General features: G+C 39.1%; 1 protein-coding gene across 6 annotated transcripts; it reads left to right on the top strand.

The window, feature by feature from the left end:
* The first annotated feature begins 4,784 nt into the window (after positions 1–4,784).
* LOC129768053 (uncharacterized) lies at positions 4,785–51,054 on the top strand. Of its 6 annotated transcripts, XM_055769428.1 has the most exons (5): positions 4,785–4,982; positions 5,058–5,149; positions 49,029–49,604; positions 49,670–49,793; positions 49,855–51,054. In XM_055769428.1, the coding sequence occupies exons 3-5, from the start codon at positions 49,171–49,173 to the stop codon at positions 50,866–50,868; spliced, it is 1,572 nt and encodes a 523-aa protein (XP_055625403.1). In that variant the 5' UTR covers positions 4,785–4,982; positions 5,058–5,149; positions 49,029–49,170; the 3' UTR covers positions 50,869–51,054. The 6 variants fall into 6 exon arrangements, with proteins under 6 accessions (XP_055625403.1, XP_055625402.1, XP_055625407.1 ...); XM_055769427.1 differs by lacking the exons at positions 4,785–4,982; positions 5,058–5,149 and adding an exon at positions 36,528–36,807; XM_055769432.1 differs by lacking the exons at positions 4,785–4,982; positions 5,058–5,149 and adding an exon at positions 36,528–36,825.
* Positions 51,055–54,777: the final 3,723 nt, after the last annotated feature.

Here is a 54,777-nt window from a genome sequence, read left to right as displayed (position 1 = left end):
AAGCCCACCAGTGGTTAATGCCAACTCGATAACCACCTGTTAATAGCACTTGATTGAAACATATTTGGTCACAGTGTTACATGGATAGAAAACATTCAATTAAACTCTTTCACATGAATATATTTTGAAAATTCCCAAAGGAACTGGCAGATTATTTTCCAGCAATGATTAGATCTTTCCGGAACTTTCTCGATGCTGAATGGCATCCTAACGGAAAGAGTTCTGCGCGTGTATGTGTCGATCCTTCGCCGTCCACCTCCTCCAGCCAGTTAGGCAACGATGTTGTCTTGTCGATGTCCTCACGAAAAATGAATGTGTCTCACCACCAGAATATCGCTTAAGTATGCTTTTTGTGTGTGATTGAATCGATAGAAGGTGTGGTTTACGATGGCAATTTGGAAGGCAAACTAGAGGGGAATGAACTCTCTGAGTATGAAAATTTCGGCGACTGAGCAATAATCGATTGAAAATTATATAATTTTGGCGATACGAAACATTTTCCGTTTTTCATGTTATGCATCCATTATTGGATACGAAAATATCCTACTGATGGGAAAGAATAATCTTCAGAAGCTTTCCAGCTAATTACACTTGATTGAAAAATTACGAAATCAAATGTATTTGGTCGCTGTGTTCGCCATATAATTAGAAAACATTAAAATAAACTCTTTCGCATGGATGTATTCTTCAATTCCCAGGGAACTGGCAGATTATTTTTCAGCATCGATTAGATCTTTCCGGAATTTTCTCGATGCTGTATGGCATCCAAACGAAAATTCTCATTTCAGTTTGGCCTGCAAAAAACTTTTCTGAACTCTAATCCATCAAATTTGGAGCCCTGAAAAGGGCCGTTGATTATATGCACCCTCTCCTTGGATTCGACGGGCCAGCTGAATGTCCTTGGGCATTATGTGACGCGTTTTACGTGGATAGCACACAAATTTGTATCTTCGAATAAGCCTCCTGCAGTGTCATAACCGCGGAACTTTGGAAGCGCAAGTCGGTTTTGAAGTCCTGAGCAATTCCACGAACCAAAAGCTGCAAAGGTAGCTTGCGGATCAGCAATTCGGCCGACTTCCGATAGCGATGAATTTCACGCAAAGTTCCCGGTCGATAGCGATGTGGCTTCTTCACCTATACTGCGGCTGGTGCGCTTATCCGAGCTGCTTTCGTGGTGCCTTACCACCGAAGGAATAACGAGCTGTCTGCTTAGTCCCGATGAAACGAGTCCTCACGGTGCGAGAGTAGAGTAAGAAATGAACGAAAGCAAGGGAAGTGTCAGTTTATAAAACATAAAAGAATCGAATGTAAACCCCACCCTCTTTATTATATAAGCTTACTGTATACTCACGAATATAATAAGGGTGGGATTTAGATTCTATACTTTTATGGTTTATAAAATGACGCTTCCTTTGCTTTCGTTCATTTCTTACTCTACTCTCGCACCGTGAGGACTCGAGCTCGTTAGTCTTTCGCAGACAGCTCGTTAGACATTCGGTGGTAAGGCACACGAAGTCAGCTCGGATAAGCGCACCAGTAGCAGGATAGGTGGAGAAGCCACATCGCTATCGACCGGGAACTTTGCGTGAAATTCATCGCTATCAGAAGTCGACCGAATTGCTGATCCGCAGCTACCTTTGCAGCATTTGGATCGTGGAATTGCTCAGGACTTCAAAACCGACTTGCGCTTCCAAAGTTCCGCGGCTATGACGCTGCAGGAGGCTTATTCGAAGATACCAATTTGTGTGCTATCCATGCAAAACGCGTCACATCATGCCCAAGGACATCCAGCTGGTCCATCGTATCCGAGGAGAGCGTGCTATATTAGCTTAGCATATAATCAACGGCCCTTTTCAGGGCTCCAAATTTGATGGATTAGAGTACAGAAAAGTTTTTTACAGGCCGAACTGAAAGGAGCATTTAGCGAAAATCGTGGTTTCGATAATAATTCGTTACCGATAGGTGCCATGGATATGGATTTCTTAATGAAGAATATGAAATACATGACATGATGTAGTGAATATATCCGAAGAAATCACTGAAACTGCATTATAAAATTATTTGTGTACGAATGCCGCAATCGATAGTCGACTCTAATTTGCGCTGAGTAATTTCCTCGGAGGACTCGATTCCTCCTTTGAACATTAATAATCTCTTTCTGGCAAAACGATGTGGTATGAATCACATTATTTGAATGATAGAATGAAGAAGTTTTCTGCCAATTTCCTTCAACCTCCAAACGTATCTTTCTCCCTTTTTGTCGTTTTCGCGTTCGCTAATCCTTTCTCACAACACCCATTTCTAGTTTGAGAAATTGTTGAGTAAACATTGTTTGCCAGTGCGCGTAGAGCGGGAATTCCTAAATATTCATTGCACCTCTAATAAATTGCCGAAAGACGTGGTCTTACGTTGATCGCACTTGATTGAAAAAATCCAAAACGAAATGTATTTGGTCGCAGCATTATATGATTAGAAAGCAAATAATCGCTCGAAAATGACTTGATTTTCGCGATGTGAAACATTTTCCATTTTTCATGTTATGCATCCAATATTGGATACGAAAATTTCCACTGATAGGGAAAAAAAATATTCAGAAGCTTTCCTGTTAATTGCGATTGATTGAAAAATAACAAAACCAAATGTATTTGGTTGCAGTGTTATATGGATAGAAAACATTAAAATAAACTCTTTCGCATGAATGTATTTTTCAATTCCCAGGGGAACTGGCAGATTATTTTTCAGCAACGTAGATAGCAACGAGAATTCCGCGCGTGTATGTGTGTGTGTGTGTGTGTGTGTGGCGGCTGCTCCGATGTTTCAAGCGGAACCGTGGCATCACTCTTCTCCTGATGCATTCCCTTTTGGCCTTAGGTGCACAAACAGGCTCTTGGTGACACCGTTCATCAGCGTTTTCATGATAAACGAAATTAGCTTCACAACAACAGCGACAACATGCTCCAATCGCTGTTCAATCATAACTGAGTGGGTTTACGAGCGACGCTCGCTTATATACCGATTGGTGATTTCAATAGCCTGTTTTGAAAGCAATTTTAAGACTATTGAAACAAGTTTTTGGATCAAAAAGTAACAAGTATATGACGCGTAGACATTTTATCTTTCAAATGATGTGTTTATCATACCATTTCGTTCAGTTGTTTAAGAGCTATTAACGCTCAAAATCTCGGTCTCCAGCGTAACGCTTTCGTTCTCGAAACTTTGGTTTTACACCCCGGTATAGAAATGAAAGACGTAGTCCTACGTCAAAAAGAATACAAAAATGTCATTTCACAGAATAAGTGTCACACGTGGACTAAACGTTAGTTTGTCAAGGAATTTTGACATATGACCTGGGAGGTTACGGTGCTCTTTTGCATAAACTGAGCCACATGGCTTGTTGGTTTATTATTAGCGGAAACCGGAATACAGGTGTATTTTTAAATATATACTTTCTCGTTTTTCTCATAACCATCATTCTGTTACTGTAGATTCTCGCATGGCGGTATATCGCTGCCTGTTCTAGAGACTTCTCTAGAAGAAAAATCATTACATTAAGTTACAGTATAGTAATAGTAATAGTAATAGTAATAGTAATAGTAATAGTAATATTAATAGTAATAGTAATGAAAAGCTGCGCCAATAACACTTGCTGAGTGTATCCTATGGCTTAACTTCCCTACTAACACAATCCTAAATTCCCGAGACATTTATGAGAGGTCGTAGAGTTCTCTACGTCTCTCTTAAGTCAATGTCTAACTAACATTCCTTCCCTTTCCTTAGCAGTTGCAAGGACGTGGCCAGGACGATTCTTAACTGTTGGAGAAAACATACCTTCATCTAAGAGATATTACTAACCATCAGCAACGGATGGAGGCTGGTTTTTTTAACATAACCGTTCTGAATTCGTACCACCTACGATATTGTGCAACTTGCTCAATGCTACTCTTGAGTTACGCGAGCAGCATGGGACCGCGCTTTATCGTGGATGAGGAACACTCCTTTCGTCAACAAACCTGGCCTTTTGTTCTTAAGCGCGGTTCTTAATCGGTTCAAAACTTCACAATAGTACGGCGATGAAACAGGCGTTCGTCGGTTAACGAATCGACAACACTGAAGAAATTCGTGACGCAGTTACATCGTACTTCAAAAAGTTGGACGCTACGCACTTCGCGCTCGGAATAGAAAAACTCGTGCTACGCTATGAAAAATGCCTCGAACGTTACGACGATTGTGTAGATTATGCGATTAATAGAAAATCAAACGTAGATTACGAAAATCACCTTGTTTTTTGTCCTAACTTTAATTTTCCGCGATTTCTGAGACACTGAAACTTATTTTTTGAACGACCCTCGTAATATCAAATATCTTCCCACGAAAATTTATGACTGCATTCACATACACCATCAACGTCAACGTTGTCTGCTTGGTCAGTTCAAAAGAACAGTTGACGTTACGTTGACGTTGTATGCATATCGCATTTGATGCCATACTGAAATCATATGGGTTTGTCAACAGTGTTGCCATCTGTGTGCCAGAAGGGAAAATCGTTGAATGAAGACAAAGAAGTGTAGTGAGCGTGTCAAGATGAGCGTCTCAAGATGCACGCGTTAGGACTCTTTTTTTCAGGCGCAAAGTTTGTATGTACAATAATAATTGATAAATAAATAAAAATAATTCCTCTGGTAGCCCGGAGTCCGCAGCAGCAACCGTTTAGAAGCATTCGAGGAGGGGAACTCACCATGTTTACCTTTCCACGGTGCGGTGCGTCAACCAACTCGCGATACCAAGTCACTTCGAGGAAACGAACGATCGCGCGAAGCAACAAGTTGATTTTTTTTCTGGTCGCCTCGCGCACATGACAACGAGCGGTTCAACCCCGATATGTATCAACGCGCGATGCAATAATTAACAGTGCTTTTATCAGTCGGGCTCACCTTGGGCAACAAAGTACCGCGTGTGGAAGAATAATAGTGGAAGAATTTTGTGTAAGTGTGCTTATCATAGTGGAGCATTGCAACAGAAATAACCTGATTATTGCATATTTCTATCGTGTGATTCAGAGGGATTCACCCTGAGTGATAACTATATCGAGAAATTTTGTGACCCGCCCTTGATCGTCAACGAATGCGAAGTCGACGAACCCAGTGAACATGTAAGTAACATCGTGGAGTGATCACAATGTTCAAAATATTGTACACAGAAAAGGTGCATCTCGTCATTCGTCAGTCGCTTCGAAATGTTTGCTAACGAAACCATATCTTATCAAATCACTCAATCAGAGAGGAAGCACAACCACACAGTTAACAATCGGTGATAAGTAGAGACCCAATACATTCGAACGAAAGTCGGCAGGCTCACGCTTTATGACGCTATCTTTGCGTACGCTTTTAATTTCGCTTCCTTTTTTATTGCGATTATCCCAAAATTGGGTTCAATTAAGGTTCCAAATTGATTCAATTGATTCAGTTGCGCGGGGCAGTGGATTTTGAGCTCAGGCTAACGCCGATTCGAGACTCTTCGAAATCAAGCGGAGAAAACACGTGCAATCTTTTATTGCTTAACGATAATAAAGGTTCCTCATCATCATGAGCAGTTCGAACACCTCATCGGCGGTGAGTATGACGATGCGCTCAGCCTTTGCGAACACAGGGCAGCTGTGAACAGGTAAGTTGTATGCAGTGCTGGGAGCAAATCGGTACCAACCTCCAACAGGTCGTGATAGAATTCAAGGAGGATGTTTTCACGATTATACTCGACACGATGCAGTTGAAGGTATTGTAATCATTTGCATATTATCGATGACATTCGTGGGACCTTATTATGACTGGGTGATGAATTAGATATTCCGGGGAATTGCTAGTAAATCATTACTTAGAAATCTTATGGAATCACTGTGATTTGAAACGAAGATTGAATATTTATATTTACGCCCATTGCTTTTTTGTGATTGATTATTTCTTCGTCGTTCGGAATATGGCAATTGTAGCGAAAATCAGTGGAAATAGATAAATATTCTTAGCGATTCGAATATCGAATTCAGATGAAAAACACTAGCTGACTCGGCAAATGTTTTTCTGGCAAATAAATTATTTCTAATGAATATTTTGGATTTTATAAAAAATAACTATTGTCACCGTATTGTAAGTGTGTTTGAATTTTTCAATATGGTACCAACTACAATTGAGGATGTCAGCACAGCAGTGGAACTCCATACAATTCACTGACTAAAAAAACAGGAAGTGGGTTATATCTATGGTATAACCGCAAGGGTGACGTAGGACTATCGTTGATTTAGAGATCATTTGTTTGAAGTTGAATCTAAATCCATTCTGAATGAATGAATAAATAAATATTTGAGTGGCTTAAAAAACGAGAGTGTTACGTTGGAGACTCAAGGTTTTATGCATCCAATATTGGATACAAAAAACCTTGTTCTGAAGAATAATCTTTAGAAGCTTTCTTGCTAACTGCACTTGATTGACAAATCACAAAACCAAATGTATGTGGTCGCAGTATTATATGGATAGAAAACATTAAAATAAACTCGCTTGAATGTAATTTTCAATTCCAAGGGGAACTGGCAGATTATTTTTCAGCAACGATCATTTCTTTCCAGGTTTCCTCTCGATAACCAGCAAATGAAAAGAGTTGCGCGCGTGTATGTGTGTGGGTGTGGCGGCTGCTTCTATGTCTTCCCGAGGAACCGTATTTCGATGCTGATACTCTCTTGGTCACGAGAGTATCAGCATCGGCTTTTCTGCGCTCCCTCACAGTTAAAACAAACTGATTGCATTTCAGGTCAGGTCAGGCCAGGTAATAAATCCCTCGATCCCTCGCCGTTCAGCTCGTACAGTAACGATGTTGAATATCATTTCAGTATGCTTTTCGTGCGTGATTGAATCGAGAGAAGGTGTGGTTTACGATGGCAATTTGGAAGGCAAACTAGAGGAGAATGAACTCTCTGAGTATGAAAATTTCGGCGACTGAGCAATAATCGATTGAAAATTATATAATTTTCGCGATACGAAACATGTTCCGTTTTTCATGTTATGCATCCAATATTGGATACGAAAATATCCTACTGATGGGAAAGAATAATCTTCAGAAGCTTTCCAGCTAATTACACTTGATTGAAAAATTACGAAATCAAATGTATTTGGTCGCTGTGTTCGCCATATAATTTGAAAACATTAAAATAAACTCTTTCGCATGGATGTATTCTTCAATTCCCAGGGAACTGGCAGATTATTTTTCAGCAACGATTAGATCTTTCCGGAATTTTCTCGATGCTGTATGGCATCCAAACGAAAATTCTCGTTTTAGTTTGGCCTGTAAAAAACTTTTCTAAACTCTAATCCATCAAATTTGGAGCCCTGAAAAGGGCCGTTGATTATATGCTAAGCTAATATAGCACCCTCTCCTTGGATTCGACGGGCCAGCTGAATGTCCTTGGGCATGCTGTGACGCGTTTTGCGTGGATAGCACACAAATTTGTATCTTCGAATAAGCCTCCTGCAGCGTCATAACTGCGGAACTTTGGGAGCGCAAGTCGGTTTTGAAGTCCTGAGCAATTTCACGAACCAAATGCTGCAAAGGTAGCTTGCGGATCAGCAATTCGGTCGACTTCCGATAGCGATGAATTTCACGCAAAGTTCCCGGTCGATAGCGATGTGGCTTCTTCACCTATCCTGCGGCTGGTGCGCTTATCCGAGCTGCTTTCGTGTGCCTTACCACTGAAAGACTAACGAGCTGTCTGCTTGGTCCCAAACAAACGAGTCGTCACGGTGCGAGAGTAGAGTAAGAAATGAACGAAAGCAAAGGAAGCGTCATTTTATAAACCATAAAAGTATAGAATCTAAACCCCACCCTTATTATATTCGTTGCTTACCCTGAGAGAGAGAAACGAATAACATCGAAGTAAGTATACAGTAATGTATTTGAATCCGGACACTTTGCGTTACATTTAATACCATACCGCAGCCACAACATTTTCTGCATGTTGAATTAATGCGATTGATTAGTAACTATCAAGAAACTATCAGTAACTATATTAGCAACTATTAATCGCATAAATTCAACATGAAAAAAAATGTTATGGCTGTGGTATGATATTGAATGTAATGCAAAGTGTCCGGATTCAAAAGCATTACTGTAAAAAAGAGTTAACTCGACTGAATTTTTTTCGGTTCGGCCTGCAAAAACGAAATTAAGAGCCCTCGCCGACTGCAGACTGACTTGTCGACCGATAGTTCGGTCGGCTTCTTAATCAGTACGGAGAAAAAAAGTCTGTAGTGTACAGCATAATGCATAGACGTAAGTATGAGCTTCCCCATCTTACATTCCAATAAGATTAATGGGTTTCCAAGTGGGCGCGCTACATACGGATACGAATGATTTCAATAACCTGTTACGAAGCTATCATTAAGCTATTGAAACAATTTTTCGACTCAATAAATAGCAATCATATAACTCTTGGAAATTTTATCTTTTGTACGAAATGATTATCATACTGTTCCGTTGATCCGAAGCAGAATGAATCACGCTTAAAGAAGGAATGGATTTTTTCTTGGAATTTAGTCAGCAGAAATAATGCCCTTTCCCAACAATTAAAAACGACAAACGGTAAACAGTTTCATCAAAGTGATTTCTTCGATATGGGGATATATTCACTACATCATGTCATATATTTCATATTTTTCATTATGAAATCCATATCCATGGCACCTATCGGTATCGAATTATCATCGACACCACGATTTTCGCTAAATACTCCTTTCAGTTCGGCCTGTAAAAAACTTTTCTGAACTCTAATCCATCAAATTTGGAGCCCTGAAAAGGGCTGTTGATTATATGCTAAGCTAATATAGCAAGCTCTCCTCGGATACGATGGGCCAGCTAGATGTCCTTGGGCATGATGTGACGCGTTTTGCATGGATAGCACACAAATTGGTATCTTCTAATAAGCCTCCTGCAGCGTCATAACCGCGGAACTTTGGAAGCGCAAGTCGGTTTTGAAGTCCTGAGCAATTCCACGAACCAAATGCTGCAAAGGTAGCTTGCGGATCAGCAATTCGGTCGACTTCCGATAGCGATGAATTTCACGCAAAGTTCCCGGTCGATAGCGATGTGGCTTCTTCACGCTTCCTGCGGCTGATGCGCTTATCCGAGCTGCTTTCGTGGTGCCTTACCACCGAAGGACTAACGAGCTGTCTGCTTAGTCCCGATGAAACGAGTCCTCACGGTGCGAGAGTAGAGTAAGAAATTAACGAAAGCAAGGGAAGTGTCATTTTATAAAACATAAAAGAATCGAATGTAAACCCCACCCTCTTTATTGTATAAGCTTACTGTATACTCACGAATATAATAAGGGTGGGATTTAGATTCTATACTTTTATGGTTTATAGAATGACGCTTCCTTTGCTTTCGTTCATGGTGCTACTGACACTCGACCGCAACGGTTACGTTTTTAGCGCCATTCTAAAAGAGAAGCATAGAAATAAAAGTTTTCTCCTACAACCGGATGCATAGCTTTTTTCAAAGCTGTCTTCGGTACTAAATAAAGCGTTCTTTTTCAGCAACAGTTGTCCGGACATCAGGAAAGGAGGAAGCAGCCGAGAAGCCCCCAACAGCCATTCAGGAAGTTGGTTCGGTCGGATTGGCCACTTTGACCGGCAGTTTTCACTGCCCCTTGCGTGTCCCGCTGTTTGCACCCGTTTCATCAGCGGCGTTTTCCCTGCCAGTGACGCGCGATTTTGGCGCAATCTTCTTCTCATCAGTCATCAGCAGCTCAGGAGGTGTAAGGTGTGAAAGGGGGTTATTTTCGCTTCGTCGTTTCGAGCCGCTGCGGCTGTTGCCTTGCCGTCGGCGGTGTCCGGTCCCTTCCCCGCTACCCCACTACCATTAGGTGGTGATCTTCGAGGAGGTCCTTCAACACGATCGGTGAGTGACCAAACTTTTCATTTTACCAGGAGTTAGTGAAAGATAGGACGCCCAAAGGGTATAGGTTAGGAAATTTTTATTACATATCCCAAATTAATTTTATATAACAGACATTTAAAAGTGACTTTTCCAAGTGTTTTTAAAACAGTGCTTTTCTGCCCCAAGTGTTTTTCAGCCAAGTGATTGCGGTGTTCGTCCTTGTAACTGCGTTGGCATTGTCCCCCGCCGTTACCGTCCTCCGCCGTTTTCGTCCCCGCTGTTATTGTCCCCCGACGCACAACGTACATAAAATAAGAAAATTTAAAAACTTTTACCTGGCTGTACCTAGGTATAGCCAGCCTTGAACATGGCTTCCAGCAGCTCCGGCGCCGGAAGGCCAACAAATATATACAATGGTGTTCCCACCACCCACACTTCCCCCAAATGGGCTGATCCCTTTGGCGGAAATTTGCAAATTTTATTGTTAAGAGCAACTGATGGTAATATTCTTCCACCCAACCCCTTCGTTGTATCGAAATCGATCCAAGGTGTGATCGGAGATAAATTTAAAGATGCAAAACCTCAACGCGATGATAAAGGTCGCCTTCAATATGTTCTACAAATACGCAACGTCAAACAGATTGAACCTTTATTGGGTATGAAGTCGCTATCTGACTCGACCCCAATTGAAATAATTTTTCATCCCACTCTTAATCAACGCAAGTGTGTTGTATCTTGCTGGGATGTTGTTTTCATGCCAGAGGATCAACTTCTTACTGAACTCTCTGAGCAAAAAGTTATCGGTGTCAAAAGAATATTTAGATACGATACAATTAAAAAGGAAAAGGTAGCAACTTCTACCCTAATCCTAACCATCAACGGAACAGTCATTCCCGAAGCGATTAATTTCGGTTTCATTCGCGCACCAACCAGAAACTACTATCCAAGCCCGATGCAATGCTTCGGATGCTATAATTATGGACACACTTTCAAGAAGTGTATGAAGAAAATACAGTTATGCCGTAACTGTGGTGTAGCACACCCAGAACTAAACCAAACCGATAAAGAAAAGGCAAAGAAGTTTCAATGCAATGCACCTGCCTCATGCGTGAACTGCAAGGAAAATCACTCCTCCACTAGCAGGAAGTGCCCAGCTTGGATCGCCGAGGACAAAATAACACGAGTTAGGATTGATAAAGGAATCTCCTACAAGGAAGCTAAATCCATTTGTGAAAACAATAATGGTTCTTCCTTCGCTAGTAAATTGAAAGAGCGGCTCGACAATATCCAAAACACAGGATGCCAACAATGCAAGTGCAACTGTACACAAACAAAGTCAGCTCCTATTAAATCGAATAAGACTGTTTCTATTCAGGCCAATAAAAAATCTGAACAGGGATCCAGCATCATTCCAATTGACTCTGAGGAAGATTCTGAATCTCCAATGGAAATCGAATCAACTTACTCAAATAAAAGAAAAATCATCTCGAAAACAACAACTTCAGATGAATTCAAATCATCGGAAGATGAACAACCAATTGAGAAGGAATCTTCTAGGAAGAAACCTAAAAATAAGAAATCGACCCCAACCCTACAGAAGACCCAATCCCACCAGAACTACCTATCACAACCCAGCACTTCAACCCAACCAATTGGATCCAATCCACCTACTACCCAACACAAACCCAATTCTACTACCAACAAACCAATTGTTAATGTTTCCAAAAATGATCCGAGACTAAAACTCAAACAATCCAAGGGTGAAAAACCCAACCACAACTAATTTCAACTGATTTCTACTCCACCAATCTCCAATTTATCCTCCACACCTCAGCCCACTTCCCTCCTTCCAATCTTAACATTCAATCCCCCACCTAATCATACACCATCGTCTCGAGACCCTATCCCTAATCGCAAACTTTCCATTCAATGGAACTTGCGTGGGCTTTACAGTTCAATGAACGAAATAAAATTAATGTTAGCGGAAGAGAAACATCTCCCACTAACCCTAGCTTTCCAAGAAACTAAAGTACCGACTGGTACAGACATGAATAGTGCCCTAGGAGGCAAATTCAAATGGTATTTTTGTGACGGACTATCTTCACAACAAGGAGGAACATGCCTCGCTGTCCTAAGTCACCTTTCTCATACTGTGATCCCCATAACATCACCACTACAAATATGTGCAGTCCAACTCAAGGGACCTTTCCAGGTAACCCTTGCTTCAATATACATATCCCCTCAGCACAATATCAATGATTTTGAAGTTGATTTGGTAAATGCTTTCAAACAATTACCACACCCATTTATTATCATGGGTGACTTCAACGCACACCATACTTCCTGGGGAGGAAAAAAATGTGACGCAAGAGGTCATACGATTCTTAGAATCATCCAAAAACTGAACCTCATTATCATCAACGATCATCAACATACCAGACTCGATCCACGTTTTGGATCAACGTCTGCCCTCGATCTCACGATCGCATCTTGGGAACTGGCACCCAGACTAAATTGGTTTGTTGACAATGACCTCAGAGGAAGTGATCACTTCCCAATTCACATCAGAACATTAACAAGGAATCCCAATATTACTCTTCGCAGAAAATGGAAATACCAATCAGCCAACTGGGAAGGCTTCGAATCTACAATTGACAGCTTACTTCAAGCACACATAAGCTACTCTGTTGATGACTTTACTCAAGCCATTCTCTCCGCTGCAGAAGTAAATATCTACAGAACAAGTGGGAACCCCGGTCGTAAGGCTGTCCCCTGGTGGAATAACGAAGTAGCACTTGCCATCAAAAAAAGAAGAAAACTGCTTCGTCTTCTCAGACGTCTTCCAGATGGAAACAACAGCAAAAGGATTGCTTTATCCAATTTTCAGGAAGCTAGAGCTAATGCCAGAAAAGCAATAGCCGAAGCAAAAACCCAAAGCTGGACTGAATTTCTTGATGAATTTAATCCTTCAACATCTTCAAAAGAACTATGGAACAAGGTCAACGCTCTCAGTGGCAAGAAAGCTTCTAACTGCTATTCCATTGAGATCAACGGTATTACTACTGAAGACCCTGGTACCATAGCCGAACATCTGGCAGATCATTTCGCCAAATCTTCATCCACTTCGAATTACACCAATGCCTTTAAGAATATCAAAGCCAAAGCAGAACTAGAAGTGTTTCCCTCTGCTACAGGTCAACAGCACGAATACAACAAACCTTTCTCCATGGACGAGCTGCTCTGGGCCCTTAAAAGGTCCAAAGGTAAGTCAGCCGGCCCGGATAATATCGAATACCCGATGATAAGACACCTGCCCCACCATGCGAAAATCCTGCTTTTGCAGATTTTCAACGAGTGCTGGACAAATAGATACTTTCCAGATTCATGGAAAGCTGGCATGGTAATCCCGATCCCCAAAGCAAAGGAGGACAAACGTGATGTGAATAGCTATCGCCCTATCACGCTCCTCAGCTGCTTAGGGAAACTTTTTGAAAGGATGATTAACCGAAGACTGATAACAACCCTCGAAGAACAACAATTACTAGACCCCAGACAACATGCTTACCGTCGAGGAAAAGGCACAAGTACATATTTCTGCCATCTCAACCAATTTCTTCATGACTCCACACTGAAGAGACAACACAATGAACTTGCTTTGCTTGATCTTTCCAAAGCATTCGATACCACCTGGAAGCATAATATCATAGATCAACTCCACCAATGGGGATTCGAAGGGTACCTCTTCGAAATCATTCAAAGTTTCCTCCTCAACAGAAGTTTTCAAGTTTTCTTCGGAGGGTCAATATCTGAAAGCCGAGTTCAAGAAAACGGAGTACCACAGGGCTCTGTTCTTTCAGCAACTCTCTTCTTAATAGCAATGCAATCAGTTTTCGATGTTATTCCACCAAACATCGAAATACTGGCATATGCTGACGATATACTGCTTATGGCCCGAGCATCATTCACTGAACTTGCACGCAGAAGACTCCAGATAGGAATCTCTGCTATCAGCAGCTGGGCAGATTCAATTGGTTTCAAAATTTCAGCACAAAAATCCAATATACTTCATTGCTGCAGTCTAAAAGGTCACAAGAAAAAATTCAAACCATGCAAAATTAATGGTGCACTTGTGAAACGAGTTAAATCAGCTCGAATTCTAGGTGTTACAATAGATAAAAATCTTTCATTCACAGACCACATCAAAAAGACAAAAGCAGATATCAAAAGCCGTATTCGGTTAACGATGGTAATAAGTGGTCGCAGTCGCTTAAGCGCGCGTAAAACCATTTATAAAATCGGTAGAAGTATCGTCTTCACAAAAATGCTATACGGGATTGAACTCTTCAGCAGTGCATCCTGGAAATCAATTGATCATTTAAAACCTTGCTACCATAGCGTAATCAGATATGCCTCAGGAGCCTGTAAGTCCAGCCCAATAAAAGCTTTGCTTGTGGAGGCTGGCCAAGTTCCCTTCGAAATGTTCATCACCAGAGCCTTGGCCAATCGAGCCATCCGAATCTCACAGAAATATCCAAATCTCACATCAACCACCACGAGAGCTAGCATATGGCTTCAAGACATTTGCAATATCACTCTCCCGGGAGCCGCTCCTCTAACTAGAGAAGGCCCTCGACCATGGTACGACCAAGGACCAAAATTTGACTGGACTATTAAAAACTCTGTTAGAGCTGGTGAAGCCAACAGTATAGTCACAGCTATCTTCAACAATCACATACATAAACAGTTCCCCTTCCATCGCAAAATCTTCACAGATGGATCTGTTGATGGTGATAAAGTAGGATTTGGCATATTTTCCGACAATGCTCAGATAAAATTCCAATTACCATCCATTTGTTCAATTTTCTCAGCAGAAACAGCTGCCCTCCTCGTTGCGATATCACTATGTGATGATAACACGAAAACGGTGATTTTCTCCGATTCCTACAGCTCCCTGCTTGCACTCCAGAGTGGCGAAAATAAGCACCCCTGGACCCAAAGCATTGAAGCTGGAATCAAGGGAAAGGACATCATTTTCTGTTGGATCCCGGGACACTGCGGAATTCAAGGAAATGAATTAGCTGATCGTCTTGCCAAAGAGGGAAGAAATTCTGAACTATGGACTGATATCCCCCCGTCCGAAGACATCATCAGATGGGTTGATAACAACCTACGATCGTGTTGGGATATAAATTGGAACACCTCTAATGACTTCTTTCTAAGAAAGATAAAGAATACCACCCATCCTTGGATGGACAGTACTAAGCGCCCCATTCAAGTATGCCTGACACGCTTGCGTATCGGACATACTCTCTTAACACATAATTTCTTGATCGCAAATCAACCGCGCTGCACATGGTGCAATGTAAGGCTCACAGTAGAGCATTTGTTAATCAATTGCCCAGTTTTTAACATCTCTAGAACAAAATTTCAGGTTGGAGACAGCATCAGAACTGCATTAGCAAGAGACGACATCGAAGAGGACCGGACCATAAAATTCTTAAAGGATACAGGTTTACTCGACAAAATTTAATAATATAATATCGAAATGAATACACATTAAAAGTATTTTCCTTTTCTGTTCTTTTATTTTCAGCAAAAGATGAGCAGGTTTTTACGCCCATTTTAGAAGCAAGCTCTTCAAGCACACTAAAATGGGCTTTTTCCCTGCTCCAATTGTTTGGTTGTGTTTTTGGCCCCAGAGCCGTGTAGGGTGCGGCGATACGACATACGTCCATAGCGGTTACTAAGACTGAGTCGAGCGAGAATAACGAATTTTGCAATAGTTTTTCTTAGTTTTCCTTTAGTTAAATTTCCCGCCCTCAAGGGCAAGAGACGAATGAACTCTCAGAGTTTAAAGTCTCTCTAATTCAATACCTTCCTTCCTTCCTGCTTTCGTTCATTTCTTACTCTACTCTCGCACCGTGAGGACTCGAGCTCGTTAGTCTTTCGCAGACAGCTCGTTAGTTATTCGGTGGTAAGGCACACGAAGTCAGCTCGGATAAGCGCACCAGCAGCAGGATAGGTGGAGAAGCCACATCGCTATCGACCGGGAACTTTGCGTGAAATTCATCGCTATCGGAAGTCGACCGAATTGCTGATCCGCAAGCTACCTTTGCAGCATTTGGTTCGTGGAATTGCTCAGGACTTCAAAACCGACTTGCGCTTCCAAAGTTCCGCGGCTATGACGCTGCAGGAGGCTTATTCGAAGATACCAATTTGTGTGCTATCCATGCAAAACGCGTCACATCATGCCCAAGGACATCTAGCTGGCCCATCGTATCCGAGGAGAGCTTGCTATATTAGCTTAGCATATAATCAACGGCCCTTTTCAGGGCTCCAAATTTGATGGATTAGAGTTTAGAAAAGTTTTTTACAGGCCGAACTGAAAGGAGCATTTAGCGAAAATCGTGGTTTCGATAATAATTCGTTACCGATAGGTGCCATGGATATGGATTTCTTAATGAAGAATATGAAATACATGACATGATGTAGTGAATATATCCGAAGAAATCACTTTGGTGAAACTGCATTATAAAATTATTTGTGTACGAATGCCGCAATCGATAGTCGACTCTAATTGGCGCTGGGTAATTTCCTCGGAGGACTCGATTCCTCCTTTGAGCATTAATAATCTCTTTCTGGCAAAACGATGTGGTATGAATCACATTATTTGAATGATAGAATGAAGAAGTTTTCTGCCAATTTCCTTCAACCTCCAAACGTATCTTTCTCCCTTTTTGTCGTTTTCGCGTTCGCTAATCCTTTCTCACAACACCCATTTCTAGTTTGAGAAATTGTTGAGTAAACATTGTTTGCCAGTGCGCGTAGAGCGGGAATTCCTAAATATTCATTGCACCTCTAATAAATTGCCGAAAGACGTGGTCTTACGTTGATCGCACTTGATTGAAAAAATCCAAAACGAAATGTATTTGGTCCAGCATTATATGAGTAGAAAGCAAATAATCGCTCGAAAATGACTTGATTTTCGCGATGTAAAACATTTTCCGTTTTTCATGTTATGCATCCAACATTGGATACGAAAATTTCCACTGATGGGGAAAAAAATATTCAGAAGCTTTCCTGTTAATTGCGATTGATTGAAAAATAACAAAACCAAATGTATTTGGTTGCAGTGTTATATGGATAGAAAACATTAAAATAAACTATTTCGCATGAATGTATTTTTCAATTCCCAGGGGAACTGGCAGATTATTTTTCAGCAACGAGAATTCCGCGCATGTATGTGTGTGTGTGTGTGTGGCGGCTGCTCCGATGTTTCAAGCGGAACCGTGGCATCACTCTCCTCCTGATGGATTCCCTTTTGGCCTTAGGTGCACAAACAGGCTCTTGGTGACACCGTTCATCAGCGCTTTCATGATAAACGAAATTAGCTTCACAACAACAGCGACAACATGCTCCAATCGCTGTTCAATCATAACTGAGTGGGTTTACGAGCGGCGCTCGCTTATATACCGATTGGTGATTTCAATAGCCTGTTTTGAAAGCAATTTTAAGACTATTGAAACAAGTTTTTGGATGAAAAAGTAACAAGTATATGACGCGTAGACATTTTATCTTTCAAATGAAGTGTTTATCATACCATTTCGTTCAGTTGTTTAAGAGCTATTAACGCTCAAAATCTCGGTCTCCGGCGTAACGCTTTCGTTCTCGAAACTTTGGTTTTACACCCCGGTATAGAAATGAAAGACGTAGTCCTACGTCAAAAGTGTCCACATTTTCATCGCTTGTTTACGTGAAGAATATATTTTTTTCAGGCACACTTGATTTGAGAGTGTATGTATTTCTAGCTGTCTTGACGCAAGGTCTTTAATGAAGAATGAGAAGAAGGGAAGGTTTATATAAACATGTTTATAATTACATAAGTTTATTCAAATATTAATATTGCTCTTATTTAACTATTCAGTGCAATTTTATCAAAATTTGAAAGCGAAATTAAAAAAGGATTTTTTTTAAAATATTTTTCTGAGATGGTTATTAAAAATCCATGATTAATATTGCTTTATTATTTACCCTCCATTATTTGTTAATTTCTCCTGCTTTTCGTTCTTTGACCTATCATTTTAACAATTCAATTTAAGCGGTTTAAAATTGCGACAAGATAAAAGTTTGGTGTGAAAGAGCGAATTGTGGAAAATTAAGTCGCAAATTCTCTAAGCGTTATAATTAAAGTTTTTCTGTAGTATTTAATTTTTGAGTTTGTGTGAATGACAGATTAAAGTTGATTCATAAAAGAATAAGATTTCATTTGATATGACGATTTTTGAAATCGACTCAATGGTTGTAAAGTTATGACGTTTTGTAACAAATCTTACTTACTTAATCAGCAAAAGGCCCTAGTGGCATGTGCTGCACACAAAAGTTGTCTCCATTCACATGAATTTTATTTTTTTTTCCAATTCTTAACTTTCAAACCAACATATCATATCTTTCCGTTATCCGCAAACATGCCAAGTAGTAACTTAAAAAAAAACAAACTCATAAACGACAAAAAGAGTCTTAGATTGTATATTTTTTATATATTTTTCACAGTTTTACAGTACCATTTGCTTATTGGCGTTTTTTTAGTTGGAGTGCCTTCTAATTGGCGGTTCACCAGTTGGAGCACGCGCCAATCAAAAAGCAATCATCTGTCATAATTGTATGTCAGTTTTACTCTGTTGTTCCAATGCCATTTTTATTGAAGGGTCTTTGAACGTTAAACTCAAAAAATGAAGACACAGTATAAAAGTATTTAGTTTTGCAGTTTGTTTGACAAATGTATTCGTTTGAAAACATTTAATAATATATATACATATATAAAGTGAATTATATCACATCCACTATTCAAGGAAGTTAATGATATTTTCTAGCATCAATCCAAATACAGTAATTTTAATTATTATTATGGCCGCACTAAAAGACATGAAAAACAACAAGAAAAACGCGAACTTTGAAATTTGTGAACTATTGCAGTATTACTTCAGCCATTCCATGCCAACCTGATATAGTGGTTTTCAGATTTTTGGAAAATTGGTGGCTTGTTTTCGTTATGGTAAAACATTGAACCTGTATTATTATTATTTTTGAGTGATTCGATTTTTTCCCTTTTTCCCAAAATGACTTTTATCAAAAACTCATAACTTTTGAACCACTAAGCCGATTCAGATGATCGATACATCAAATGGAAGTAAATTAGCTAGTCTTTTAGGAAAAATTTCAAACTTCCAAGAAATTTGAATTTTGTTTTCGTAATTCTTGATTGTATCCGTTTTTATAGTTTACATGGTTTCGGGACCAACGGCGCTATATTTTTCTATATTTTTTCTTGACTAGCGGCCCAATTTCATGTTTCAATAAGTTTACCACAAAGTCATTGGAATAGCATTGCTGTTGCACTCGAACAGACTCTCGTAACTTTTTTTCTTTTCATTTATTCAATGTTTCTTTTTCAGTCCAAATGTTTCTACGTCTAAAACTTCTACTCTTTCTCTGCGATCAATTGTTGCTCTTTCAATTTTACTTTAACTTTCAACTCTCTACTCTTCATTTCCTACTATCTACTCTATACTTTGTTCCCTTTTCTCTCTACTCTCTGCTCTTCACTTTAAATTCTCTACTCTCTACTCTCTGCTTTTTACACTCTACTCTCAACTTTCTACTCTCTACTCTCCCTACTCTCTCTTCTCTTTCTACTCTCTACTCTCTCTACTCTCTACTCTCTACTCTCCACTCTCTCTACTCTCTCTACTCTCTACTCTGTACTCTCTCAACTCTCTACTCTTCGTACTCTCTACTCTCTCTGCTCTCTGCTCTCTCTACTCTCCCTGCTCTGTCTACTCTCTCTCTACTCTCTACTCTCTCTACTGTCTACTCTCTACTCTCTACTCTCTCCTCTCGCTACTCTCTACTCTCTCTGCTCTGTCTACTCTTTACTATCAACTACCTGCTTCCTACCCTCTACTCTCTCTACTCTCTACTCTCTTTGCTCTCTGCTCTCTCTATTCTCTACTCTCTACACTCTACTCTCTACTCTCTACTCTCTACTCTCTACTCTCTACTCTCTACTCTCTACTCTCCACTCTCTACTCTCTACTCTCTACTCTCTACTCTCCACTCTCTACTCTCTACTCTCTACTCTTTCTACTCTCTACTACTTTAAATTCTCTACTCTCCACTCTCTGCTTTTTACACTCTACTCTCTACTCTCCCTACTCTCTCTTCTCTTTCTACTCTCTACTCTCTCTACTCTCTACTCTCTACTCTCCACTCTCTCTACTCTCTCTACTCTCTCTACTGTCTACTCTCTACTCTCTCTACTCTCTCCTCTCGCTACTCTCTACTCTCTCTGCTCTGTCTACTCTCTACTATCAACTACCTGCTTCCTACCCTCTACTCTCTCTACTCTCTACTCTCTTTGCTCTCTGCTCTCTCTATTCTCTACTCTCTACTCTCTACTCTCTACTCTCTACTCTTTCTACTCTCTACTCTTTCTACTCTCTACTCTTTCTACTCTCTACTCTCTCTACTCTCTACTCTCTTTGCTCTCTGCTCTCTCTATTCTCTACTCTCTACACTCTACTCTCTACTCTCTACTCTCTACTCTCTACTCTCTACTCTCTACTCTCTACTCTCTACTCTCTACTCTCTACTCTCTACTCTCTACTCTCTACTCTCTACTCTCCACTCTCTACTCTCTACTCTCTACTCTCCACTCTCTACTCTCTACTCTCTACTCTCCACTCTCTACTCTCTACTCTCTACTCTTTCTACTCTCTACTACTTTAAATTCTCTACTACTTTAAATTCTCTACTCTCCACTCTCTGCTTTTTACACTCTACTCTCTACTCTCCCTACTCTCTCTTCTCTTTCTACTCTCTACTCTCTCTACTCTCTACTCTCTACTCTCCACTCTCTCTACTCTCTCTACTCTCTCTACTGTCTACTCTCTACTCTCTACTCTCTCTACTCTCTCCTCTCGCTACTCTCTACTCTCTCTGCTCTGTCTACTCTCTACTATCAACTACCTGCTTCCTACCCTCTACTCTCTCTACTCTCTACTCTCTTTGCTCTCTGCTCTCTCTATTCTCTACTCTCTACTCTCTACTCTCTACTCTCTACTCTCCACTCTCTACTCTCTACTCTTTCTACTCTCTACTCTTTCTACTCTCTACTCTTTCTACTCTCTACTCTTTCTACTCTCTATTCTTTCTACTCTCTACTCTTTGTACTCTGTACTCTGTACTCTCTCAACTCTCTACTATACTCAAACACATACACGCACGCATACGCGCACGGTCTCACACACATAACACATGCAAACGCGCACACTCTCTCACACAAAAAAACACTCTCTCACTCTATTTGTGTGTACGTCGAGAATACGACCATTTACGACCGTTTACGACCGTTCACGACGACCGCGCTTTATTTTTTAGCGATTTTATTTATAGTAAGAAAACTGAGGATTTTTTTACACATTTATATTTTTACTCAAAATTAGATATATCCTTTTTTCTTTTTTGAATGATAATTTTTTAGAGTTAACCGATAGTTCGGAATATTAATTTCTTCCCCTTTTTCCTATTCTCAAAAATTCATAACATTTGAACTGCTAGAGCGATTCAGATGATCGATGTATCAAATTTAAGCCAAGAATTTTTTGGAAAAATATTGCACTTGCGTAAAAATTTATTTTGTTTTCGTGATTAATAATTGTATCTGTTTTTCATAAATAAAAAAAAAATTTTTTGGCAAGTGTGAAATTATTGACTTAAATTAACTATGTCGATTATATGAATCGATTCAGTAGATCAAAAGTTATGATTTTTTTAAATGGAAAAAAGGAGAAAAATGATTTTTTGAACCATCGGTTAATTTTGAAAAATCATAATTTAAAAACGAAGAACATATTTTTGGATATGTTATCTAAAAAATCCTCAGCTTTCGAGAAAAAATATATAAAACAGCGCCCTTGAATGAAAACTATAAAGAACAATTACGATCAATAATCAAGAAAACAAAATTAAAAAACAATTTGTTTTTGCAAGTATAGTATTTTAAAAAAAAACTGGCTAACTGGCCAATTTGATATGTCGATCACCTGAATCGGTTTAGTAGTTCAAAAGATATAAATCTAAAAAAAAATTTTTGGAAAAAAGGAGAAAACTAGATTTTTTGAACCACCCTAAAATGGAATGGGATCTAATATTTAACAAAACTACCAATTTACACGAAAATCTGAGAACCACTATGTCGGTTTGGCATGGCAACTAAAAAACTGATTACTAGAAACTAATTGACGTTAACGTTTTATTACCTCGTAAATTCTAGATGCAATACCAACAGAGGGTATTTAAAAAAATAAAAATAGCTTTTTATGGGGTGTGTTCAAAACTGAAAAAAAATAATCAGAAATCATATTTTTATGTTGTTTTTTAAGCATACCTACATTATTTAGTCGTATAATTATTGTATCATTCAATTTATTCCGATGAGAATGCTTTAAAATATTTCAACAAATGCTCTTACCACATTTTAGTTTTTTTTATTCAATGTTCAGTTTCTATGGCGAAGCTTCATTCGTAAATTACACATTTGTCATCATTGGTGGAATACGATCATAAATGTTGTTATGCATAGCACAGTAAGTTATGATTAAAATACATATGGATTTATTTTGATAATGCATTATACATAAACCGATAAAAATGCATTATAATATCTATCCACAGCGTTTTAGCGTCTATATGTTATTTTATTCAATTTCGGTTCGTAATTTCTATCCCATTCGCCGTGTTTATCATGATGATGCTAACATTAATAACATTATATACGAACCTCCCACCTTATATATGATGTCTCCCACCCTTTTAGAGACATCTTAACATTATGTTCAATTTTTAGAGCGTAAACTATCTGTCAATTTTTTCACTGTTTACATTTTCTTGCCACAAATCGTTGCCACTTTTTTCTCTCAAGTTCCACTTCTCTTCTCTGATGTCAGTGTTGATATTTTTTGTTGATATTTGTGAATTGTTGTCTGCTGTTATCAGTATTTCCTCTTTGATATATTGGATAGCCGCCTTCATTATATCGTTTGGGTAAAGTGACCAGATGGTAAAAGGTCTAACGCGGGACACTAACCACAAAGAATCCGCGTTTTGGAAACATGAGTTGAAGTAGTACACAAAAATAGTTTAACAAGTCTTATTTATTGGGTGATTCCTTAGTATGACAAACATTTTCATTGCAACAAGTTCCAAAAACCTTTCAAATCAAACCAGCCGGGTGCTATGATTGAGGCTAACATCTATCAAGCAGAACTGTCAGTGGGAACCCAATTCAGGGGAGAACAAAGGGAAAATGTCAGTGGGGAACTCGACGTGTTGGCTTCTGTCAGTTCAATAGGGGTTCAATTTGGACGTCACCTACGTGAATCAAACATATTTTTCGGCTCCGCGTACTTCGCGTATAAGTGAAACGTTGTTGGAGATATATGTATTGAATTTTTCGCTCTTGACCTGGAAATTAAACTTTATCTGTAATATTTTTTTCGACTTATGAACACTTATTTGTGATTGTATACATTGTATGCTAAGTATATATTTGTACCGAATGGAATATGATTATTTTTTTTTTCATTTATTTATTTATTAGGCTCATTAGCATTTTAGCTGTAACAGCCGGGTTTTAATCGTGTACATGTACATATGTTTATGTTTCTATAAATTGTAAATTACACAATAGTTAGTAGTAGCCATTTAGGCGTTAAGTTTTCTGTTCCATTACATTATGGTAAATTACACAGTAGTAGCCATTTAGTCGTAAGGGTATTCTTTCTGTTCTTCCATTGTTCAGCGGACCGGACAGCGGAGACAGTTGATATTGATCATTGTTGGGTTATTTATAGAACAGCAGCCCGATGTTTCTTGCAGAGCAGAGCAGTTGTATGGATGAATCGATCTTTGTTCCACCATGGATCGATTTCCATCGCTGATGATGGTTGCGTGGACGTAGTTATTCTATAACAACACAAAGATGGTCAATTGAGGGCCCTGAGTTTGAACTCACGATCGATCGCTTGGTAAGCGAACGCGTAACCAAGTGGCTACGAAGACCCCCTAATATGATTATTTTGGAAGTGACTAAAAATTTCGTTCCTCTGGGTTATTTATTTATTTTATTTTGGATTCTATGATGATCATAATTCCTTAAAAATAGTAAAATTGAACAATTTAATTTTTATTGTTGGATCATGCGATAGATAAGATATTAGACAAAGATATGTTCATATCATATTTGAAATAAATCAGTTCAGCAGAATTTGAGATATTGTGAACGCCTGCTTGAAAAAAAATATTTCGAGAAAAAGATGTTGAAAGTTTTGAATTTCCTTTTAGATTGCCACCAATATGGCTATAACTCGATAAATAAATGGAATTCCGAGTAATGCTTCCAAGGGTACATTCTTGAATGTCTAAACTTTAGAAAATATGAAGAAAAAATATAGGAGGTTGTGTTTAAGACACGGCCGCATTGTTGACGTAGAACTACGCTGTAGTTTAATTCAAGTCGCTTGTTTATAACTGCGGATATTATTTTATAATGCAAAGAAAATTTTGAAATAGCCATGTTTTGTTTTTTTAATTGTTAAATCATTTGACGATAATTGTTTGATGATTGATTCTTGTGCTCGCAGAACAATACAAGCTCGAGGTAAGCGCAGTTGTCATTTTTAGTGGAGAAAGTTTTGCTACTGGCAAGCGAAACCAAATCACATACAAAATTCCAGAGCGACATTTACTTTCTTGGTGACTAGATAAACGAAATAAACTCTAACTGCTCGGTGTTGAGTCAGACCGGACCATGTGACATTTTTATGATTTCGAGAAAAACGCGTTTGAAGTTTGGTGCTATAAGGGGTTTTCATTGAGCGTTCAAAACAATTTCGATAAGTTATTCCTGCTGTACGCGTGATTTTCCAAATCTGATAAATGTGAAATGTAGTTTACAAAATGTTTAGCCTAATGCAATCAATAACTCGATATTTTTAGTCGACTTGTCGACTTGGTCCGCTCTGACTTAACACCGACCATCTGTTAATCTCAACAACCTTGAAAAGAGCAGCACTGCTTCATTATGATCAAGATTAGCGCAAATGCAATTCTAGTTGAAAGAAGTTTTGCGACTGGCACGCGAACCCAAATAAATTAATAATTTATTATAACATATTGAATAACTTGGTATTCCCTAAATAATTTTCTGGTACACAACCTTAACTCCTGCTTCACCATAGCGTCAGTTCAATGCATCGAAGCAATGTCAAAGGCACCGACGGAGCCTTTATGATGACAGAAAACAAACAATGCAATATTAAACAATGCTTAGAAAAAGGCTGGATGCATCAGCAGAGATTCATTACTAATACCCTAGCGCAAATATTTCCGTCCCGCTATCTCCCCTCCTTGTTTATATTTAACATTATGGCTGCATAATTTGCAACACCAAACATTCGTCATTCATAGCATAAAAAAATTAGGCGATTGTTGCATCGTTACAGGGGTCAATGCACACGGGAGCAGATACAAATGGGGTCTCAGCGTAGCGAAGATGCACTATTTTACGTACGGGTTATGAAGCACGCACGAGCGCACACAAATATCCATATATCGATGGTTTGGAGAAACTAAACATACACACACTTTTCTCCGTTTTGCGCTCTTCTATTCTGCTCTTCCTTCCAAACTTTAATGCAATGGTGTCAGTTTGATGCAATGATTGCAATGCCAGAGACATCAGCGAGTGAGTAATTTGGTCGCGTCCACAGCTCAATCCGAAACGAAGACGAGTTTATCTCAGCGAGATCCACTGTTTACATTCTTGGCAAATATTCCATTTCGTTCTTCTTCTTTTTCTTTGTTCACGGATCTTTACATCTTACGATTTACCCTTCGTTGCTCGTTATTGACAGCTCTGTTCGGGAAAGCGCACAAATGCACAGAACAAATGTATGAGGAAATGGAAGTGCTTCTAATTTTCATCAATTTAAACCATATGTTGACTATGGGATTGTAATGTACGGCTTATCAAACAAATCTTAGGGAATTTCCTATTCGTTTGGTATGTAAATCGCCAAAATCCGTTCGCGGCAAAAATAGTTTTTTTTTTTTATCCAAAATATATATTTTATTAAGGCTCATATGGCGTCAGCCTAACGGGGCCGGGAGTTCAATATTTTGACAATGTTTGCTTAGACTATGTTAGTAATATGTAACCGATTACTCGCGGTTGACTCGAGGTTAGTATTACAAGTGTTCTCATAATTGGTATTTCGCAGTCTTCGATGCTCTGTACGTGTGCCCGACACGGGATACTTCCTATTGGGATGCAGCTGACCATTAATCAGCAACGCCCCCCTAGTCTGTACCCCATATCTAGCGTGGTGCGTCTTTCTCGACTCGAGGAATCCAGGATAGAATGGTCACTAGCCGGCGCAATCATCAGCTCGTGTAGAGTCGTCATGAGCGGTACAACCTTTGGCTCTTGTTGAATAATCAGTGGACTGCACAACCTTCGGCCCGTGCATCTGTAAAGAGTGTGTGTATGTATTGCCGCGACTAAGTAAAAGTTTATCGATCGGATAGGAGGGATATGAAACGGGGACACAACGAAGGAAATATCATTAAACGTTGACATCGGCGTTTCTGAGGAACAGGTATAGATGAAGCAGAAGATCAGGATCCCGGCTACCTAAGATATCCCGGACGGGGATATCCGATTGTCTGCCTTGTGCTCTCAGTGCTCTTGAGAGCTGAGAGCGCGCAGCATGGAATCGGATACACGACCAGACAACATGCTCGATGTCGTGGTAGCCATCGCCACAATCACAAAGATTGTTTGCTGCGAGCCCAATGCGATAGAGATGCGCGTTTAGGTTGTAGTGATTGGACATAAGCCGAGATATCACGCGAATGAAATCACGACCTACATTCAATCCCTTAAACCAAGCACTCGTCGAAACCTTAGGGATAATCGTGTGTAACCAACGACCGAACTCATCACCACTCCACATGCGCTGCCAACTTACGAGCGTATACTGACGAGAAATGTGGAAAAATTCATTATAGGCAATTTGCCTTTCAAAAAGTGTGCCTTCTGAAGCGCCCACCTTAGCTAGCGAGTCCGCTTTCTCATTCCCCGGAATCGAGCAATGAGACGGAACCCATGCTAAGGTAATCTTGAATAATTTTTCGACCAAAACACTCAATAGTTGTCTTATTCTTGTTAGGAAATAAGATGAGCGTTTATCAACTTTCATTGAGCGGATTGCCTCTATTGAGCTGAGACTGTCTGAAAAAATAAAATAGTGGTCGATGGGCAATGTTTCAATGATCCCTAATGCGTAATATATCGCACCCGGTTCAGCGACATACACGGAACAAGGATCTTTGAGTTTGAAAGAGGCACTTGAATTTTCGTTGAAGATGCCGAAGCCAGTGGACCCGTTTATGAATGAACCGTCAGTAAAGAACATTTTATCAGATCTAACTTTCCCATATTCTGCCGAAAATATCGGCGGAATAGAATCGGAGCGTAGGTGATCTGGGATTCCATGGATTTTTTGTCGCATGGACAGATCAAAAGTGACAGAGGAATTGCAGAAGTATGGGAAGCAAACTTGGTTGGAGATGCCTGGTGAAGGGTGCACGTCGTGGGTAAGGTACTCATGGTATAAAGACATAAAACTTGACTGAGGAGTCAGTTGGAGTAGATTTTCGAAGTTATCAATCACCAAGTATTATGCATTGGTGGTAGTGAAAATATGTCTCCCACTGAACGGTTCACAGCTTTCAAAAATATTCACAATATTTTTCAAGATATTACCACCCATCAACAGTATATATCGTTATCTTAATAGAATGTTTTCAAAGCTTATTTTCTACTTTCAAAAGGAGTGAAAAAAGATCTGCAGAGTGAAGTACGATTTCGAGTTTGAGTCACTGTATATAGATACCAGTAATGTATGTCCTTTTATTTTACAACTGACGTAATCGATTCAAAAAATTCATAAAAACAGATAGTGGAATAACCCCTCAGCCACCAATTCACTTTCCCAAGGATCGACACTGACGAGGATACGATTCGAACCAATTTCTTTAATGGAGCATGTATCCACTGTCGTCGTCAATTTATTTCCGTACAGTCTCGCTTTTGCCTCCTCCCGCCCTGGCGCTAGCAAACGACGATATACCCATCGATTTGTTCAATAGATTGACAACAAAGCGGAGGCACAACGGAGACCGACACAGCATCCCGACAGAGACAAAGGATGATGGGTGATGACGACGTCAGCAGTATTGATGTTCTAATTAATTGTAAATATAGCGACGTGGAGCATACTGAAGTGATGTGATGTTCAGAGGAACTGCGAGTGAACGTTTGTTGTGGTTTATTTTTATCCAACGATGGATAGTTTTTGTTTGAGACAATTTATGTTGAGCGCACTGATGGGTTCGACATATCGATGGAACATAAAATGATTAAACCACTCCGAAGGAATAGCTATTGAATTAATCATGGGAACACCTCATTTGACATTCATCAAACGCTTCGACTAATCTCAAACATTACCCATTCATCAGATGCCCCAATGTCAATCAAGAGCTGACTATCGCGCACAATGATTATGACCTCACCGAAGATCTGACGCATTGCGGCGACCCGCCGCCGATCGTTTGGTTTCTGTTTAATTTAGCAACACCTGGAAAGGGGTTGGCATGTGATAATCCATCATCATTTCGCGAACGGTGAGCTGTTAACCGACGGGCGTTGTTGTTGGTCCTACGTTCGATTATCTATATGTATAAACGGGACCCATTATCACCCAATTGTTTGTGTTGCTCCACATCGGTCGGCCGCCGCGTGCGTTAAATGAAAGAGAAATAAAGCGCAAAAATTGACCCGGAGGCGCACACTTGAGTGGATTGTTTGGTATTGCTATCGGGCCGCTGGAATCGCGATAATTTTCAACACGACATCAGTCGGCTTCAGTGAGTCAACTTTGATTGTTTCGGTATGGCTGAGAAAGTTTTATAATTCCCTGGAGAATACATGAGGGTCATGGGGATGCCCATAGCTTCATAGCGAAGAGTACGTTTTGTCAAATATAGGCCGGGAATTTGTAATTTTTAACCACGACATTTTTCATTTTTTTAAGTTGTTAGTACTGTCAGTGGTCTTAATGTCAATTTTGAGCGCGATTTGTCATTCAGTTTGTTCACAGCGTCTTAAACAATAAGTTTATTTCTTGCTCGGTGATTTTTGGTATGAATAATTCTAGTGGCTAAAGATATTGTGTGAGATTGTATGTTACAAACCAAATTTCTTTTGTCGAAATGTTGAAAATGTTGCAAATGATCGGTTGTATCATTTGTTCACAAGCATTTATCTTGAAATTTTTTTTGACTAATATTTTCTAATAATATTATGACTTTTTCTAAATATGAATATTTAGAAAAATCTAAATTTTCTAAATATTTTTGCCTAATCCTCCATACAGTGGATAGCCATAGCACTAATTATTGAGCATGATGCTCAATTGTCTCCTTTGAGTATTTGTCGATACCATGATCAAAAGCAGCACTAGCTTCTTCGCAATTTCATGCAATTTCGAACAAATGATTACAGAGCCAGCGGTAGTCCTACGTCAACCTTGCGGTTATATTACAAATATAATCCTTTTCTAGATTTTTTTGTGAAAAAAAAAGTTTTCTTGGTCAGTTCCGCAATGTATAACTGAGCATTGATATGAAGCAATATTGCTGTTTTGGTATACTAGTCACTTCCCAAGCAAAACTCGATTTAAATCGGTTCTGATTGTATTCAATTTTGAAGGAGACACTAGAGACATTAGAGGCAACGAAGCGTCATTTCCGAGAATTTTTTTCATGTTTAATTCGAAGAAATCCGTGGCTAAAGCGTATTGTGAACAACTGTGGTGTGACCACATTTAGTGAAAGAATTTGTCTCAAGTGGTTTCAACGCTACAGAAGTGGAGATCGAGGATCAGAAGTATCCCGGAAAGATGAAAAAAGTTCGAAGATGCAGGATGCGTCCGATTCTTAATGAGAATTCAATTCAAGATTCAAGTTTGTGTGCAATTAAACTGTTTCAACCTCTGAGCAGAAGGGATTTTTGTGTCGAATTGATGATGGAAATGAAAAGTGGACCCAATACGACAATCCAAAGTGAAAAAACAGGAAGTGGGTTATATCTATGGTATAACCGCAAGGGTGACGTAGGACTATCGTTGATTTAGAGATCATTTGTATGAAGTTGAATCTGAATTCATTCTGAATGAATGAATATTTGGAGAACTTCGAAAACGAGAGCGTTACGTTGGAGGCACAAGGTTTTATGCATCCAATATTGGATACGGAAATATCCTACTGATGGGGAAGAATAATCCTCAGAAGCTATCCTGTTGATTGCGATTGATTGAAAAATCACAAAACCTAATGTATTTGGTCACAGTGTTACATGGATAGAAAACATTAAAATAAACTCTTTCATATGAATGTAATTTTAAATTCCCAGAGGAACTGGCAGATTATTTTCAGTAACGATTAGATATTTCCACATTTTCCTCGATACTGGAAGCCCACCAGTGGTTAATGCCAACTCGATAACCACCTGTTAATAGCACTTGATTGAAACATATTTGGTCACAGTGTTACATGGATAGAAAACATTCAAATAAACTCTTTCACATGAATGTATTTTTAAATTCCTAGAGGAACTGGCAGATTATTTTCCGGATCTTTCTCGATCCAAACGGAAAGAATTCCGTGCGTGTATGTGTGTGTGTGTGTGTAGCGGCTGCTTCGAGATCTTCCCGGGGAACCGTTTGTAGCATCACTCTCCTCCTGATGGATTCCCTTCTGGCCTAAGGTGCACAAACAGGCTCTTGGTGACACCGTTCATCCGCGCTTTCATGATAAATGAAGAGCTTCACCACAACAGCGACAACATGCTCCAATCGCTGTTCAATTAGAACTGAGTGGATTTCCGAGCGGCGCTCGCTTATATACCGATTGGTGATTTCAATAGCCTATTTTGAAAGCAAATTTAAGACTATTGAAACAAGTTTTTGGATCAGAAAGTAACAAGTATAGAACGCGTAGACATTTTATCTACGAATCGAATGAAGTGTTTATCATACCATTTCGTTCAGTTGTTTAGGAGCTATTAACACTCAAAATCTCGGTCTCCGGCGTAACGCTTTCGTTTTCGAAACTTTGATTTTACACCCCGGTATAGAAATGAAAGACGTAGTCCTACGTCAAAAAGTGGTTACCACGTCCATCAGTCAACATCGACGGCCAAACTACCCAACTATGGTTCGAACCTCATTCTATGTATTTGGTGGGACCAACTCGGTGTTGTATGTTATGAAGTGTGGAAGAAGCACGCTATCGACCACAACATATCATCATTAATCATTAATACTTACCTGGATATACTTCAATGCCTTCTGCTTCAGCAGTATTTTGTCGATTCCGGAAGATTCGTCGAGAACCACGGGCTAGTCGTAAACTCGAGCAAATGTAAAAACTATACTAAGAAAATACAACCGATAATTTTTCACTATAGGCTGGAATGTCCGAACCTACAACGAGTAGAGAATGTCTAAGGCATGATAATGGACAAATTCCTTGCGTTTAAAAGCCACATAAAACGAAAAGTCAAGGTAACGCATAAACTTTTTGGATTCATTCGTCGCTTTTAGTAAGGTTTCACTAATCCGCATGCAATGGTCAAAATATTCTTTGCACAGACCAAACCCGACTTTGCAAGTGCGGTTGTAAATCCAAAAGATAGGAAAAAAACCAGAAAAAGTTCCTAAAGTTTGCACTGAAGAAATCTATGATAGAGAGAAGAATACCTGTCAACATGCGAAGATCTCTGCTGTATGGTATACCTGGATACAGTCAGCAACATACACAAGATCGTGGATGTCACATTCTTGTGCAATGTATTAACGGGTGTTAAATAAAAAATGAGAATTTTTTCAATACCTTTCAGTAACTCAAATAAAGAGCGTAAAACTTTCTTTCTCCAAGAAAATTGCTCTTTGGGCTCCCTAGAAATAGTAGGCGTGTTTGGTTTTGCTAGTTTGAATTTAGTCAAAGCCAAGATGGCGTCGAAACAGCACGTGCTCCGCGAACGCATTGTACGGTTCTACGAAACGCGTTTCCAGCAAGGAAAAAAGTTCACGGTGGCACATTTTAAGGAAGAAAATGTACCTGTCAGTACGGTATATCGTATCCTGGGTTCCCTGAACGTAGACCGGAAGGTCGGAAGTGGTCGTCCGGTGACGATAATGACGAAGCAGAGGAAGACATCGTTAAAGAAGCTGTTTGACAACAAGGACGCAACCAGCCTGCGTGACGCCGGTCGGAAATATGGCTGCTCCCACGTATTGATCCATCGGACCCTCAAGATGGAAGGAATCGTCTGCAGGAAAAAGACGAGGTCGCCGGAGTACACGGAGGAGCAGATTGAGACGGTTAAATCACTGTGTCGGTGGATGACCAAAAAATACCGCGGGAAGTCTTTCGTTCTGGACGACGAAAGCTATTTTCCGCTGTCCAAAACGCATGTTCCAGGAAATAATAATTACTACTCCAGCGACAAGTCATCCACACCGCCTAAAGTAAAATACAAATTCAAGCACAAGTTTGAAAAAAAGGTTATGTTGTACATCGCCATTTCCGACCGGGGCATTTCAAAGCCTTGGTTTAAGCCGAGCGGTCTGGCAATCAACCAACAAATCTATCGAGAAGAGTGCCTCGATAAAATCCTGCTGCCGTTCCTGAACGAGCATCACGCGGATGGGAAGTACGTCTTCTGGCCGGACAAGGCGTCTTCCCATTACGCCAAGAAGACGCTGGCGTATCTTGAGGAGAAAAAGATACCGTTCGTGCCGAAAGATCGTAACCCAACAAACTTGCCCCAGTGCCGCCCAATAGAGGATTTCTTTGGCTCACTCAGTGCCCTAGTGTATAAAAACAATTGGAGGGCCAAAGACACGAAGCAACTGACTACAAGAATCCGGAATTGTATTAATAAAAAATACTGAAATCGATGAAAAAAAAAATTTTTTTATGTGTGATTGAAAAAATTCTCATTTTTTATTTAACACCCGTTAAGTGGATGAATTAGAAGTACGTGTCTCTACCAACGAATCAGTTTCAACACTAGCCCTTTCCCTATTCGTCGTCGAACGGTATTTGTTTTACCCCTGAGTTCCAGAAACTAGCCACAAATTGAAGATATGGATACGGATGACATGTGGTTTCAGCAGGACGGTGCCACGTGCCACACAACACGACCGAACATGGCCATATTGCGAACGAAATTTGAGGGACGCGTAATTTCGCGTTTTGGTGATGCCAATTGGCCGTCCAGATCATGCGATTTGAACCCGCTAGACGTTTTTTTGTGGGGTTATGCGAAAGACCGTGTCTATGCCAACTCTCCCCAAACTCTTGAACATTTGAAAGACAACATTCGTGAAGTTATGACCGAGATACCGCCCCATATGTGCCGAAAAGTCATCGAAAATTACCTGTTCCGGATCAAGGTGTGCGAGGAAGCCCTAGGTGGACATTTGAATGATGCTGTATTTCACACATAATGGCATAAACCAAACATTAATTTGAAATAAAAGTTTCATCGAAATTCGAATTCTAAGTGTGTTTTATTTCAATTTACTTTCGGAATTTAAAGTTGGAAAACCCTGTACAATCATCCTGATCTCGACTGCTCAGAACTTATTCACGAAACGCTTACTTCTTTTAAAACTATACATAATAACATACTATTAATGGGCGATTTTAACACCAATCTAATGAATCGAACCCCAAAAACTGAACGTTTTCATGCTACGCTTACATCACTATGTTTGTTCAATGTTGGACAAGAACCAACTTTTTTTCATTCAACAGGGTCTTCCCAGCTAGCTCTTTTAATCACTGATAATTTTGGAAAATGTGCTAAGATTTGGTCAAATCAGTGTTCCCAACATTTTACATCATGACATGCATCAGTGAATTATGACGTACAATTGACTAATAAGGAATTTTTCTATAGAGATTACAAGATGATCGATCTAAATGCAGCTCTCAGTAAATTTAATGATTTTGATTGGAACCATTTTTGTTCTATTAGTCATCCTAATGATTTGGTAGAAATGTTCAATAATAGTTTGAAATGCATTCGTGACGATTGTGTACCTCTGTGTAAAGCAAAGACAAATCACAAAATGAAAAATCAATGGTTCAATACTCAAATTCAGATAGCACTGATCGATCGAGACCGTATGTATGTATATCCCCATCAGTTTTATTAACAGTATTTTACCATTACTACTAGAACCATTAGCTCACATTTTCAACAAAATTATTGACACGTGCATTTAACTCAAATTATGGAAAATGTCTAAAATAATTCCATTCCGAAATAAATCAAATTTAGCTTCATTAGACAATTTGCGCCCTATTAGCATTTTGAACGCATTGTCCAAAGTTTTCGGAAGGTTGCTGAAGATCCAAATATGTTCGTATGTTCACAATAATAACCTATTATCGCCCTTTCAGTCTGGCTATCGTTCCGGCCACAGCACTAAAACTGCAATGTTAAAAATTTGTGATGATATTCTTGTTATTTTAGATAAAGGCAATAGGGTTGTGTTAATTCTCTTAGATTTTTCTAAGGCGTTCGACTCTATTTCGCATCTTTTACTGTGTCACAAACTGGAAAATACTTTCAATTTCAACAGAAGCGCAGTTTTCCTTGATCCATTCATATTTGGTCAACCGTCAACAAGCAGTTTCTTGTAATCAGATATTATCCAGTTTTTAGCCAGTTTATTCTGGTGTTCCTCATGGCTCTGTTCTGGGCCCAATTCTATTCAGTCTCTACATCAATGATTTGCCAAGTGTGATCAGGAACTCTTCCATACATTTATTTGCAGACGACGTACAATTATATTTCAATTGTAATAATAGAAATATGAATGAAACTAGTGGCATAATTAATGAAGACCTTGAAGCAATAAGAAAGTAGTCATTTCAAAATTTATTGAAACTCAATGCTACAAAAAACGCAAGCTTTGTTTATTCGACGTAATATGAAAGAAGAATTTCCAAACATAAACATCGGCAACGAATCAATTAGCTTTGTAGATTCCGCATCAAGTTGAGGTTTTATTATACAAAGCGATTTTCATTGGGATAAGCACATACTGAGACAATGTGGTAGAGTTTATTCTTGTCTTCGTACATTGCACTCAAAAAAACATGTTTTGCATTATTCGACTAAACTCAAATTATTTAAACGCTTCATATTGCCACATTTTGTATCCAGTGATTTCTTAATTGGTTGTGCTGCAATCCGAGTTCAAGACAGACTCAGAGTTACACTAAACTCTTATGTAAGATTTATTTTCAATTTGGGTCGAATGGATTCTGTCTCACACTTACAACACTCACTCTTAGGATATTCATTCCACAATTTTATTGAAGCTTGATCTTGTATTACATAAAATGATTACAACAAGAACACCCGCATACCTATATGAAAAATTGAATCCATTTCGTAGTACAAGAACTCGGCGGCTCGTGATACCCGCCTACAATTCGTCGCTCTATGGCAGTACATTCTTTGTGAGAGGTGTTGTTTTATGGAATTCACTGTTTCCTGTAATCTCCAAAATCAAGAGTCATCATTCGTGTTCAGGAGGCAATGTATAGATTATTTCAATCGGTCAAGAAACAGTTAGTTTGTAGTATTAGAAGGATTGCTGTTATTTTACAAATTATCAACCCACTTCATACCATACTTCATAACTTTATAGTACTAAAAAGACTGCAGTCTTACGCTAGGAGAGTGAATAAATAATGATAATAATAATAACGAGGGGAAATATGAAAATAAAAGCATTTTTTTTGCAATGAAACTCCAAGTCTTAACAAAAAAATGCGGTTTCAATTTGCACACCATATATTGAAATAATTACTTAGTCTTACTTGAACAACATAACTATGTCTTTCACACCACTTTTGTTTTTTTTTTCAAATGTTAGAAGAAAAGTACCACAGACTGCATTTTCCAGGTACAGAGATCGACATGTTCGAAGTACTGGAAAACTATGATGTTGTATGATTGTGAGTTAAAAACCTTCGCCAGATGTTAAATCGAGCAAAATGGCGCCAATTACACATTTTGACAGGGACCTCATTGACAACTAACTCAATTTTTTTCGAATGCCGATGTCAGATTTACATATTTGGTAGAAGAAAAAATAACTTCATGGGATAAGACATATTCTCCAATAACACTTGATTTCTTTTCTACTTATGTTACTTATTAAATCTTCGAACATTTGGGAGCGCAACGCCATACCAGTTCTCATAATATCAGAAATACCAATAAATGAAGCAGTGTAAAATGCATCACAAGAACTTGAAAAATATGCGAACACCCCTAGAACCATACACACATACACAAGCACCGGCAGCAGACCGCATGTACTCCGAGAGGGCACATTGGCGAGGATCAGTTTCGTGTTAACTTCCATCGAGAGTCCACGTGTGGCGTAAGAGTTTCGCGCTTTGCGAGCGGCCCCTTGCATCCAGTAATGAACACACATTCCGAGACGTATCTCTAAATTGGATAATCACATTCTAGCGTGTACTCAAGCATCGCACCTTCCGGAGTGTCGCGGTTTGCCATTTTTGGTTCCAGAATTGGATGTGCTTCTTGGCGGATCTAAACGTCTCGCTTCAATCCAGATAATATTCGTAGATTGGTGTGCGCGCGACGGTGAGGTACGAAGTGATTGCAATGTAAATATTTATCAGTTGATTTCGTTGTTAGCAGATTGAAAGATATGATAATCAGTTCGATGGAAGTGAGTAAGCAATAGGTGCGCAAGTGTACACAGTTGAAGTCGAAACTGCATTCTATTTAAAATTTGATATGCGCTGCACAGTCTGACGAAAGCAAAGATATGATCCACAGCCCGCGCGCGAATTGCGTTCGCCAAAGCAACACGTGGATGCGCCATCCCCGGCGAGTGCGAGTGCATTCCGACGGTAGCGAGAAAGACTAGCTGGGGTGCCCATAACTCACGCGAGTGTAGCGAAACGATTACTCGATTCATTTGTTTAATAATAGATGCCAATTAATCTTGTAAAAAAATAATCATCTACAATCAAGGATGGATGGAGAGATCTCCGAGTGTCGTGCTGCAGAAAAATATGAACAGAGTCTGATGAAATCATCAGTGATCATCAGTGGTGGCAACAGTACCTACTACTAATGCTGTGCATATGTTCAGCCGCCCAAATTATAGTTTCCTCCGTGTTTGAAGAAGCATTATCTGCTAAACTCCTAGGCGTCCTATTTTGCCCTTTTCATTGCGGCGCTGCAATTCCGTAAATGCTCATTTAGTCTCGTTGGGGCTTAAGACGATTACTTACAGCAGGCAGTGAACGGCGAAAACAGCTTGATCATAAGTGGTATGCTCTTGAGTGCAACAGCATCAATTGCTCTCGAAACAGTCGGGGGTCTCAGATTTGCGTCTCGGCGCAATTGTTGCAGGTTAAAAAGTGCAACAGTGACATGCGAAACTGAAGTGAAGATCATTTTTCAGCGATGTAACATAATGACCCGCAATTATTCTAGTGTTTTGTTTTGAATAGCACAGATTAACGTAGATTGGATTGTGGCTGTCGCAAATTGAGGTACGAAAGGATTCGTTACCCGTTGTCTGCGAGATTAGTAAGGTGTTGAATGTAGATAAGGAAATTTCCATTGATAAATACGGCATATGCAAAGTACATACAAGATCATTCATATGAACGCTATGGAGTTATTATCATATTTATCAAGTATTAGCAATAACTGGAAGATTTGCTATACATCGGTATACCCTTTATTTTAAGTTATTCTCTAATAGTGTTCTGATTTTCTGAATTAAATTTAATAAGTAACTACAGTACGTTAGAACAGCAGTGACATTATATCTTGAAAGTGTGGTGGAAATTATTAATCATTAATGAGTGAGCTTCATTCCAAAGGGCCAGGCACTCATTCTTAGCAAACCAAACAAATAATACCAAAAACAGAGACCATCTATAGATACCGTTCTGAATCATATTTCGGACGCTTAAGGCATATGATGTAGAAAACAGGTTTAAACTTTATGCACAGGTATTATTTGGTTGATATTTTTAATAATTTTTTTTTTTCCTTTATTGATTTAATTAGGCTCAAGTGGATAAAGAGCCACCATCAAGCAAATTTTTAATAATTAGTTCAATATGCTTTTAAGCTTTCTACTTTGGTACCTATTTGATTGAACATAAAAAAAAATCATCGAATAAAATGCTTTTCAAATGAAGCGAATAATAATCAAACTTCGGACACTAAATCAAATTTCGGACACTTTATTTTGTTTTTTTTTTAACGAAAATTACATTACACTTATATTTATTATATTTTATAGTCAACTGCGAAACGCTTACCAAGCAATAACAGTGAACTGTTAACGATGATGAGAACTGATGAAAATATTGATGAAATATTGATGAACGGGTAAATTCTACTTGCTCACGCTAAGGAAACGTCAAACACAAACGATAGAGAGTAGCGTTGATAGATTTTTGCCGATTATGTTATAATTCAAATGTAGTTCTCATATGAAATGATACTGAAGCCAAGGGATTACTCTAAAGAAGCAATTGTGATATTAATTTTATAGTTATATCATCAGTGCATTAAGCATTTCAAGATATTAGAACAAAGTGTCCGAAATATGATGTTGTCCGAACTATGATTCAGAACGGTAGATCTATTTTGCTAGTTATTTTCAATTATGCTAAAATTATCTTGTATGGTACATAGAGGGCGTTGTAGCGAGTAAACTTTTTTTTTTATTTCGAAAACTTTTATGAACCATTTAAATATCCAAGTCGCATCGACAATTGACCACCAATGAAAACAGAAGTCTTCTTAATGTTGTGATAAATTCCAAATGCGTAGTGCAATTTTCTATTTACATTTGAGAAACTTATTAGTAACTGAAATCAAAATAGATATGAATCTAGGTTAGAATGAATCTATACCATCATATGAGAATGTTCGTTTTTGAGCTAGTGAATTCAAACGCACACGGGTACATGATATTGTGTTAAATGATCAGAATGTGTTAGTTAAGTGAACTTGTTAATACCGTAAACATCTAGAAAAAAAATTATAGGAGGTTGTGTTTAAGACACGACTGCATTGTTGACGTAGAACTACGCTGTAGTTTAATTCAAGTCGCTTGTTTATAACTGTGGATATTATTTTATAATGCTACGAAAATTTTGAAATAGCCATTCAACCAGTTTGGTCGCCCTGAAATGTTTTTATTTATTGTAAAATCATTTGACGATAATTGTTTGATGATTCATTCTTGTGCTAGCAGAACAATACATGCTCGAGATAAGCGCAGCTGTCAATCTTAGTGGAGAAAGTTTTGTTACTGGCAAGCGAAACCAAATCACATACAAAATTCCAGAACGACATTTACTTTCTTGGTGACTAGATAAACGAAATAAACTCTATCTGTTAATCTCAACAACCTCGAAAAGAGTAGCACTGCTTCATTATGATCAAGATTAGCGTAAATGCAATCCTAGTTGAAAGAAGTTTTGCGACTGGCACGCGAACCCAAATAAATTAATAACTTGTTATAACTTATTGAATAACTTGGTATTCCCCCTTATTCAATAAGTACACAACCTTAACTCCTGCTTCACCATAGCGTCAGTTCAATGCATTGAAGCAATGTCAAAGGCACCAACGAAGCCTTTATGATGACAGAAAACAAACAATGCAATGTTAAACAATGCTTAGAAAAAGGCTGAATATTTGCATCAGCAGAGATTCATTACTAATACCCTAGCGCAAATATTTCCCTCCCGCTATCTCCCCTCCTTGTTTATATTTATCATTATGGCTGCATAATTTGCAACACCAAACATTCGTCATTCATAGCATAAAAAAATTAGGCGATTGTTGCATCGTTACAGGGCCAATGCACACGAGAGCAGATACAAATGTGGTTTGAGCGTAGCGAAGATGCACTATTTTTACGTACGGATTATGAAGCACGCACGAGCGCACACAAATATCCATATATCGATGGCTCGAAGAAACGAAGACAAGTTTGCCTCAGCGAGATCCACTGTTTATATTCTAGGCAAATATTCCCCTTCGTTCTTCTTCTGTTCCTTTGTTCACGGAGCTTTACATCTTACGATTTACCCTTCGTTGCTCGTCGATAAGTTGCTCGTTATTGACAGCTCTGTTCGGGAAAGCACACAAATGCACAGAACAAATGTATGAGGAAATGGAAATACTTCTAATTTTCAGCAATTTAAACCATATGCAGGCTATGGGATTATAATGTATAGCATATCAAACAATTCTTAGGGAATTTCCGATTCGTTTGGTATGTAAATCGCCAAAATCCGTTCGCGGCAAAAATAGTAATTAACGTTTACTTTATTTCATAAAAACGTGACCTGTTTTCTGATGGCACCCTTAGTGAAAGACGTAGTTCTACGTCAAAAAACTGTGAGAAATATCTCACATGAATATTTACACATGAAAAAGCTTTGTTTAAAGCTGATGCCAAGCTCACTTGCATTCGATCAAAATTAGGAACGTGTAACCACTTCGCAGCGATGTACAAGAAAGGTACAAAACTTTTGGAAAATCACTGGATGTAATGAATTGAGCCAAAATGTGATTATGTTTACAGCTTTATTCGAAATAATTTCCAATGAATGGCGTGTCATTGTCAATACAGGGAATCTTCTACCCCATCTGGTTTCCACCATGTTTTATAACTATAGAATCACTTTCTTTGTGTTTCTGAAGATGTATATACGGGTAATGTATAAAAACAATCTTCATTTATTAGACTAACTTTATAGATTTGCAAAAACGCTTGTCTTTCATGATTATACAACATATACAACCAATTTTTCCCCCTGTTGGGTGTGAACCACTGCGTCCATTATTTTGAACTATTGTGGTATACCCCTTTTTTATGCTACACTTCAAGCTTATCTACTACTTATTGATGAAGGAGTAGATTGAAAGCTATAGCGTGATAGGAGCCAATCAGGAATAATCTGTTTGATAAAATTTATAATCATGATCGGCGACGCAGACCAAATTTCCTTGGGCTCCAGAATAGCTTTATCAAGGTGTCGAAGTCTGCGTCTAGTTAGAGCTCCGCAGTCACATAGCAAATGCGACCATCACAAAAGCGACATATATCATCTTGTTCTAAACCTATGTTCTTAAGATGGTATTTACTCGGGCAGTGTCCTGTTACAAGACCAGTGAATGTGCTTAAGTCTTTCTTATTAAGACTTAACAGCTGTTGAGTAATTTTAATACTCGGCGTAATAAATTTTTTCGCTTGTTTAAGTTTTGCAGCCATCCAATTGGCTGTCACTTCACGGTCTTACCATTTCTTCAGCTCGCTTTTCAACATACAGTCGGAGAGTCCACAGAATGGTTCTGGGCCAGTGAATGGTGAGCTTGAGCCGTTCCTGGCAAGTTCATCTGCTTGCTCGTTGCCCTCTATACCGCAATGGCCAGGAATCCAGTACAATTGTACCGAACTTATCTGACTTAATTGCCGTAAAAGGGAAATGCATTCCCAGACAATTTTTGAAGAGCACTTGAAGGCATCTAAAGCTTTAAGTTTTCTATACTTTCTTTTGAAACAGACATTTAGACATTCTATTGATGCAGCTATTTCTGCCTGAAAAACTGTTGGCCAGTTTCCCATAGCCACAGAGATTTTTGTTCTGGGACCATACACTCCAGCACCTGTTCTGATTCCCATTTTCGACCCATCAGTGTAGAACATGATTGAACCATTACGAACGTTGGGTCTACCTTCATCCCATATTGAGCGAGAATGTTCGATCACTCTGTATGGAATGTCATAATTGGTCCTAGGTTCCATCCAATCATTGTTCATCTCTGATGCTGGTCCAATGGGTAAAAGATTCAAGATGCTCAAGTGACCAGTGACTATACAACCATATAAACAACAGTATCGTATCGGGGGGTGTTCGTAGCCTAATTGGTTGCATGTCCGCTACTAAGCGAACGATCATGAGCTCATAACTCAGGGCCCCTGAACTGATCATATTTGTGTGTTATTCTCGCTACTATGTCCACGCAACAATCATCATGTGACGATAATTCCAGCCCCTCGCCGCATACATTTTCGTTCTGCTGCATCGATTATTGACACTATTAATAACACAACAATGGAAGCCTCATATCAACAGTCCCGCTGTGTCCAACTGTGAATATTCGAACAATAGGAATATTCTTACGCCGAAAAATGGCGACATGTGTTGTGTATCGATTGAATAGGAATACTCTTACGCCTAAAAATGGTAACAGTGTAATATAAAACAAAAGTTATCTTAAGATACAAAATGTACACGAATGGATTCGACTCTGTTACAGCTGAGTTGCTAAATGAGCCGAATATAAAATAAACTGATGGGATAAAAAAACAATTTGGTATCTTCACTAAGTTTTTTGTTGATTTATCATTTTAAGAGACATATCATGATTAATTTCGCGTGAATTACAACAAATTTGCAATTTGGATATCATTCCTAGTTCACAATAAGCTGCGGAATGTTGACATTTGTGGCTCGATTGGTACGGTTATTGAAAAACCAATGAATTTCCATCAGCTATTTTTGTAATAGTTAATAAATCAATTATTAATACATTCAAAATAGCCGAACTTGTCGGTATAAGTAAGAAACATGAGTATCAACATTAGACCATAAAAATAAGAAATTACCGAATCATACTCAAAAATAGTATTTCATATTAAAACAACCTTTATATTTCAAAACACTGGCCTCAACTGACTTTCCCAATCCTCTTCTGAACCTACAATTCCTTAAGATATCAAATTTTCTCATTGAATTTAAGGTTCGAGGTTGCGTTACTTTCTGTGTATTAAAGATAGAAATTGCGTATATTTCGATTGTGCTTGGCTGCTGCATTATTTTGAACTATTCGATAATTTGTATGCGAATGAATCAAAATTCGTTAAACAAAACGAAACAAACAAAACAAATTATAATGATAGTTGCTTTGTTATCTCTCACCCATTCTTCTTACCATTATAGATGTTAATATTTTCAATATATCATTCGCTTTTATCCATTTGAACAGCCATTTAGAACATTGTAAATGGAGGATTCTGGGAGTGGGCACACGATCAATTGCTTAGCGGGCACGCATCCATTTACTCGCCCTCTGTCATAGATGCAAACAAAGGGAACCTGAATACCTGAATAGCAATATTTTTTTTTCCGTGTCTATAGAGGAATCATTGCATGGTCAGAGCGATTTACACGTTACTGATCCGCTGTGATACAAAGTTGAAATGATTAGTACCCGTTGAACAAATTTTATCTGTCAAAAAGGGTCAAATATTTGGCTACGATCAAACAATGTATGAACACCCTTAGTCATTTTATGAGGTTATGTATATCTAAGGTATAGGTATAGTAACGACCAGACGAATTGACCATTTCAACGTTGATTACTTTGCACAAACAACAACTATATATTTTTTTATCGTCCAAGTTAATGGAAGGTCTTACCAACACATATACATTCTGTCAAATGTATACCGGGAATCCAATTTTCGAAACACATTGTCTTCTGTTCACGCAGCGAATTCGTTTTTATGTTTTCAATGCTGTCAAAACGGCTCCTACGAAGCGGTAAGTTTTTAAAATAGGAAAAAAGTCACATATTTGGGGAGTTATTGTACGTTGGATGAACATGAGATCAAAATTTGATCGCTCAAGCATGTTTTCAGCCACTTGATTGAAATGAAATTTTTGAAAAATATATTGAGCTCTTTTGACACTAGTCGTGCTGCGACTGTCCTCATGCCCGAAACATTACCCAAAATATGACGAACGGACTCGTGAGAGCTATTTAACTTACGGGCTAGCTTTCTCAAACTTAAATGGCGATTTTTGGTCACTATTCCATTTATTCTGTCGATGTTTTCATCAGTTTAAAGCCCCTTGACGTGGCAAAACGTTCATCTCTTTTTGGACGTCTTTGGATGCTTTATACCATTCATACACCCGTGTTTCCGTCATAGCTGTCACCTGCAATATTTCCAATTATGCAACATGATATCTTCGATCAATAGAACAATCCATAAAAATTGCCGAGCAAAACAAAGTTAACTTGTTCCTAATAAAGCTATATACAAATTGAATGACAGATCGCGGTCGAAATTGACATTAAGATCATTTACAGTAGTACCATTTTAAAAAAAAAATTAAAATGTTCAGCGGGAAGATTTAGGATTACAAATCCCCGGTATGTATTTGACAGAATAGACTCAAAAAATGAACCATTGAAACATTATCGTATATCGATGACGAAAGCGTTGTTTATCCCAAGGCGCGTAGAAGTATATCCTAAGGTGGGCCAACTTGCTAAAACCACTCTTCAGCCATCTTGGAAGTCTACTGTGTTTTGTTTGTAAACAAAACACAATACGCTAGTGCCGAAGCTCGCTCCTGATCAGTCTGTCTCTTTCACGCTTCAAGGAAATAATTCCCCTTCTGCTTTCTTCCGTACTGTTTTCATATACCGCTCCCCTAACCAACTTAGTGACGAAACGGCCTCACCTAGTACCATAGACCCGTCTTGGTTTATCCAATTGTAACGCTCTACCTTAATTTTTGTGAAAATTTCAAAGTCACCGGATGCCGAATCAGATGAATATCGCGACCGAAATTGAATTTAACTGAATTTAAGACAAAACCATTCACACACGATCAGGGACTTGGGGCTCGTGAAATTGATGTTAGTTATGATACAACGTTTCTCAGCCTTCCTAAAAACATTTAAGTTGATGGAAAACTCTTGCTTACCAAAGGCAAGAGTGCTCGTTTCTGATGTATTTTAACCAAGTTTCGCGTAGAACTCAATAATTGCTCCTTGTTTCATGTCAATCAATAAACAAAAACGAAAACATAATCATTTGTCTGTCAATCAAAACAAAATAATAAAATAAATAAAATAATAAAACTATTAAACTATTAATAACTATTAATAATAAAAACTATTAAACAACTTTTGGCATTTTCTTTTTATTCATACTTCGAGCCCAAGCCCGTATGCTCGCACCTTCCTCTTTACCCCGTCCATAAGGTTCTGTACAACGTCAGGTTGTAGTTTTCTTTGAACAGAAATCCATTTTCTCTTGAAGTCCGCCTCCGATTTGATAACTTTTTGGTTCTTCCGGAGGGCCTGCTTCATAATCGCCCAATATTTCTCTATTGGGCGAAGCTCCGGCGCGTTGGGCGGGTTAATTTCCTTTGGCACGAAGGTGACCCCGTTGGCTTCGTACCACTCCAACACGTCCTTTGAGTAGTGGCACGAAGCGAGATCCGGCCAGAAGTTGGTCGGGCCCTCGTGCTGCTTCAATAGTGGTAGTAAGCGCTTCTGTAGGCACTCCTTAAGGTAAACCTGCCCGTTTACCGTGCCGGTCATCACGAAGGGGGCGCTCCGCTTTCCGCAAGAGCAGATCGCTTGCCACACCATGTACTTTTTGGCAAACTTGGATAGTTTCTGCTTGCGAATCTCCTCCGGAACGCTGAATTTGTCCTCTGCGGAGAAGAACAACAGTCCCGGCAGCTGACGAAAGTCCGCTTTGACGTAGGTTTCGTCGTCCATTACCAGGCAATGCGGCTTCGTCAGCATTTCGATGTACAGCTTCCGAGCTCGTGTCTTCCCCACCATGTTTTGCCTTTCGTCGCGGTTAGGAGCCTTCTGAACCTTGTATATACGCAGGCCCTCCCGCTGCTTGGTCCGCTGGACGAATGATCTCGACAAATTCAGCTTATTGGCGACATCCCGGACCGAACTTCTCGGATCACGTCTAAACTGCTTAACTACGCGCTTGTGATCTTTTTCACTGACGGAGCATCCATTTTTGCCGTTCTTCACCTTCCGGTCGATGGTTAGGTTCTCGAAGTATCGTTTTAGTACTCTGCTGACCGTGGATTGGACGATTCCCAGCATCTTACCGATGTCCCGATGTGACAATCCGGATTCTCGAAATGAGTGCGCAGGATTAATTCACGACGCTCTTTTTCGTTCGACGACATTTTTCCAAATTTACGAAAAGTTGACAGTGAAGCATGGCCAACGTGATCTATACACTCTTATCTGATTATAAGCGAAAGCTGAAGATATAATTCCTAGAAATTAAATTTCTACAGCGTTTTTTCCATGATGCAATTTGATGTGACACACCCTTTATATGGCGAATCGTAAAATTATTCACGACTCATCTCGACTCAAATCACTGAGTCGAGCGAAATATTCCGTATTCCTGAAGACGAACTGGAACTTTTCGATGACAAAAGATTCACCATGTTATGTTTCGGTGACTGGAATGACTTCAATCATTTTTAAAGATATAAACAAGTATAACAGACGTGAAGACATATCTTCAATTCGAAAGATAAAAACAAAAACGGACCAAACAATTTCTAAATTAACAATTGAGACTCTTTTCTCAGTGCAGACATCAGAAAATCATAGCAAAAACATGTTTTATTTTTTTTCCTTTCATCGATATATTTTTTCTTTCAGAATATGGTTTTATCACTCAGATATTTCGTTATTACGGAAAATTTTTGAACAATCAAATTATCCATTCAATCTTTGGTTTATGATGAAAATGTTCATATCTATATGATTTTAATTGTTTTATTTACAGTTGTGAAATACAGCAATATCGTTTTTTTGCAATTATGGCAATAAACTTCGAAACATCTAGATAGAAGAATTGTAGCGCATTGTAATAATTAGAATTAACGATTTTCGTAGAACGTGATTGTAAAGACACTTTTCGTGTATTTGAAATAACCCACCGGTTTCCGGGGATATGAAATCCAATGATTACATTTGATTGTGTAGTTTTGTATACATTAATCCCTTTTTTTATTTGCATTGATTGCTTCAGTTTGAGACGTACATTGTTTAGACAGTTCTGGCTAAGCCACTTAAAGTTTTCTGAAGACAAACGTGGAACGAGGTGGTGCCGATATTCCAAATCAACGAAATTAACCAATACATCAAAGAAAACTTTAGTTTTTTTTTATCTGTATTATAGTGACTTTCAACTCATTAGGCTGGTTCGTCACTCTTACTTCCGTTCTTGGAAGAATGTCGGGAGTGAGAATTGAACTCTTGACCTTTAGCGTGAGAGGCAGGGATGTTACCACTACGCCAGATCGCCTCCTCAGCAAACTTTAGTCAATTCGAACGAACCACGTACCCCTAAAATCACATTGATAAAGCAGAAAATTCTATCTTATCCTAGAATTTTCCTTACCTACAAAAAGGAGAGGAAAGCGGAAATTTTTTTTGACGTGGGACTACGTCTAACCTGAATTAAAATGGGGGGTTAAATGAAAATCTAACCACAGAACATGCAGGAAAAAATGAAAGATTCCGAATGTTTATAAATCGAACATTTCTTACTGGATCGGAAAGATGTTTGCATCAATTGATAGGAAATATTTCTACGCATCTATCGCAACTAACAAAATGTTATTTTTCATTAGATAAACAATTGAATAACTGTAAAATTTTAGGCGTTATCTAAACACCCTAACTGCCTCGTTTTGATTGGCCCGATCTACGCTTTCCCTAACACAGACATCAAAACCAAGCAGCGATAGAGAAATCGGCATTGCAAACACATGAAAGTAGGGTGAGCTTTTGTTCCCACCGAAATGTGTTCCCTAACAGAGATTTCTAAACCAAGGTGCCTGGAGGAAATCGGCATTTCAAATTCATGCAAGTCGGGGATACTTTTGTTCCGACTGAAATGTGTTTCCCTAACAAAGACTTCAAATCCATAGAGCGTGGAGAAATCGGCATTGCGAATTCATACAAGTCGGGGGTATTTTTGTTCCGATTGAAATGTGTTTCCCTAACACAGGCTTCAAAACCAAGGTTTCTGGGGAAATCGGCTCTGCAAATAAATGCAAACTGCGAGTACTTTTGTCCTCGCTTGCCTTTGTGCAGACTGAAATATGTCTATCCTAACACGATCTTCTAAATTTAGAAACCTGGGAAAATCGTGCAGACACTAGAAGCGAATGAACTTTCCAATTTCAAGCAAATTCGCGAAGTACGTACACTTGAGAGATGTAAACTTTAGAGGGAAATGTAAAATAAAATAATCGTTTGATGATTTTTTGGGCCTTTATTAGAAAGATTTCAGCCTTAGGCTGGTTCATCAAACGTTTGATAATTCTTCCGTACATATATTTTGTTCTAGGCATCATACCAAACGTAAAAGGTCTATCATTAAATCTACTTGTAACGAAGAACAATCTATCACAATGCATGAATTGACTTTACATGGCATTTGTTCAATCTGTTTACTCACAAAGCAAATTTATTGAATTCAATTGAATTTGGAAACTGTTTCATTCAATCAAGAATTTAATCAATACAAACGAATGATTTCTAAGCTAAGGTAGTCCCACGTTAACCTTGCGGTTATATCATAGATATAACCCACCCATTTTTTACATTTTCATTCGTTAAATTATTTACTCATTTATGTTATAACATATACTTTAAGCCAGAAAGTTCATTTTCGGTCTTCTAACTAGATTGAGGCTTAACGAGTTAAATTAAATCATTGATTAATCGAACGACGAGGTACTGGTTTCACCGGGAGATAATTATGGGAATAAAAATACTGTGAAAGTGTTATGAGAAGTCTTGTATAATCGACTTTCTCATCATTTTGATCATTCTATGTCTCAAGAAATTTATTATTTTAGATAGAATCTCCATCTTTTCAACTAATCTCAATATAATAAATATATAGGTTCACGTATTATTTTTTAATAATCCTATTTCGTCATTATTGCAGACAACTTGAATGTCGCCACAAACCCCATCAATAAAATGACTCATCGATTATCTACCATCGCATGATATCAAAACCTGGCAGCATCCGTAAACAGACGATCTCTTCAAACAGGAGGCACTCCTTCTCCCTGCAGTGAATAACGATGTCGCTTTCGATTAGCAAGCTGAAAAACATCCTCCACACATCGCCGACAGATGGTGCCACAACCACGCAGCAGCAGCGCAAAGCGAACAAAGCCAACAACAACGAGCGGCTGGAACCCGAGGTTGGCTTCAAGCTAACGCTCGATCCAGGTTCGTGCGCTGACTACGACGAAGGTGAAGTTGTAGAAGGCGGCTCTCGAAAAAGTCAGCCGCCCCAGACGAACGAAAGTTCAGCGGCTGCAATACCCGAGCTTCAAGTGCATCTAGTCGGAGCACGCCATCTGCCGACCAGTTTTGGACTGAAAAGTGTCGAAGGATATATGATTAAAATCAAACTGTTCCCCGGAGCGGCAAAGTTTGATTCCTCCATACAGACCACTTCGTGGCCAACCTTCGGGGAGACGTTTCGATTTCCGTTGGCTGCTAGTCATAAGTGAGTGTTTTGAATAAAGGCGAAAAATTAAGCTCAGTTTCTAATCAATTTATATCGTCCTTTAGATCATCGTTTCGAGTGAAGAAAAATCAACCGAAAGTGAAACCAGATGAAACGGTGCCTGAGAAACTTTTCAACGGAAATTTTGTTGTTTTTACAGTATTTGCTCTCTTGGAGTTACCACCAGGGGTACGTACTACAAGCTTATTTTTGCCTACAAACAATTTCAATTGTTATAATTTTCCCACAGTATACATCGACACTGAAGAATAAAACGATGACCTTCATTCGGCAAGGCAGCCAACGGTTGAAGGATAAACCAGTGATTGGAAAGCTAGTCAAGGACGTGGATCCACCAGATGCCAAAAATGGGAATTTTGACCAGAAGCATAATCTGAAAAAGCTAACAACAAGCGAGAGCCAGCGAAATATAGGATCGGTCACGTACTTTTTGGAACCGAAAGCATTCAATGAAATGTGTCGGGGTAGATTGTTCACGACGGAGGAGATGTGGTTGCCCATCAAGGACATCACCATGACGCAACCGGCCGAAACGAGAATGCAGATTTTCCAGAGTCCGAAAGGTCAAGTTGAAGTAACACTGCAGCTGTGCGACTACACGGAAGTGAACTTCGACAGTAGTAACCCATCGCAGGAGGATCTGTCGTTCAACATTGATGGTCCATATTCCCCAACCTCATCAACATCATCTTCTTCCGCGTCGAGCCCGTTATCGCGGTTTAAGAAGCAACCCTCCTGCGGATCTCCAGTGCCAAACTCAATCTCCCACAAAAATCGATTCAGTTTCGATAATGTTAAGAAACTGGTCAAAAGTGTCAAAAACAAAGACAAAAATCACAAAGGTCTGTGTTTAAAAATTTACACATCAAAAATTCGCTGTGGTATTAAAGTTAAGGAAGAATTCGAGGAGGTTAGTGAGAAGATCTATCTGAAAACAACCGTTTTGGAGCATGAAATTTTATCAGCTTCCTGGAAATCGGAACCATTCCGACCGACACTTTCGGCCCGATGGAACCCCGAGGACTGTACGATTGTGATGCCATTAAGTGACGAAAGCTGTTTGGAATATGTTTCCATTAGGGTCGCGATGGCAGCAAAGAACAAGGTGGGCAAGAAAGTGTATCTTGGTCAGGTGTTCCTCGGCCCAAATGCACCAACCTCAAACCCAATCAAACAGGACCAATGGCGGAAGATGATCGCTTACAAAGGGTCGCCCATCTCCATCTGGCACAATTTTGAGTAATCTGAATACGAGTGCTGAATATTGACGCATTTTAAACTAATTTTTTAATCACAAAGCATGGATCGATAGTATAAACTTGCTGTGTCATATAGTTTTACAACATTACTACATATTTATACACCTATTTATGTATCTGCGATTTGAATATCTATTAAATACATCAATATTGCAAATCTGTGCAACAGATCTTTGAACCTCATATTATATTTGAAAGAAATATCATAATAGTTTTGATTTTCTCTTCACAATTGTATCGTTGCAAAACCGGCCACCTCCAAGAATAAAAATTTTACTGGAAAGACGATTTTCTGTAGCATCATGCTACAGGTTTTGCAGCACATCATGATTTTCGAACGCGTGTTTTATAGGGAACTAGCTGACCCGGCTTCGTCCCGCCCAAAATTGATTTTTCGTTATCACATCCACGTTTTCTTACTAAGCGCACGTTCATGGGTCCAATCGCAAAACTGTTCGTTGATTAATCTTCTAATCAACCCTTTAAATTTATTTTTTATTATAAAATTTCAGTATTTCTACCAAAACTCGACATTATAATATCAGATTATTTTCAGACACGATTCTCGTGCAAGATTTGTCCGTTACATGGAATAAATGAAAAAATATGATACAATGACGACAGGCCTAAATCGGACAATTCCTTTCTCGAGTTTGCTCTTATCAACACTGTGGTACCTAAGTAGGGCCCTGCGGGATTAAACATACAAACCTTAGTACTGCCCTGACCGAAGATAGGTTCGACAGTTTAGATTGGAAGTGAAGAGGATAAACGTACCCGATAAGCGTGTAATAAATGAGTAATTATTTCTTGGTAATACCTGAGTATTTATTTATTGGATATCAAATACCACAAACACATCCGGCGATCCATTTTTATTTATATGGATAGAAGACGATATTGGAGTGCGTTTTATCACATTAAAATCCATTTCCACTTTCGAACGAAGATCAATTTCGTTACCGCAAACATCAAATGGACTAACAACGCTTGTCAATATGTAATTGTAGAACACATGCGAATTGAATTTTTCGAATTTTCCCATTTTCCTTCAGAATTTTCCGAAAATTTTCAATTGTCATATGGAATATGTTTGATTGAAATATGTGCATTATTTTTATGACCCCCTCTTCTTTCCAGAGGAGGAAGGGGTGTCATACCATCATAGAAACATTTCTCGTACACAAAAACCCTCACATCTCAAATTTGGCTCCATTTGCTTGATCAGTTCTCGAGTTATGCAGAAGTTTGTGTTTCATTTGTATGGCAGCCTCCCTTTAGGCTAGGCGCAAATTGAGAAGCGTTTAGCGCTCGTAAGCGAACGCGAGACTACCAACCCGACTCATACGTGCCACAAACGTAGCGTGGTGGAGCGCATATTGAGTCGCAGTTTGGTGTAAATAACATGCCACTCGCATACAATGACTGATTAACACAGAGTTGCGCGATATATTTATTTACTAACACAATCACCCGACCAGTACAGTCATACAGTGTCAAACCCACGGCGCAATATGATTGTTCACCAACACAACTACCACAATCGGCATGACCAGCACGAGAAACTGTGGTTCAGCCACAGCGTCGCGCGAGTCGTGTCTCACGAGCGCTCCACCATCTCGCATCATCTGGCCAATTTGCGCCGTTCTATATGTTTTTATCAGCCACAAAAACAGGCGCTATATCGCGCCAAGTTACTCGCGCTATATGCGTCTCAATTTGCGCCTTGCCTTAGACAGGAGGAGGTATATGGAACTACCATAGAAACGTTTCGTGTCCCCTAAAACATCTATATGCTATGTTTGATTCCATTTGTTTGATTAGTTCTCGAGTTGTTCAGCGATTCCGTGTTCGTGAATTCCGTGAGGGTTATTTTACGGAAATTCCTTTATTATTTTAACTCAGGCAGAAGCGTTTAGCTTACCTGTGTTATGATGAGAGTTGCTAGAGAAGAAAGCGGAAAAGTCTTAGACACGGATGTTAATGTGGTATGCGGAAAAGTGGTTATGCTTGTTTGGGATTTTAGGAATGCGGAATTGGGTCGCGATGATTTTAGCGAAGAATTGGGTTGAAGTTAGCCTGTATGCTACAAGGGGAGAAGTGTCTATTCACCATAGAAACGTTTCGTGTCCCCTAAAACCTTTGCCTGCCAAATTTGGTTTCATTAATTCTCGAGTAATGCAGAAATTTGTGTTTCATTTGTATGGCATTTCGTTCATTTTTGTTGTTGTTTGAACACACGTGCTGTACTATCTTGACAATGCATGCGTTTAGGCCTGGTAATAGCAAAGGCTGCGTCGGCGTTGCTTATGATAAAAAAATCTTTCGTCTGCAGTGATGTCAGGGCAAAAGTACTTATGAAATCATAAATATAGTTGACGTGTACAAGTTATTGGGCCTGATCACGAACATCACAGCCACGTACGCTTTCAGGTCACTTACACTTCACTTGATCTTTTTGTGTCTATCGTCATTGTCACGGACATTTGCGTGTAAAAATAAACTCCGTGAAGTGAAGGAGTTCATTCCCGTTTATAAGAGACATTTCAGTTGCATAATTCCGTGCGTTTGAAGTCAAAAGCTGGTTGAAAGACGAGGAGGAATGCCTGGTTGCTCGTAAAAAATGTATTTGTTTAACATGTGGGAATGTAATTTTATATTCACTTTCTATAAATTACTCTAGAGATAAAACATGACTATTATGTATAATAATTACCATCTCGCATATTCTTCTTCTTTGCTCTGTCTTACTCGTTTGAATAGTGAGAAGTATTTAGTATAAGTCAAGGTTAGAATTATTTTGTAAGCACCCACAATTTTGTTGAATAATCAACCCTATTCTGTATCCCGACGGATTTCCATTTCGTTCGAAACTGTTATTTCGATCGAGTTATGACTCTGCGTGAGAGTTGGGTGTTACAAAAGTTGCACGATTCCCAAGTGCATTTAATGTGGTTCCCACTGTTTTTATTTGCTTTACATCATTAAAGTTTGTGTGCAAAGGGGAGGTCCGACTCTACTCCCAGTAGCTTCGCTTCGACTAAAGCTGCTTCGGCAGTCGCCGCCAACAAAAAAATACTTGACTAGAAAATGAATTGACTAGCGCTGACTAGCGAGGATGACTGGTGAACTAGTCCGGTCAGTGGTTATTTTAACTGACTCGACTAATGAATACAAATCTGCCTCTTCATTCAACTGACTTCAATCCACATTTCCATTTCCCCCTGATACTAATTTTGTACCCGCATACGCATGTCCATATCGAGAGGAACGAAAACTTGATTCCTGATGCAAAAAAGTAGTTACCCCATCAATGGGCGGTTTTTTTCTACCCATCGTGAACTCAAACAAACGAACTTAGACATTTATCAAGTATGCTAGAAAGGTCCTCGCATTAGTGTTAGTTAGTATTAGGCATGCAAAATAGCGCACACACACTGCACACTATTTTATACGTGTGAGTAGTTTTCGTTTACTCTACAAAAAAATCTAGCTCACCTGTAGCGTTTGTCAAACCACGGTGAACTCAAACATCGATGCATGCAAGCGTGCATGGGAGAGAGAGAGAGGAACGAATTCGTTTTGGGGGAAGTCACTTCTTCAATATCTTCCCGAGGAACCGTATTTCAATGCTGATTTCGATGCTCTCTTGGTCACCTTCTCTTCTCCTTCTGATCGATCGGCTTTTCTGCGCTTAAAACAAACTGATTGCATTTCAGGTCAGGTCAGGCAAGGTAATGAATCCCTCGATCCCTCGCCGTTCAGCTCGTTCAGTAACGATGTTGTCTTGTCGATGTCCTCAGGCGTCGTGCACAAATTACGTAACGCTAAAAATCCGGATCTTGAACCACCTCCCCCCCCCCTTACGTAACGGAATTTCATATCTCTAATAA

The sequence above is a fragment of the Toxorhynchites rutilus genome, chromosome 2 (genome assembly GCF_029784135.1).
Source record: "Toxorhynchites rutilus septentrionalis strain SRP chromosome 2, ASM2978413v1, whole genome shotgun sequence".
NCBI classification, from domain to species: Eukaryota; Metazoa; Arthropoda; class Insecta; order Diptera; family Culicidae; genus Toxorhynchites; species Toxorhynchites rutilus.
The sequence above is the reverse complement of the archived record's forward strand: the minus strand, read 5'-3'. Positions and strand labels throughout refer to the sequence as shown.

Excerpts from the sequence above, each read along its gene's own strand:
- LOC129768053 (XM_055769428.1), top strand. The coding sequence starts at position 49,171 with ATGTCGCTTTCGATTAGCAAGCTGAAAAACATCCTCCACACATCGCCG. Across the intron at positions 49,605-49,669 it reads CCGTTGGCTGCTAGTCATAA|ATCATCGTTTCGAGTGAAGA; the intron begins GTGAGTGTTTTG and ends ATCGTCCTTTAG. Across the intron at positions 49,794-49,854 it reads TCTTGGAGTTACCACCAGGG|TATACATCGACACTGAAGAA; the intron begins GTACGTACTACA and ends ATTTTCCCACAG.